We start from the raw sequence: 60,948 nt of genomic DNA, 5'->3' as shown, positions 1-60,948 counted from the left end.
AAGAGGATCCCAGGTACAAGATGCTGACAATCTAAACAAAACAAGACAGCTGGATTATTTATAGTATAACAATGGATATGTGTGCCTGGGGAGGTGGCGTTGTGAGTACCTGCTTTCATATAAGAATGAAGTTGGGATTAATGAGTAATGTATAACTGTCCCCCCCCCCCTCCCTCCTAATCTGTCACTCCTGCCAATCCCTGGTCAGACCTGTTTTATATCACATGCAAATTGGCAAATGATTACGATCCTATTTTCTTTTGCTACAACCAACATTGGTAAAAGGAAGTGACACTGGGAAAAACCCTGATTGGCTGATTAACCGTCAGTGCTGTGTATCTGGCTCAAATATTTAACAATTATACCCATGCCTGTTGTGTAGCCACTCTGTGTGTGTGCTGCTATTTTATCAGTGGTGTTTACCTTCCACCTGTGACAGTTATACACCAGTATACAGTAACCAGCGGCCGTGTTATCTGCCTGTATGATACAATTCTATCCACCTGTTATCAGGTAAGTGCTTCTCTGTGTGTGTTTATTCCCACAAAATGTATATGATAAGAACAGAAGTGACACATAAGTGATGTATTTGAAACAACGTGGTATGAAGCGGTATATAGTATTTGGGACGTCATTTCATAAATCATAAATAGCCGCATGCATAATTGAAAATGAGAAACCTATTTTGGTGATGGAGACTTTTTACAAGTCATTCTAATTGTATATGTGATATATTGTATATTATTTATTTATTTATAAAAATGTTTTACCAGGAAGTAATACATTGAGAGTTACGTCTCGTTTTCACGTATGTCCTGGGCACAGAGATAAGACAAATAATACATGGTTACAAATACAGTTACATAATGAGCAGCGTATACATTATATACAAGACATTGCATGCACAGTTAAAGATAATACGTTATTGGCTTATGTAACAGTTACAGACCAGATTAAACTGTGAGGCAGCTTTAGTTTTGAAAGAACTTAGCCTGGTGGCGGCTGTGAGAGTCTCCGGTAGGTTGTTCCAGTTTTGGGGTGCACGGTAAGAGAAGGAGGAGCGGCCGGATACTTTGTTGAGCCTTGGGACCATGAACAGTCTTTTGGAGTCTGATCTCAGATGATAAGTGCTGCATGTGGTAGGGGTGAGGAGCTTGTTCAGGTAGATAGGTAGCTTGCCCAGAAAGTATTTGAAGGCAAGACAGGAAAGGTGAACTTTGCGCCTAGACTCAAGTGACGACCAATCTAGTTCTTTGAGCATTTCGCAGTGATATGTGTTGTACTTGCATTGGAGAACAAAACGGCATATACCTTCTTCTTTTTTTTATTAAGGTGTCATGTAATCTGTCTGATTATTCTTATTAGAATGATTATTATTTGGCTGTCAGAGTGTTTCACCATTATTTTGTGTTTAATAAAAAGATATTCTAGAACAGCTGCTTCTGGTACCTGTGAGATTCGTTACAAAGTTGTTTCAAACATCTTCGTGAGATATGAAACACCACAAATGTGGTAAGACCTTTGAAATGCAGTAGTCCCCTTGTATCTGGTACAGTATAGTCACTTCAGACTGCTGCTGGTAAGGTATATCGGGGGCTGCTGGTAAGGTATATCGGGGGCTGCTGGTAAGGTATATCGGGGGCTGCTGGTAAGGTATATCGGGGGCTGCTGGTAAGGTATATCGGGGGCTGCTGGTAAGGTATATCGGGGGCTGCTGGTAAGGTATATCGGGGGCTGCTGGTTAGGTATATCGGGGGCTGCTGGTAAGGTATATCCGGGCTGCTGGTAAGGTATATCGGGGGCTGCTGGTAAGGTATATCGGGGGCTGCTGGTAAGGTATATCCGGGCTGCTGGTAAGGTATATCGGGGGCTGCTGGTAAGGTATATCGGGGGGCTGCTGGTAAGGTATATCGGGGGCTGCTGGTAAGGTATATCGGGGGCTGCTGGTAAGGTATATAGGGGGCTGCTGGTAAGGTATATCGGGGGCTGCTGGTAAGGTATATAGGGGGCTGCTGGTAAGGTATATCGGGGGCTGCTGGTAAGGTATATCGGGGGCTGCTGGTAAGGTATATAGGGGGCTGCTGGTAAGGTATATCGGGGGCTGCTGGTAAGGTATATCGGGGGCTGCTGGTAAGGTATATCCGGGCTGCAGGTAAGGTATATCCGGGGCTGCTGGTTAGGTATATCGGGGGCTGCTGGTAAGGTATATCGGGGCTGCTGGTAAGGTATATCGGGGGCTGCTGATAAGGTATATCCGGGCTGCTGGTACGGTATATCGGGGCTGCTGGTAAGGTATATCGGGGGCTGCTGATAAGGTATATCCGGGCTGCTGGTAAGGTATATCGGGGGCTGCTGGTAAGGTATATCGGGGGCTGCTGGTAAGGTATATCCGGGCTGCTGTTAAGGTATATCGGGGGCTGCTGGTAAGGTATATCCGGGCTGCTGGTAAGGTATATCGGGGCTGCTGGTAAGGTATATCGGGGGCTGCTGGTAAGGTATATCGGGGCTGCTGGTAAGGTATATCGGGGGCTGCTGGTAAGGTATATCCGGGCTGCTGGTAAGGTATATCGGGGGCTGCTGGTAAGGTATATCGGGGGCTGCTGGTAAGGTATATCCGGGCTGCTGGTAAGGTATATCGGGGGCTGCTGGTAAGGTATATCGGGGGCTGCAATATTGTGACAGTGTCCGATTTTATCAAGTCTCCTCTCAATACAAAATGACCTCCGGTGAGAGACACTGAGTTGGACTGGACCGTCTGTAACTGAGTATGTTCAGAAATAGGCGATACTCACAGTGAAGGAGACGTTACCGTCAGGCCATGTTTTACACAAATGGCGACTCATTTGACCTTTTCCCCACATTTTCTCTACTTTTCTTGTCTGTTTTTTAGCGGATAAATGTAAAACATTATGGACGGATGTCGAGCGCGTGTGTGCGCCTCTTTTGCTGCATTTTAGAAATGTGGTATGTCTCATCGCGCACTGGTTACGTCCGCGGGTCACCGTGCACTTAGAATAAAAGTATTGATCGTGTGCTTAAACTTGGGGGGGGGGGGGGGGCTAAGGAGTGGGAGGGGGGGGGGCTAAGGAGTGGGAGGGGGGGGGGCTAAGGAGTGGGAGGGGGGGGGGTTAAAGAAACAAAACGGCAGAGATTCTGATTACAAAGAAGTTGTTTTCTCTTTCTAAAGTAAATGTGAACATGTGGGTCTGGACCCAAGTTATGGCGCCGGCGCAGGCTCGCGGAGACCACGGAAACGGATGTGAAACTGATGGAGTTAACCCTGTCAGTGCTGTGAGGTTACTAAGCAGGTCATTGTGAGATGGATGGGGGGGGACTCCTTCCTCTCTGTTTTGGGACAGGTCCTGACACATTCGCACTCCAGTTCTTGTTCTGTAGCATCGCATTGTGTTTCCCAATGTGGGGGGCAGGGGGGGGCGGGGTGACTAAATGGTTAGAAATCAGATACCGTCGCTACCCCATGTGCCACACGTGTTATAATACGGCTGATAGGATGCCTCCTTTACCTGCTAAACTGGAGTCAGGGAATGGGAGCTTTGCCTTTGGAAGCCGTGCGTGTGCGTGTGCGTGTGCGTGTGCGTGTGCGTGTCCTTGTGAGACATTACATGAGAAATATACACTGCAAATATATTAACTGTGTAACAGGGAAGCAGGTAGCTCCGGTTTTAGTAGAGAAGGAGAAAAACTGGAAGAGCACTACTGTAGGTATCAAAAAAGTAGAAAGGAGGGTGCGTATCCCATAAAAAGATTATTTATTGGTCATGGAAAAACAGGGCAATGGAGAGCCCTACCAACGCTGCACGCGTCACAGAGCGCTTTCTCAAGGTATCAGCTCAGGTTTTAGGGCTAGTCATGCAGCCTTAATATGTGCAGAGGAGAGAGGGGGATATGAGAGACACTGTCACATATATAAAGGGTTAATATGTGCAGAGGAGAGAGGGGGATATGATAGAAACAGTCACATATATAAAGGGTTAATATGTGCAGCTTAGAGGGGAAAAGGGAGAGGGGGATATGATAGAAACAGTCACATATATAAAGGGTTAATATGTGCAGCTTAGAGGGGAGAAGGGAGAGGGGGATATGAGAGACACTGTCACATATATAAAGGGTTACTATGTGCAGCTTAGAGGGGAGAAAGGAGAGGGGGATATGAGAGACACTGTCACATATATAAAGGGTTAATATGTGCAGCTTAGAGGGGAGAAGGGAGAGGGGGATATGAGACACTGTCACATATATAAAGGGTTAATATGTGCAGCTTAGAGGGGAGGGAGAGGGGGATATGAGAGACACTGTCACATACATAAGGGGTTAACATGTGCAGCTTAGAGGAGAGAAGGGGGAATAGACATAAAGATGCCCTAAATATGAAAGAAAACCCAAGGATCATGTAGGATGTGAGGTTTTACAGCGGGTAGGAGAATGGGCAGACACGGGGTTCCGCGTGGTTCTGATCTGCTGTCCTATAATCCTATATAGTACATGGGATCCTCGTGCTGCAGTTATTTTAGATGCATATGTTGTGTTCCTGTGGTCCCAGTATGAGGAGGGAAGCAGAGCGGTGTGAGGGGCTTTCAGCCCTTTAAATAAGCTGCAAACATTGAACTCTGTTTAATGTAATAACAGTGCAGACCGCTTAAACAACATTAAAAAATATATTTATTTATAAACTGTTTTACCAGCAAGTAATACATTGAGCGTCATCTCTCGTTTCCACGTATGTCCTGGGCACAGAGTTATAATGACAAATACATGGTTACAAATACATAGTTACATTAAGTGAAAAGGGTTATACAGTACATTATATGCAAGACATTGCATGCACAGTTACAGATAATATATAGTATAGGCGTATGTAACAGTTACAGACCAGATTAAAATGTGAGGCAGATTTACTTTTGAAAGAACTTAGACTGGTGGCGTCTGTGAGAGTCTCCGACAGACTGTTCCAATTGTGAGGTGCCCGGTAAGAGAAGGAGGAGCGGCCGGATACTTTGCTAAGCTCAGATGATAAGTGCTGCGTGTGGTAGGGGTGAGGAGCTTGTTCAGATAGGCGGGTAGCTTGCCCAGAAAGTAATTGAAGGCAAGACGGGAAAGATGTGCTCTACAAGAGTTTCATTCAATACAAGGGGAAAAAAAGTGAAATTAAACAAGCACAGAAGCACAACACTGAGTTAGGTAAACATGGATTTCAGGCAAAAGGTGACACGGTGTGCTCGTTTGCATGTCATTTCCCAGAATCCCTTGCTGCAGTGGAAGTGCTGTATGCTGGGTGACAATGGGGAAAGACAGGGTTGCAGACCTGTCTAAGACATGCAAATGAACATACAGTAATATTTACAGTTGCTTTATGCTTTACTGTGGAGGGTTTTTGTCACTTTTTTTACCCACCATAACCTTAATAATTGTGGTATATATATATTATTAAAGACATATGCCCAAGTGCAACCTATGCTAAATGTAGACGACAGATACTTTATCCTATATCCGTACTTGCAGTGTATTGATCCAGAGGAAGCAAACAAACCCCAGTGACACATCATCTAATGATATCTCATAAGGGGAAATTAAATCCCTTCCTTTTGTAACCTATGTGGGTTTCTCCTTCATGAGCACTAATACGTACAACAAGTAGCTACTCCCTAACTTCTGGTTGCAAACTTGAAATGTTTTGGCCAAAGGATTTAACAAAATGACCCATATTTATGAGAACGAAGTAGAAAAAACAGGTAGTACTGCACTGAGTAATTTGTTGTGTCTGTAGCTTTGGGGCTATTGTTGTATACATTAGATCAGCGGTGCGCAATCTGTGGGGTGCGACCCCCAGGGGGGGCGCGAGACTGCCGACGGGGGGCGCGGGGTTTACAGAGGCCCCGCGCGCTTCCCGAAGGCACTTAAATTAAGTGCCGGGGGAGCTGCAGGGCCTCTGTAAACCATACTTACCCGTGGCTCCGGCGGCTTCCTCCCGGCGTCGCCATGGCAATGCGGCGTCAAAATGACGCTGCGAGGTCATGTGACGTCACGTTGCTATGGCAACGTGACGTCATTACGCCGGTGCGAGGGTAAGTTGGGGTTGGGGGGGGCGCGGGAGTGAGGGGACAGCCGGCAAGGGGGCGCAGGGAAAAAAGTTTGCGCCCCCCTGCATTAGATCATTGTCCCAATAGCACTCCAAGGACTCGATGTCAAACGACGCCGCGGGTCTTGTGCCTTCACATGACCCCGCGGCGTCATTTGATGCCTCGTTGCCATGGCGACGCTTTGCCGAAGACCCGGCAGAGAGCACGTAGGGGAGTTAGAGGCCTCACGCCTCCCCCAACATTTAATTTAAATGCAGTGGGGAAGAGTGCGGGGCCTCTATAATCGCCGTGCGCCCCCCCTAGAAATTCTCGCACGCCCCCCGTTTGCGCACCGCTGGGTTAGAGTAAGGGTTCTGGGAGTTAGTTCTGTGCTGCCCTCCATGCTATGAGCCCACAGCAGTAAGTCTCTCCTGGGCAGGAGTGGGCTGAGGCCCTGCCCTGTTAGGATGCGGCCAGGGGGGCGCTGAGCGTGCAGGCGCTCATGCGCGGTGGTGGCGCATGCTCATGCGCCCGCTCAGCGCCACCCTGGACAAGGCCTAAGGGGGTAAGGTATGCTGAGGAGGGGTGCTCAGGGCCTCAGGCCCGGGGTACTGCCTTCATTGAATGGAACCTGTAATGCTGTATTGAACCCAATAAACCCCAGTTATACCCTCTCTGGTGTGATGTCTGGAGTGTGAACACTAAGGCCTCGACCATGTTACTTGCTTGCTGGCGGAAGCGCACTAACGCGCGCTCCCGCTCAGCACTGAGCCCATACAGTCGTAATTAGAGCGGCTTTAGTAGGGGCTCACCTACGCTTCCGCAAGCGCGCGGAAGCGTAGGTCTTAGGGAAATTTAAAATTCCCCCGCTTGCCGGCGCGACAGGCCGGTCACGTGAGCGGTTCGCCCAATGAGGGCGAACCAGCTCCGTGACGTCACTGGCCCGCCCCCGGCCAGTGACGCGCCCGCCCCCGGCCCGCCCCCTGACGGCCCCCTGACGGCCCCCTGACAGAGTGTGCGGTAAGCAACCGCAAGGCCAGGGAAAGCACCCGCTTTCCCTGCACCTCAGTGCGCCTCAGCACGTCAGCAGGGAGCCTGGCCGAGGCCTAAGAGTTGCCTATGAGGTTCATCCTGGGCTGGAGGCGCTGCGCTGACCGAAGAACCATCCCTGAGAGCCTGTCCTGATGCCTCCCTACACCACCGCGGAGATCTCAGGAACCGTCTTTTCAAACATTAGTGTGAGAAAATCAGAAACCCCGTTTTACACAAGGTCCTTTTACCTTAAAAACACAAGTGAAATTGTACAGTAGGTTGGTGATAAAAAAAAGGTAGTGGTATACAGTGTCACTGTACTCAGTGACTTATGCCACCGCACTGATATATGAAATGGTGCATATTAAAGGTATACACCGCTTTGCAGATTACAGGTATACATTACTTTGCACATTATAGGTATACAGGCATACCCCGGTTTAAGGACACACACTTTAAGTACACTCGCGAGTAAGGATATATCGCCCAATAGGCAAACGGCAGCTCACGCATGCGCCTGTCAGCACGTCCTGAACAGCAATACCGGCTCCCTACCTGTACCGAAGCTGTGCGCAAGCGGGGAGACTATAGAGCCTGTTATAAATGCGTTATTTACATCAGTTATGCACGTATATGACGATTGCAGTACAGTACATGCATCGATAAGTGGGGAAAGGTAGTGCTTCACTTTAAGTACATTTTCGCTTTACATACATGCTCTGGACCCATTGCGTACGTTAATGCGGGGTATGCCTGTATACTGCTTTGCATATTACAGATATACACCGATTTACATATTACAGGTATACATTGCTTTGTATATTACAGGTATACATTGATTTGCATATTACAGGTATATATTGTTGTGCATATTACAGGTATACACTGCTTTGCATATTATAGCATATTATATTATTTTATAATTATAGGTATGCACTGATTTTCATATTACATGAATAAACTGATTTGCATATTTCATATACACTGCTTTGCTTATTACAGGTATATATTACTTTGCAAATTACAAGTATATATTGTTGTGCATATTACAGGTATATACCAATTTACATATTACAGGTATACACTGATTTACATATTACAGGTATACACTGCTTTGTATATTACAGGTATACATTGATTTGCATATTACAGGTATATATTGTTGTGCATATTACATGTATACGCTGCTTTGCATATTACACATATATATTGCTGAGGTTCTGTGAGGAGGTGCTGAGGCTCTGTGAGCAGGCACTGAGGTTCTGTGAGGAGGCGCTGGGGTTCTGTGAGTAGGTGCTGAGGTTCTGTGAGGTGGCGCTGAGGTTCTGTGAGGTGACGCTAAGGTTTTCTGAGTAGGAGGTTCTGTGAGGAGGTGCTGGGGTTTTATGAGGGGGGTGATGGGGTTCTGTGAGGAGCTGCTGGGGTTCTGTGATGGGGTGCTGATGTTCTGTGAAAAGACGCTGAGGTTCTGTGAAGAGGTGCTGAGGTTCTTGAAAAGGTGCTGAGGTTCTTGAGAAGGCGTTGAGGTTCTTGAGAAGGTGCTGAGATTCTGTGAGGAGGCACTGAGGTTCTCTGAGGAGGTTCTGTGAGGAGGTGCTGAGGCTCTGTGAGGAGGCGAGGAGGTTCTGTGAGAAAGCGCTGAGATTCAGTGAGGAGGTGGAGGGATTCTGTGATGGGATGTTGAGGTTCTGGGAAGAGGCACTGAGGTTCTGTGAGGAGGTGCTGAGGTTCTTGAGAAGGTGCTGACATTCTGTGAGGAGTCACGCCGCTGAGGTTCTGAGAGGAGGTGTTGAGATTCTGTGAGGAGGCACTGAGGTTCTCTGAGGAGGTGCTGAGGTTCTGTGAGGAGATGCTGGGGTTCTATGATGAGGCGCTGAGGCTCTGTGAGGAGGAGGTTCTGTGAGGAGGCGGTTCTGTGAGGAGGCATTCTGTGAGGTGACTGAGGTTCTGTGAGGAAGGACTGAGGTTCTGTGAGGAAGGACTGAGGTACTGTGAGGAAGGACTGAGGTTCTGTGAAGAGATGCTGAGGTTCTGTGAGGAGGTGCTGAGATGCTGTGAGGAGGCACTGAGGTTCTGTGAGGAGGTTCTTTGAGGAGATGCTGGGGTTCTATGAGGAGGCGCTAGGGTTCTATGAGGAGGTGCTGAGGCTCTGTGAGGAGGCAGTTCAGTGAGGTGGTACTGAGGTTCTGTGAGGAAGGACTGCGGTTCTGTGAGGAGATGCTGAGGTTCTGTTTGGAGGTGCTGAGGTTCTGTGAGGAGGCGATGAGGTTCTGTGAGGAGATGCTGAGGTTTGGTAAGGAGGTGCTGAGGTTCTGTGAAGAGGCGATGAGGTTCTATGAGGAGATGCTGAGGTTCTGTGAGGAGGTGCTGAGGTTCTGTGAGGAGGTGCTGAGGTTCTGTGAGGAGGCGATGAGGTTCTGTGAGGAGACGCTGAGGTTCGGTGAGGAGGTGCTGAGATTCTGTGAGCAGGCACGCCACTGAGTATCCGTGAGGAGGTGTTGAGATTTTGTGAGGAGGCACTGAGGTTCTGTGAGGAGGTTCTTTGAGGATATGCTGGGGTTCTACGAGGAGGCGCTGGGGTTCTGTGAGGAGGCGCTGAGGCTCTGTGAGGAGGCAGTTCTGTGAGGTGGTACTGAGATACTGTGAGGAAGGACTGAGGTTCTGCGAGATGGTGCTGAGGTTCTGTGAGGAGGCGCTGGGGTTCTGTGAGAAGGCGATGAGGCTCTGTGAGGAGGCAGTTCTGTGAGGTGGTACTGAGGTACTGTGAGGAAGGACTGAGGTTCTGCGATGAGGTGCTGAGGTTCTGTGAGAAGGTTCTGATTCTGTGAGCAGGTGCGCCACTGAGGTCCTGTTAGGAGGTGCTGAAGTTCTGTGATAAGGTGCTGAGGTTTTGTGAGGAGGCACTGAGGTTAGGAGGTGCTGAGGTTCTGTGAGGAGGCGCTGAGGTTGAGAGGTGCTGACGTTCTAAGGTTAGGAGGTGCTGAGGTTCTGTGTGGAGGTGCTGAGGTTCTGTGATGAGGTGCTGAGGTTCAGTGCGGAGGTGCTGAGGTTCTGTGATGAGATGCTGAAAGGTTAGAAGGTTCTGTGAGGAGGTGCTGAGGTTCTGTGATGAGGCGCTGAGGTTCTGTGATGAGGCGCTGAGCTTGGAAGTGCTGAGGTTCAGTGCGTAGGTGCTGAGGTTCTGTGCTGAGGTGCTGAGGTTCTGTGATGAGGCGCTGAGGTTCTGTGATGAGGCTCTGAGGAGGACATGCTCAGCTGCAGGAAGCACTGAGCTCTCCTCAGAATGCAACAAAGTATCAGTGCTGCTTCTCATTGTAGGCAAAGGACTGGAGTATTCTCAAAGAATTCACTTTCCACCACAGCTGCACACGACGTTCCTTTTCACGATTTAATTTTATTAAACTTATTCAAAATGAAAACATCGAGGCTCTTTTATTTGATAAAGGAAACAATTCTGGGCCTTAGAATGGTCATCTTTAACAGAATACCAAAAGCAATGGACATCGGGCAGGTTTAATGGGACCAAGAGATCTCAAATTCCAAACGGCACCTTTAAGCACGGTCATCTCAGCTGCATGGGCTACTGATCCATCTGGATCCAAAAGGAAGAACCAGAGAGAACTAAAAATTCCCTTCTGCGTAAAAAACGCAGTGAATCGGGCGCATATCCACTAAGCAGCGATGAGCTGTAAGCCACAGGTTATTTGTACCCTTATTGTCTCGCTGGTCTTTCATAAGCCACATTTATAGTAACATTTCACTTTCAGTTTTACTTTTCTTTGTTCTTTCGTTATTCTTGTGCTAAACCCACGCGACAGAAGATTCTTTCAGTTTAAAGCGGGATAGTGTACGCGCTCTTTGTGTGTTTAACCGCACAGATAACGTTACCGCGTGTATATTCCCGGGCACACTGTATCTGGGAGACGCATTCAGTGCAGGGGGACTTTCTCCACTAGGAATACTTGAGGTATTGTATACAGTAGGACCCTTGTATTACACCAATAAATAACTTGCAGGGAACAAGCTTGTGAAGCTCAGAGTTTTGTCCTCTCAGGTATGACTGTGGCCTGAGAATACGGACATTTTCTTAGTGGTCACAGTGGCTTAAAACACGAATTGGTGCGGTGTCTAACTGCAAACAAAATGTTCATTTATTTAACACTAGCTGATATACCCGGCGTTGCCCGGGCGTGGAAGGGCAGGGGGGGGGGAGGGGCATGGAAGGGCGGGGGGGGGGGCCAAGGGGCGTAGAAGGGTGGGGAGGGCAAAGGGCAGGGGGGCAAAGGGCAGGGAGGGGTGGGGGGGGCAAAGGGCAGGGAGGGGCGGGGGGGCAGGGAGGGGTGGGGGGGGAGGGAGGGGCGGGGGGGTTTCAGAGAGGGGCGGGTTGGGCAGGGAGGTGCAGGGAGGGGAGGGAGGGGCGGGGCAAAGGGCAGGAAGGGGCAGGGAGGGGAGGGAGGGGCGGGGCAAAGGGCAGGGAGGGCCAAAGGGCAGGGAGGGGCGGGGGGGGCCAAAGGGCAGGGAGGGGCGGGGGGGGGCCAAAGGGCGGGGGGGGGGCAAAGGGCAGGGAGGGGCGGGGGGGGCCAAAGGGCAGGGAGGGTTGGGGGGGCCAAAGGGCAGGGAGGGGCTGGGGGGCCAAAGGGCAGGGAGGGGCTGGGGGGCCAAAGGGCAGGGAGGGGCGGGGGGGCCAAAGGGCAGGGAGGGGGAGGGTGGGGGGGGGGCAAAGGGCAGGGAGGGGCAGGGGGGGGGCAAAGGGCAGGGAGGGGCAGGGGGGTCAAAGGGCAGGGAGGGGCGGGGGGGCCAAAGGGCAGGGAGGGGCGGGGGGGCCAAAGGGCAGGGAGGGGTGGGGGGGGCCAAAGGGCAGGGAGGGGCGGGGGGGCCAAAGGGCAGGGAGGGGCAGGGGGGCCAAAGGGCAGGGAGGGGGAGGGCGGGGGGGCCAAAGGGCAGGGAGGGGGAGGGCGGGGGGGCCAAAGGGCAGGGAGGGGGAGGGCAGGGGGCAAAGGGCAGAGGGAGGGCAGGGGGCAAAGGGCAGGGGGAGGGAGGGCAGGGGGCAAAGGGCAGGGGGAGGGAGGGAAGGGGGCAAAGGGCAGGGGGAGGGAGGGCAGGGGGCAAAGGGCAGGGGGAGGGAGAGCAGGGGGCAAAGGGCAGGGGGAGGGAGGGCAGGGGGCAAAGGGCAGGGGAGGGAGGGCAGGGGGCAAAGAGCAAGGGGGCAGGGGGCAAAGGGGGCAGGGGGTAAAGGGCTGGGGGGGCAGGGGGAGGAGGGGCAGGTGGAGGGTGGCAGGGGACAAAGGGCAGGGGGCAAAGGGCAGGAGGGCAGGGGGCAAAGGGCAGGGGGAGGGAGGGCAGGGGGCAAAGGGCAGGGGGCAAAGGGCAGGGGGAGGGAGGGCAGGGGGCAAAGGGCAGGGAGGGCAGGGGGCAAGGGGCAGGTGGGCCGGGAGGGTAGGGGTGGGCAGGGAGGGTAGGGGGGGCAGGGAGGGTGGGGGGGGGGGGCAAAGGGCAGGGGGAGGGAGGGTAGGGGGGGCAGGGAGGGTAGGGGGGGCAAAGGGCAGGGTGAGTCAGGGACGCGGTAATTCCCCTGCGTTTACTCACCTTGCACACGGCCGCGTTCCTCTTCCTCCGGGTATCGGCCGCCCTCCTCCTCCACCTCGGGCTCCTCAGCGGAGAGGCTGAGACGCTCCGGTGAGGAGGTGCTGTGCGGGGAGAGGCGGAGACAGCCGGAGGAGCGGCCTCTGGGACGGGGAGCGGCCTGTGTGAGGGTGGGGGGGGATAAGCGGAGCGGGGGGTAAACGGGGGGGATGAGCGGGGGGGAGAGCGGGGGGAAGGGGGGGAGAGTGGGGGGGAGGGGGGGTGAGCGGGCGGGGGGAAGGGGGGGAGAGCGGGGGGGGGGGGGGGTGAGCGGGTGGGGGGTGAGGGAGAGCGCCGGGTGAGGGAGTGGCCTATGGGTGGTGAGAGCCGTGGGGAGCGCAAGCTTTCAACGCTTTGGCCAAAGGGTTAAACTAAATGACCCTATTTCAATAGAATATATAAGTATTTTACTGTGTATTTCTGTCATGTTGGATGTAGCATTGGGCTTCCCTGTCGTACGTCTTATCTGCCAAGGTCACAGTTCTGGCTGTTTCCAGATGAAAATCCCCTTAGACTTCTATATTGATGTATGTCTGAAAACCGTCCAATTGGGCTCTTTGGGTGATATAGATTACACCCGTAGTGCAGGGGACTTCAGGAAGTCTCTGTATCTCCCACAAACACAGCAGTGATTATACTGAGGTACAGCGAGATGTCAGAGCCATCACAAATGTGTCATAATTTCTTCACCACAACGTTGGAAATGACTTTGTGCCCTTGTGTGCGAGCCAGCACCCATCCCACGGATAACACAGCTACACAGAGCGATTCCCACCACAAAGGGACCTTTCTCCCCACACCCCCAGTTATCCTTCCTGCACCAGGCTCTGAAACGTTTTCTTTTACGAACCTCGTTTCTTCTCGGTTTTTAACCTTGAACTGGTTTTTAGTGGAGGCCGTGTACATTGTATGATACACACGGGGGTCTGTGCCTCAAGGGCAAAGTGAATATACTCTGGGGCAACACAACCTGCATATAATGTATCAAAGAAAAAAATCCTATTCATTGCAATAGGACCTTTTGTCTTAACACCCATGTTGCAGGCATTTTGCCCCAGAATTGTTCTGGTCTTGCCTTGATACCAATGCCCTACGGTTGCTTTTGAATTTAGGTTCCAATGTAGAAGCCATGTACCATGCATGAGAAGCAAACTCTGCACTTCACCCTGGTGTATTGGCCGCCTGGACGCTGGGGGGGGTGAATTTGTGTCTCAGTTGTTGGATCCCATATTACTGGAGTTCCCTCGCTCTGTGGTGCTGGATGACCACAACACGTGGGTTGATGACCCAGACAAATGGTATATGTGCTGCTGTCTTGCGCTCTGGGGGAATGCTGACACACAGTCTTATCGGTGTGTGCTAGTGCCGTGTTGAGGAAAGGTATGAATGTGGTGCCTCTTCGCAAAGGGAGGGGGACCCAGAGGCATGGAATAGATATCTTCTTACCTCTGTCCTGGTCACCCCGATCCCGTAAATGCTGTTCCATGTGGGTAATGATGATGCGCAGCAGCGGTTGCGGTCCCGTCTTAGCAGCTGTGTGCAGGCAGCGCCTTCAGCAATGAGACCTCCCACACCCTTCCTAGTAGCGTTTGTCCTCGATCACAATGGATGAAGCGAAGAGAGAAAATTTAGGCAACCGGAGCAACAGCGAGAAAACGGCAATGATTGATGGTCAAAACCCACGGTCAAGGAAAAGGGGCTTTATTGAAAAACACAAGTGAGACGAGCAGTCCCCATGTTCTCCCTCCTACGTGTTTCACGCCGCTGGGGTGCTTCGTCTCCGAAGAACATGGGGACTGCTCGTCTGACTTGTGTTTTTCAATAAAGCCCTTTTTCCCTGACCGTGGGTTTTGACCATCAATCACTGCCGTTTCCTTGCTGTTGCTCCGGGTGCCTCTTCTCTGATGATCCAGACAATGTTGAGGCTAGGGATCTTTTGGATACCATGGGATCCATGGGATATAGTCCATTTGTGCATGGCGCGTCACATGAGCACGGTCATACTCTCGACTTGATCTTCAGTTGGGGAGGTGACGTTTTCCTCCCCCTTATGGACAGATAAAAGGGTGATCCGAGCTCAGACTGGAGGTGACCCGCCTCCCCTTAAACAGAGTGGTGGGCCCGTGGCAGCTTGGGTATGGCATAGGGGGCTGTTGAGCCCATTAGGTTTAGGGCTGCCCTGGGGGCCCATTTGTCCTAATTTTCTCTGGACGACAACATCTCTGTCGGCATCGAGAAGTACAACTTGGCCCTCCATGCAGCCACGGACCAAGTAGCCCCTTTTCGGAGAATGCCTGCCCGGATACTTGCTATGATCTCAGGTCCTCCGTGCCAAGGGTACTGCAACCTACACTGGGTGGGTGGCCTTCTCCCGTGCAGCTTCAGAGGTCTGGAACTCGCTAGCACCAGAGCTCAGGTGTACATCTACCTTATCACTGTTTCGGGCTCGGTGTAAGACTTAGGCTAAGGCCCCGGTATCTCCGCTGCAACGCACGCCCGCGAGATTGGCGGCGCGTGCAGCCGATTACCTGGTCTGCCGGGAGCTGCAGGAAGAGAGACCGGGGGTGGGGGGGGCGTGGCGGGGGAGTGACGGGGGCGCGGCCATGACGTCACCCGGCAGGTTCGCCCTCATTGGCTGAACCACCGGGGGGCGTGCCGTATCGCTCGACGCGAGTCCTGCTCTCGCTGAGCAGCTCGCGCCTCAGCGCTGCGGCCCCCCCTCGCAGCGAGCCCAGCGCCATTGAGGGGAGGGCTCTCGTGCGTTCAGCGTCCGCCACAGCGGACACTGTAGTAGGCAGCGGGGTCAAGCCCTTACCTCTTCCTTCTGGCTTTTCCTGTCTAACAAAGTTAATTGTGTATCACTTTAGTTTGTTCTTAAACTGACTGTAAAGTATTGCGGTGCCCCCTTAAGGGGAGGTGTGTTTTTACGTAAAAAATAAATGATTACGATGATGAAGCGTTTCCATCCAAAACCAAAACTGAAACGGTTGATAAAAGTGCTCTGTGGGTGTGTTCCCTGTATTTATATACACTGTGAGAATGAACTCCAAGCTTATGGACTGGTCCGCACCTGTATCTAGACCTGTCTGGCAGAGAGCCTCATGCTTCCCAAAACAATATGTGTAATATCGAAAAGCTGTTCTACCAAATCTCTACATGTAACATAAATCAAACTCGTTTCTGCTACACAGCAAATATACCTCTGAGAAACTGTCAGGGGTGAGTCTGGGCCCATATATCATGTGCTGGAGTAACTGTCAGAACTGCAACCCGGATCTGTTCAAGTCAGATGCCCCTGGAAACATAGTGACTTCTTACTTGGTGTGTATGAGCAGGCAGGGATGTGGATGCGGATAGAGTGTAGCACAGTGTGAGCAGCAGAGTATAGCTTACATCGGATCTCACTCCATACATCACACAGGGGAGTAGATAAGTCACACAGGTGATATCAGGACACAGGTAGCAGTGAGAGTACGGATCTCTGCCTGGGAGAATTCTGCCGTTCTGTATCTGCACTTACATAACAATTTCATTCCCTAAATGTCCACTTCAGTGGCTGGCTCCTTTATCAGTATTAATGTAAGTGCAGCAAATGTAGCTGCTCAGCGCGGTAATTGTACCCACGTTGTTAACCCTTTCAGTGCTAGTGTCCAGCACTGGTCTTTAACTACCTATATTAGAATCCTTCATCATTTTATATCAGGTGAGCGCACATCACCGGGTTCTCTGGTTCACGTCACCTTGGAGTTAAAACCACAATCTTCATTGCACGTCCCCCTAGCGCGCCCCTGATGTTACTATCACCAATTTGGGTACAGCGGGTGGGGCTCTGTTTTCCCTGTGTTGTGTGTATACAGACTCTGCACTGTTTCTGGACTAGTTTTTTATTATTATTATTATTATAGTTTATTTATAAAGCACCACCATATGCCGCTGCGTGGTACAATGGGGGTACAGGGTTATGTATTTTACGTGACAAACATTCGCAGACAGATACAGAGAGCTAATGAGGGCCTGATCCTGAGAGCTTACACTCTATAGAGGGAATGAATGTGGAAACAAGAAGGCACAGTGGCTGCTCACTGCAGGATGGAGTGTATCTGAGCTGTGTGTAAATAACCACTCCTGAAGCCGGTGACAGAGTTGTTGTCAATTTCTGCTTTGAAGAATTATTGTAGTGGCTATGACTGAAGACTTGGGTGGAGGTGGGGAGTGGGGGGGGGGGGGGGATTCTGCATACACTTAAAAGGGATCGCCGGGGTAATTTTCCTCTGAAAATCCCCAAAAGACTTAAATCGGCGGATCCACAGTATAAGGGTTCAGCCCTTAGAGCATAATCTGAAAACGTGAGTTATTTAAATGTAGGAATTGATGGCGACTATAGCAGGATTGAGCAATGCGGTCTAATCTGGCTAAACACATTACCACTAATGAGGAAGGAACACCTGGACAGGGGGGTATACACAGGGCCGGCAGGGTCCCCTGTCACACGAGTGTCACTTGTAGGGAGATGCTTAGGGTCTCGTCATCCACTGCGGCTTGTACATCTGTGGGGGGAATTCTTCACTTTAAGGCTCATTCCCACAGGTGGCACGTTGCATTTCTTCGGGGTCCCTGAATAGAGAAGTGTTTGTCAATTAAGTGTTTTCTTTCCCCCTATGCCCCCCTGTCCTTATCTCAGAGAGCCAATAAAGATAAGGGGAGGGGGGGGGCCTCTGGCTGTACAAGCGCTCGCTGATCACACAGTGACATCACACAGTGACATCACACACAAGGGAGCAGCCAGAGGAAAGCAAACCCCTCCCTAGTCTCACTTTAACAAATAAATTAAATACTTATAGGTGCCAGATTTGGGTACCCGGAGGAAACCCCTTAAACATGTCACAGGGATTAGTTCGCTTTGCGCCTAAGAGGTATTGCCCCTTTAACCCTTTGAGTGCCGGAGGGTGCCACGGCCCATTTGGTAAAGCACATTCACGTGGCCGTGGCGGCCCGTAACCTAGACACGGAAGGATCCTCCTCCACCTCCCCCCCCTCAGATCGCGTCCCGCATTGATCTAAGCAGGAAACAAGCGCTCCTCGGACATGACGTCCTGGGGAACCCAAGGGGTTCATGGTCGCGTCTGTGTGTGTTTGTGTGTACTTATTCCTGTATTGTGTTATGATACAATGTATTAGGCCGCGTCCATGGATAGCGCTTGCGGGCGGAGGCGCGCTTCCGCTCGGCACTGAGCCCCTACAGCCGCAATGAGAGCGGCTTTAGTAGGGGCTCGCCTACGCTTCCGGAAGCGCAGGTCTTAGGGAAATTTTTAGTTTTCCCGCTTGCCGGCGCGCAGGGCCGGTCACGTGAGCTCCGTGATGTCACTGGCCCGCCCGCCGACACGCCCCCGACACGCCTTATGATTGTCTCCGGTACACAGATAAAGGTCGTGCAATGAAATAGTAAGGGACTTACATCCCTCCTTCCGGCCTGGACCCCCTAATGAATCACTAGCCCCTCTGATTAGGGGGTGCTATATTTACGCTGGTTCTTGGGTGGGCACTGTCCTGGACCTGTGTTCCCCCTTTCCTTCGCTCTCCTTCGTTTATATGAGGAGCAGATAAATCGCCATTTACAAGTTGACATCCGTCAACCGTCCTTGAAGGGGTTAATAAGAATACTGCCGTGCGGGGAAATAGCGGTGACCGGGGATGGCTCGGCAGATGCCACTCTTTGCATGGCGTGTTTATTTTTCAGCAAATCAAAGCTTACGTGTGATGTTATCGGAGCAGATCAACAGGTGCAGGGAGCAGAGCTGGCTGCCAACTCACACTGTGCAGCTTAATAATACCCTGCCAGAGCATTCACCTGATAACAGCCGCCCCTGCCATTAACCGGATTAACCACTGGCTTTATGGCGGGTCTCACCTTAACAACCACCTCACCAACACACACACACCGCCTCACCCCCAACACACACACCCCCACCTCACCCCCAACACACACACCCCCAACTCACCCCCAACACACACACCCCCAACTCACCCCCAACACACACACACCCCCGCCTCACCCCCAACACACACACACACCCACCTCACCCCCAACACACACACACCCCCACCTCACCCCCAACACACACACACCCCCACCTCACCCCCAACGCACCCCCCCCACCTCACCCCCAATACACACACCCCCCCGCCTCACCCCCAACACACACACCCCCACCTCACCCCAACGCACACACCCCCACCTCACCCCCAACACACACACCCCCACCTCACCCCCAACACAAACACACCCCCAACTCACCCAAAACACACACACCTCACCCCCAACACACCTCACCCGCAACACACACAAACCCCCACCTCACCCCCAACACACACACACCCCCACCTCACCCCCAACATACACCCCCCCCACCTCACCCCCCAACACACACACACACCCACCTCACCCCCAACACACCCCCCCACCTCACTCCCAACACACACACATCCCCACCTCACCCCCAACACACACCCCACCTCACCCCCAACACACACACCCCCAACTCACCCCCAACACACACACCCCCCCACCTCACCCCCAACACACACACCTCACCTCACCCCCAACACACACCCCCACCTCACCCCCAACACACACACACCCCCACCTCACCCCAACACACACACCCCCACCTCACCCCCAACACACACACCTCGCCTCACCCCCAACACACACCCCCACCTCACCCCCAACACACACACACCCCCACCTCACCCCAACACACACACCCCGCCTCACCCCGAACTCACAAACACCCCCACCTCACCCCCAACACACACCCCCACCTCACCCCCAACACACACACACACCCACCTCACCCCCAACACACACACACCCCCACCTTACCCCCCAACACACACACACACCCACCTCACCGCCAACACACACCCCCACCTCACCCCAACACACACACACCCCCACCTCACCCCCAACACACACCCCGCCTCACCCCCAACACACACACCCATAACTCACCCCCAACACACACACACCCCCACCTCACCCCCAACACACACCCCCACCTCACCCCCAACACACACACACCCCCACCTCACCCCAACACACACACCCGCCTCACCCCCAACACACACACACACCCCACCTCACCCCCAACACACACACCCCCCACCTCACCCCCAACACACACCCCGCCTCACCCCCAACACACACACCCCCACCTCACCCCCAACACACACACCCCCACCTCACTCCCAACACAAACCCCCACCTCACCCCCAACACACACACACCCCAACCTCACCCCCCAACACACACACACACACACCCACCTCACCCCCAACACACACACCCCACCTCACCCCCAACACACACAACCCCACCTCACCCCCAACACACACACACCCCCACCTCACCCCCCAACACACACACACCCCCACCTCACCCCCAACTCACACACCCCCACCTCACCCCCAACACACACACCCCCACTTCACCCCCCAACACACACCCCGCCTCACCCCCAACACACACACCCCCACCTCACCCCCAACACACACACACCCCCAACTCACCCCCAACACACACACACCCCCAACTCACCCCCAACACACACACCCCCAACTCACCCCCAACACACACACACCCCCGCCTCACCCCCAACACACACACACACACACCCACCTCACCCCCAACACACACACACCCCGACCTCACCCCCAACGCACACACCCCCACCTCACCCCCAATACACACACACCCCCGCCTCACCCCCAACACACACACCACCACCTCACCCCAACGCACACACCCCCACCTCACCCCCAACACACACACACCCCCACCTCACCCCCAACACAAACACACCCCCAACTCACCCAAAACACACACACCTCACCCCCAACACACCTCACCCGCAACACACACAAACCCCCACCTCACCCCCAACACACACACCCCCCCACCTCACCCCCAACATACAACCCCCCCCACCTCACCCCCCAACACACACACACACACCCACCTCACCCCCAACACACACCCCCACCTCACCCCCAACACACACACATCCCCACCTCACCCCCAACACACACCCCACCTCACCCCCAACACACACACCCCCAACTCACCCCCAACACACACACACCCCCACCTCACCCCCAACACACACACACACACCCACCTCACCCCCAACACACACACCTCACCTCACCCCCAACACACACCCCCACCTCACCCCCAACACACACACACCCCCACCTCACCCCAACACACACACCCCCACCTCACCCCCAACACACACACCTCGCCTCACCCCCAACACACCCCCCCACCTCACCCCCAACACACACACACCCCCACCTCACCCCAACACACACACCCCGCCTCACCCCAACTCACAAACACCCCCACCTCACCCCCAACACATACCCCCACCTCACCCCCAACACACACACACCCACCTCACCCCCAACACACACACACCCCCACCTTACCCCCCAACACACACACCCACCTCACCCCCAACACACCCCCCCACCTCACCCCCAACACACACCCCCACCTCACCCCCAACACACACCCCGCCTCACCCCCAACACACACACCCATAACTCACCCCCAACACACACACACCCCCACCTCACCACCAACACACACCCCCACCTCACCCCCAACACACACACACCCCCACCTCACCCCAACACACACACCCCGCCTCACCCCCAACACACACACACACCCCACCTCACCCCCAACACACACCCCCCCCACCTCACCCCCAACACACACCCCGCCTCACCCCCAACACACACACCCCCACCTCACCCCCAACACACACACCCCCACCTCACTCCCAACACAAACCCCCACCTCACCCCCAACACACACACACCCCAACCTCACCCCCCAACACACACGCACACACCCCCACCTCACCCCCAACACACACACCCCACCTCACCCCCAACACACACACCCCCACCCCCACCTCACCCCCAACACACACACACCCCCACCTCACCCCCCAACACACACACCCCCCCACCTCACCCCCAACACACACACCCCCACCTCACCCCCCAACACACACCCTGCCTCACCCCCAACACACACACACCCCCACCTCACCCCCAACACACACACCCCCCCACCTCACCCCCCATTACACACACCCCCACCTCACCCCCAGCTCACACACCCCCACCTCACCCTCAACACACACACACCACCACCTCACCCCAACACACACACCCCGCCTCCCCCCCAACACCCCCACACCCCCACCTCACCTGCAACACACACACCCCCCAACCTCAACCCCAACTCACACCCCCCCACCTCACCCCCAACACACACACACACCACCACCTCACCCCAACACACACACCCTGCCTCACCCCCAACACACACCCCCACCTCACCCTGAACACACCCCTCACCTCACCCCCAACACACCTCACCCCCAACACCCCCCAACACACACACCCCGCCTCACCCCCAACACACACCCCCCCACCTCACCCCAACACACACACCCCCACTTCACCCCCAACACACACCCCACCTCACCCCCAACACACACACACACCCACCTCACCCCCAACACACACACCCCCCACCTCACCCCCAACACACACCCCGCCTCACCCCCAACACACACCCCCACCTCACCCCGAACACACACCCCCACCTCACCCTGAACACACCCCTCACCTCATCCCCAACACACCTCACCCGCCTCACCCCCAACACACACACACACACACACCCACCTCACCCCAACACACACACCCCCACCTCACCCCCAACACACACCTCCACCTCACACCAACACCCCCCCCAAACACACACACCCCCCACCTCACCCACCTCACCCCCAACACACCCCCACCCCAACACACACACCCCCCCACCTCACCCCCCACCCTCAACACCCCCCCAACACACACACCCCGCCTCACCCCTAACACCACCCCAACACACACACCCTGCCTCACCCCCAAAACCCCCTCCCCACCTCACCCCGAACACCCCCCCACCTCACAAACAACACCCCCCCCACATCACCCCCAACACTCCCCCCACCTCACCCTGAACACTCACACCCACCTCCCCCCCAACACACACACCCACCTCACCCCCAACACACACCCACCTCACCTCCAACACACACCCACCTCACCCCCAACACACACACCCACCTCACCCCCAACACACACACCCCTACCTCACCCCCAACACACACCTCACCCCAACACACACCCACCTCACCCCACCTCACCTCGAACACCCCCCGCCCCTCACCCCCAACACCTCACCCCGAACACCCCCCCCTTCACCCCGAATACCCCTCCACCTCACCCCGAACACCCACCACCACACACTGGGCATTGTCTTGAGGAGGCAGATATCAGAGGCACAGTTTATTGCTTCCCCGGAGCTGGCCTGTATATTGCATGGAGCTGGCCTGTGTATTACACAGTTTATTGCTTCCCCGGAGCTGGCCTGTGTATTACACGGAGCTGGCCTGTGTATTACATGGATGCCAAGAGATGTTTTATCAGCTAATAAACCTGACGCAGGCGGGCGGCTCCTTGATTTCACAGACAAGGGGCGTATTATAATTCTCTCCTTTCTTCCTGTCTCTTCTTATATCTCTCTCCCGCTGCGGTATAAAACATTCCGTGCTGGGCACGCCTTCTCTGCAGCGCGCTGAGAAGCAAAATACTGCCGGCTCGTCCAGCACTGCAGGGGTTAAAAGGGGCCATGTCATTGAAAAGGGGCAATTTGCCGGGGCGCCGTTCAGCCACTGAGGGGCAGTTGGACATGGCAGTTTAGCCATCAAGGTCAAGGTTAGGTTTTTTAGGGTAAGGGGTTAAGGTAAGTATTAGGGGTTGGGGTTAGGGTAAAGGGTTAAGGTAAGGATTAGGGGTTGGGGTTTTTAGGGTAAGGGGTTAAGGTAAGGATTAGGGTTTGGGGTTTTTAGGGTAAGGGGTTAAGGTAAGGATTAGGGGTTGGGGTTTTTAGGGTAAGGGGTTAAGGTAAGGATTAGCGGTTGGGGTTTTTAGGGTAAAGGGTTAAAGTAAGGATTAGGGGCTGGGGTTTTTAGGGTAAGGGGTTAAGGTAAGGATTAGGGGTTGGGGTTTTTAGGGTAAGGGGTTAAGGTAAGGATTAGGGGTTGGGGTTTTTAGGGTAAGGGGTTAAGGTAAGGATTAGGGGTTGGGGTTTTTAGGGTAAGGGGTTAAAGTAAGGATTAGGGGTTGGGGTTTTTAGGGTAAGGGGTTAAGGTAAGGATTAGGGGTTGGGGTTTTTAGGGTAAGGGGTTAAGGTAAGGATTAGGGGTTGGGGTTTTTAGGGTAAGGGGTTAAAGTAAGGATTAGGGGTTGGGGTTTTTAGGGTAAGGGGTTAAGGTAAGGATTAGGGGTTGGGGTTTTTAGGGTAAGGGGTTAAGGTAATGATTAGGGGCTGGGGTTTTTAGGGTAAGGGGTTAAAGTAAGGATTAGGGGTTGGGGTTTTTAGGGTAAGGGGTTAAGGTAAGGATTAGGGGTTGGGGTTAGGGTAAGGGGATAAGTTAAGGATTAGGGGCTGGGGTTTTTAGGGTAAGGGGTTAAGGTAATGATTAGGGGTTGGGGTTAGGGTAAGGGGATAAGTTAAGGATTAGGGGCTGAGGTTTTTAGGGTTACCTGTAGCAGCGGCGAACGGTCCCAAGGCTGAAACAGCCACGGTCATTCCTTTCCGGGGCCCGAAATGAACCCAAGGAGATAAATCTGTGTAATTGAAACGTTTTTATCCAACAATGGAATATCTAGAAGTATTTTTAAAGGAAAGTTAATGTGCAAACACGATGAGCGGAGACTCAGGAGGTTTCGCTGCGCCCGTTCATCAGATGTCACTGTGTGTGCAGCGAAAGTTTGCACAAGCAAAGCCCCCTCCTTATCTGTGTTGGCTTCCAACAGGACAGGGTGAAGAAACCAGCTGATCGACAAGCACCCTTCCCCATGAATAAGCATTGAATTCCTCTGAATTTCCGAAGAAACAAAACAAGCCAAATATTTATTTAAGCTGATTACATCTGTATGAGAATTACATTGCAAAGTTATTGCACCATTAACTCCTCAGCTGCTGCCCAGACCCGCGTAGCAATGCTCTTCGACGTGCCCTGCGACGTGCCCTGCGACGTGCCCTGCGACGTGCCCTGCGACGTGCCCTGCGACGTGCTCTGCGACGTGCCCTGCGACGTGCTCTGCGACGTGCCCTGCGATGTGCTCTGCGACGTGCCCTGCGACGTGCTCTGCGACGTGCCCTGCGACGTGCCCTGCGACGTGCTCTGCGACGTGCCCTGCGACGTGCTCTGCGACGTGCCCTGCGACGTGCCCTGCGACGTGCCCTGCGACGTGCTCTGCGACGTGCCCTGCGACGTGCCCTGCGACGTGCTCTGCGACGTGCCCTGCGACGTGCTCTGCGACGTGCCCTGCGACGTGCCCTGCGACGTGCTCTGCGACGTGCTCTGCGGGTCCCTCTGACTGTGGAGGCATTTAGTGCAGAGGCAGAAATATCTCCCTTACAAGCCCGGTACTGGCAGCCCGGCTCCCACCCCGTCTCACGGTCAAACTCTAAACTCAGGGCGGGCGATACACTGGGGGGTTATTCACTTAACTGTGATAGTGCTCATCGGGGAACTATTATATGGAAACTCCCACTGAAGTCCGTGGGAGTCTCGATATGGTAATGCCCCAGCCAGCACCATCCCGGTTTAAAGAAATAACCCTAATTAGATGCTGCGCGCCAAAGTCTTACAGTTCTACTTTGTGAATAGGCTTTGGTTTATTAACATAGAAATATCTCCTGAACATTGCACAATATTGAGACCTTTCATGTACAGCCACCAACATCTGGCACAGCTGCCATCACCTGGCACAACCTCCAGCATCTGGCACAGCCACCAACACCTGGCATAGCCACCAACATCTGGCACAGCCGCCAATACCTGACACAGCCTCTAAAACCTGGCACAGCCGTCAACATCTGGCACAGCCGCTAACACCTTGCACAGCATCCAGTACCTGGCACAACCTCCAATACCTGGCACAACCGCCAACACCTGGCACAGCTTCCCACATCTGGCACAGCCTTCAATACCTGACAGAGCCTCTAATACCTGGCACAGCCGTCAACATCTGGCACAGCCGCTAACACCTTGCACAGCATCCAGTACCTGGCACAACCTCCAATACCTGGCACAACCGCCAACATCTGGCACAGCCGCCAACATCTGGCACAGCCACCAATACCTCACACAGCCTCCAACACATGGCACAGTCTCCAACATCTGGCACAGCCTCCAACACCTGGCTCTGCCATGTCATCTGGCACAGCCTCCAACACCCGGCACAGCTGCCAACACCTGGCACAGCCAAGAACACCTGGCACAGCTGTCAACACCTAGCACAGTCTCCAACATCTGGCACAGCTGCAACACCTGCATAGCCTCCTACACCTGGCACAGCCTCCAATATCTGGCATAGCCTCCAACACCTGGCACAACCGCCAACATCTGGCACAGCCGCCAACATCTGGCACAGCCGTCAACATCTGGCACAGCTGCAACACCTGCATAGCCTCCTACACCTGGCACAGCCTCCAACATCTGGCATAGCCTCCAACACCTGGCACAACCGCCAACATCTGGCACAGCCACTAAAACCTGGCACAGCCGTCAACATCTGGCACAGCTTCCAACATCTGGCACAGCTTATATCTGGCCCAACCTCCAAAACCTGGCACAGCTCCCATCTGGCCCAACCTCCAACATCTGGCACAATCTCCAACACCTGGCGCAGCCGCCAATGCCAGGCACAGTCGCCGACACCTGGCGCAGCCGCCAACACCTGGCTCATACAAATGGGTATACTTTATTTGTTACAGTGTGTCAATGTGGGATACCGGAGTTTCCAGGCGAGTGATGCCACCGAAGGAGGCCCAAAACAACGTGCAATTTACTGTGTGCATATTATCCATGAACCCTTGTGTTTCTGGATGTTTGTGTATACACTCATATACACACAATAGAAGGGGTAGTAAATCCCCCCAACCAGCAAGCAGATACGTTGTCAGTCTCCCAGCTGCTTTAATTAGCTGAAGCTTCAGCAGCGGCTGACAGCTGTAATAGATACAGGACATAAAAAACAGGAACAGTATCCTGCTAAACAGGTGCCGTTGGATAGTATGGATTCATGTACAGCAGAGATTCATTAGGTGGTTATTGTTATATGTCTTTAATTGTTGGAGTATTAACTCCGTGACGTCTCATCTCGTATTAATATATAAACAACATTCTGTGCGCAAACAGGTTGCATGTGGAAAATGTATTTTAGTATACAAGGCTGTCCTTCTGGCAGTGAAGGGGTCAATTTAACCCTGGCATTGCCTTCTTTCAGAGCAGGGCTCTTTAACTGATGACCCCTGGACTTTGCTCCGGCTAATTTCATACTGGTCGCCAGCGCTGCCACCTTCTACTGAAGGCCAACCCGGAGATTTAAAAAAAAAATGTAGCGCTTACCTTCAGCGGCGTCTCCCGGCGTCTTCTGGACATCTTCCCCAGCAGTTCCCACAATACGACTGCACGACGTCAAATGTCGCAAATGACGCCGCGTTGCAATGACAACGGGGCGCTACAAGACGTCACGACATGTCAAGTTGCCATGACAACGGGACGCCTTACAGCGCCATGTGATGTCATGTTGTCTTCGCAACACGGCGTTGCATGATGTCACGTAGCGTATTGTTGTCATGGCAACGGGCATCACGTGATGCTATTACGTCACGAAGCGTTGCCATTGGCATGACAACGCCATTTGATGCCGAGCAGCCATATTGGCAGTAGTTGCAGGGGGAGATGCCGGGAGGATGCCGAGAGACACCGCCGCCACCCGGAGGTTTACTAAGTAAACCCGTTGCTCGGAGATACGTGGCCAAACCCCGTATTCGGGTGAAACCCAGAGTGGTGCAGCCCTGCTGGTCCCTTAGGCAGCTACGTGCAGTTTTTCATACTTAAACTTACTTGTTAGTAAAAATAAAAATGTGTACAGTAGGGCCCCGCTCATTCGGCGGGTTCCGTTCCATTGCGCCGCCGCAAAGCGAAAATTGCCTGCAAAGCGTAACCGGCGATTTTCAGCATCTCCAACCCTTCTACGCATGCGCAGGCTTACAGTCCCTCTTTGGCACATGTGTGAACTCAGCCGCTCCCCCGTTCTGCGCATGTGCGAACTCGGCCGCCCCACTTCTGAGCATGCACAAACATGGCGGCCCCCTTCTCGGTACCGCCATATTGACGGATGGCCGAGAAACGAAACGCAGAGTAGCGGGGCCCTACTATAGAGATATATGGTACAGATGTTATAAATGCTGGATGCAAAATGTTAAAATAGAATAGTTTGCAAAGTCTTTTAACTGAATCTAAAATAACATTACAATTAACTTGTGGTCCTTCTACTCCCCTGTGCCTAAATGCCTTGTGACCTGACCCTTCCGAGCCCACGTGTAAATAGGGAAAGAAACACAGTACTGTATGTCCCAGCTGTACATCACATTAGGATTAGTGACACATGCGCGGGTGGTAATGAAGGATCAGTGATGATATTCAGAGGTTCTGGGTGGAATAATTGCTGCAAATGATTGTAAAACGCGAGGGTTATTAAAGCGGCCAGACCAGGCCATGCTGAAGGCCAGTGAGGGGGAAGTATTATCCTTGCGCATTACTGACACAGTATGGGGTTTATATATTTCGGGGAACACTGCCAGCAAAGGACTCGCCCGGTGTATCTGTTCTCTGCTGGTAACATTAGACACAGGCGTATTATTAAGCATGCAAATACTCTGGGGACGCGGTTATTATTTAGATCGAGTTCTGCTTTTTGCAGAGGGGAAGAGGAGGAAGAACCCAGGAGCGACGATGGAATAACGTCATCGCTAAAACACTGGTTAACCCCTTCACTGCCGGGGGGGCAGTAACACATTGCTGCTTCCCCTCTATAATAAGGAATTAGCAGGAGGGGAATTCTTGGATTTTGTTCAGTGGTATTCGTGGTCAGATGTCTCAGTTTATTGGGGGTTATTCATTAAAGTGGGACATATCTCTCCCCCACCCCCGATCGGAACCTGCGCCGTTTATTGAATGACCCCCAGTGTGTATATTTGCATTTCTTCTGCGTGAGATCAGACGACTGATCGCTGTGATATGAATGAGGCCCGTGAGATAACATTGACTGTGCGTGGAATATGGATTTGCCAACGAAAATGGTATGAACGGCTGCTTCGGACTGTATAGAATAAGTCAATCAATTCTGGGTTAATGATTTTTAGGGAGAATTAAAAACGAAAAAGATTCATGCTGGATAATTTTGAAACTAGTTTTTATTTCCTGCTTTTTTCACAATGTTTTTGCATGGGGCAAATTAAAACAATAGGAGACCTGCTGCTAATTCTGTGCTGGGAAAATCTTCCTATAAAACATTATATTCTGTTCCATTCCACTCAGATGGGCCCCTGAGCCCTGACCACAGGCACTGCCCACTAGCCCTGACCTAAAGCACTGACCACAAGCACTGACCACTAGCTCACACCTGTCAAGGCCCAAAATGAATGGGATTTGGGAGTTATGTAGCAAAATATTACATTTTATTGGAATAAATCTAAATGAACACCATGTCCATTCAATAAAGTGAATGAGATTCACTTGTGAGTGTAAGAACCTTCCAATGAGTGAGACTCTCCTGTTGAGTGAGAGATCTTCTAATGAATGAGACTCACCCTGCATGAATGTGACAGCTGCCAATGAATGAGACACACTAAACATGAGTGTGAGACAGCATCCAAAGAATGAGACTCACCCTCACGTGAGTGTGCGAGCTTCCAATGAATGAGACTCACCCCACATGAGTGTGAGAAAGCATCCAATGAGTGAGACTCACCCCATGAGTGAGAGAGCTTTCAATGAGTTAGACTCCCCACACGAGAGTGAGATCATTGAATGAATGAGATTCCCACCACAAGAGTACGAGAGAGCATTAAATGAATGAGACGCATCCCACACGAGTATGAGAGAGCTTCCAATAAGTGTGAAGACCAGCTCCAGTTGATTACTTGCACAATTCTTTTTATTCTGGGCCCAGGCTCGTATGTAGCATGTGAGTAAGTCCATGCAGCTTAACTCGTACCCTTTTTAAAGCACACAAAGGGCCTCATGCAGTAAGCCCCGATACAAAATTTTCGGCACGAATTGCGAAAATGTATTTTTTGGGCGATTTGCCCTCGCAGTATTCAGTAAGGGCCGAATCCTTCCGATCCCTGCTGAAGCACTGCGAAAGCAAAGCTGCCGATGAGCTGTGGCGATACAGCCTGGCTCCCGATAAGGCTCCCGATAAGCCTTTGGTGCCGATAGATGTTTGCAGCTGAGAGAAACAAGCCGCTCTCTCAGCGCAAACTTCGGCACCAAAAAAAGTATTTAAAAACAACTTTTATTTATACTCTACATGTGCAGGGGGTCTTCGGAGCTGAACCGCGTTGGTTTGAGGTCCGGGGACCCCCTGCCCCCCGAGATACAGGCCCCTTTATGAGGTGCCGGTATCCCTCGGCGTTTAAAGGTCCCGATCACGTGACCGCGGCCTGTAAACAAACCAGAGGGATACCGGCACCCCATAAAGGGGCCTGTATCTCGGGGGGCAGGGGGTCCCCGGACCTCAAACCAACGCTGTTCTGCTCCGGAGACCCTCTGCACATGTATAGTATAAATAAAACACACACACATCAATAAAGACTCGTTCCTTACCTTGGCGGCTATGTGCAACGGTAATGAAGCAGCATGAATGTCTTTTTAATTATACTGTACAGTGAGCAGGGGGTCCCCTGAGCTGAACCGCATTGCTTTGTGGACCAGGGACCCCCTGCTTCCCGAGTTACAGGCCCCGGTATGTGTCATCGGGTGGCAGTGTCGCCGCCATGTTTATAGCGTCCCCGCAATAAACATGGCGTCCACACTGTAACCGATGGCCCAAACCGGGGCCTGTAACTCGGGAGGCAGGGGGTCTCTGAGCCACAAATAAATGCGCTTCAGCTCAGGGGGCCTCCTGCTTCCGCACAATATTATTAAAATACATTAATGCTGCTTCATTACCATAGCGGATAGCCGCTAAGGCAATGAAGGGGTTAACGCATAGTAGCATGTTTATTGGGGACAAATGCCCCCAATAAACATAGCAGCAATACACAACATACAGTATAGTAATGGGCAGAATGACTATTATCCACAAATGGATAATAGTGCAGTTGTCCATTTACAATACTTACACAACAATAAAGACTTTAAATACATATAGCACTCACCCATGTCCCACTGCCACGATGAAGGCCATCCTCATCTTCATCCTGCCCATGCCCCATCCGCTTCTGCAAAACAAACACAAGAATTACAACATCCAAATTAATGTCCCCTAACCCCTTAATCACCATAGCGGTTATTAACCGCTACAGTTATTAAGGGGTTAAGCCACCATCACCCACATACCCTCCCCCACAAAGCCCCCCAACCACCCTCACCCAATACCCACAGGGGAGTCCTACCAAATACCCTTGGGCCTAATACCCCCTCCCCCAGCACATACAGTACAATAATGTGCCAAATAACTATTATCCACATAGGGATAATACATTATTTGGCCATTATTAAACACATTCAATAACGTTAAAATGTAAAGAAACTTGTACTAACCTCATCAATAAGAAGTCTCCGTCGCCAGCATCATCCTTGGGGTCCGTTGCCAACATTAGAAATAGCCACAACATTTCAATATCATTAACATAACACTGAACCCCTTAATCACCTTATCGGGTACTAACCTGAAAGGTAATTAAGGGGTGAAGCCATCCTGCAATGCCTACAACAGTTATGCATAACATCTTCAGTGAAATAAAAACCAATTGCCTAACCAAATTCCATTTAATCATTCAATCTGTAGGCTCACATGCCTCATAAAACATTGCATTTACAGTGTATACATGTAGCATAACATGTAAACTGCATGTACACGCTGCAAATCAATGTTAACAATACAATAATGCCACTCAAATCGCCATACATCACAAGAAGTATATTATTTAATACAATAAACTCACCATCAATGAATTACCACACATCAATTACATCCCTAAACAATTAAAATACCATCCATACCAATTACACAATGAACTAAAGCTATCCTAACAGAGAACCACTTCAAAACATAGAAAAAAGTACACCAACAAATACAATATACTAAAGCAAGGCTTTCCATATCCTATTGTACGGCCTGGAAGCCCAAAACTTACATCTGTCTAAAAATAAAATACATTTAGCACACATCAATGCATAGCCACAATGATTAACAATACAGAATTAGAAGCTTTAACAACACTATCATTTCTTACCCTGTATATATATCTGTACACATACATACAGACATACATACAGTGGGAAGAAATGATATGCATTATAAAAAATGAAAACATGAAAAAGCAACACAAAAAACAGTTACATTAAGTACATTTCTTTATTTAACTTACCATTACTTGCCCCCACCGACTCCCGTTGATCAGCTTACTCACGAACCAATCCACGACACCATCCACGACACCATCCAGGAACAAATCCACGACACCATCCAGGAACAAATCCACGACACCATCCAGGAACCAATCCAAGAACAAGTGCAGGAACCAATCCAGGAAGCAAGCCACGAAGAAATCCAAGAAACAATCCACGACACGATCCAGGAACAGGAACCCATAAAAGAAAAGAAAAAAACAAATTAAACATTAAAATAATAAAACATGACAATCAAGGGTTGTACTAGTTTTATTCTTAGTGAATCTGTATTACAATACCTTGTTCCGGGGTCTTCTTGACATCCGGTGCCACGCCCTGGTCTTCAATCTTCAGGAGGAGGTCCGTCCTCCTCGGCATCTGCCTTCAAAATGAGACCGGCCATGTGTCATTTCATGACGTTTTCTTAAAGGCAATAGCAGCAAAGCCATTCTGATTGGCTGTGCTGGCATTGCCTTTAAGTGACGTCATCAATTTTTTTACATCGGCCAAAACACATGGTTTTCACGGCCCAATCAGGGCCGTGGGAACCATATGACGACAAATGTGACGTCATAGGCCTATAAAAGCCTATGTCGTCTCATTTTGAAGGCAGATGCCGAGGAGGACGGACCTCCTCCTGAAGATTGAAGACCAGGGCGTGGCACCGGATGTCAAGAAGACCCCGGAACAAGGTATTGTAATACAGATTCACTAAGAATAAAACTAGTACAACCCTTGATTGTCATGTTTTATTATTTTAATGTTTAATTTGTTTTTTTCTTTTCTTTTATGGGTTCCTGTTCCTGGATCGTGTCGTGGATTGTTTCTTGGATTTCTTCGTGGCTTGCTTCCTGGATTGGTTCCTGCACTTGTTCTTGGATTGGTTCCTGGATGGTGTCGTGGATTTGTTCCTGGATGGTGTCGTGGATTTGTTCCTGGATGGTGTCGTGGATGGTGTCGTGGATTGGTTCGTGAGTAAGCTGATCAACGGGAGTCGGTGGGGGCAAGTAATGGTAAGTTAAATAAAGAAATGTACTTAATGTAACTGTTTTTTGTGTTGCTTTTTCATGTTTTCATTTTTTATAATGCATATCATTTCTTCCCACTGTATGTATGTCTGTATGTATGTGTACAGATATATATACAGGGTAAGAAATGATAGTGTTGTTAAAGCTTCTAATTCTGTATTGTTAATCATTGTGGCTATGCATTGATGTGTGCTAAATGTATTTTATTTTTAGACAGATGTAAGTTTTGGGCTTCCAGGCCGTACAATAGGATATGGAAAGCCTTGCTTTAGTATATTGTATTTGTTGGTGTACTTTTTTCTATGTTTTGAAGTGGTTCTCTGTTAGGATAGCTTTAGTTCATTGTGTAATTGGTATGGATGGTATTTTAATTGTTTAGGGATGTAATTGATGTGTGGTAATTCATTGATGGTGAGTTTATTGTATTAAATAATATACTTCTTGTGATGTATGGCGATTTGAGTGGCATTATTGTATTGTTAACATTGATTTGCAGCGTGTACATGCAGTTTACATGTTATGCTACATGTATACACTGTAAATGCAATGTTTTATGAGGCATGTGAGCCTACAGATTGAATGATTAAATGGAATTTGGTTAGGCAATTGGTTTTTATTTCACTGAAGATGTTATGCATAACTGTTGTAGGCATTGCAGGATGGCTTCACCCCTTAATTACCTTTCAGGTTAGTACCCGATAAGGTGATTAAGGGGTTCAGTGTTATGTTAATGATATTGAAATGTTGTGGCTATTTCTAATGTTGGCAACGGACCCCAAGGATGATGCTGGCGACGGAGACTTCTTATTGATGAGGTTAGTACAAGTTTCTTTACATTTTAACGTTATTGAATGTGTTTAATAATGGCCAAATAATGTATTATCCCTATGTGGATAATAGTTATTTGGCACATTATTGTACTGTATGTGCTGGGGGAGGGGGTATTAGGCCCAAGGGTATTTGGTAGGACTCCCCTGTGGGTATTGGGTGAGGGTGGTTGGGGGGCTTTGTGGGGGAGGGTATGTGGGTGATGGTGGCTTAACCCCTTAATAACTGTAGCGGTTAATAACCGCTATGGTGATTAAGGGGTTAGGGGACATTAATTTGGATGTTGTAATTCTTGTGTTTGTTTTGCAGAAGCGGATGGGGCATGGGCAGGATGAAGATGAGGATGGCCTTCATCGTGGCAGTGGGACATGGGTGAGTGCTATATGTATTTAAAGTCTTTATTGTTGTGTATGTATTGTAAATGGACAACTGCACTATTATCCTTTTGTGGATAATAGTCATTGTACCAATTACTATACAGTATGTTAGGGGGGTATAGGTGTTGTTGGGTATATATATATATATATATATATATATATATATATATATATATATATATAATATAATTATTTATTTATGTAGTTATTGTGGGGCTGGGGTGTGTATTTTTTTAATATTGTGGCTAGTGGGGGTGGGTGAAAGGGGTATTAGCCCCAACGGTGGTAGTTTAGGGCTTGCGGGTGGGTAGCGGGAGGCCTTAACCCCTTCAGGACCGTAGCGGTATTAACTGCTACGGTCGTGAAGGGGTTAAGTGCCCTCGCAACCCCCCCGCAAGTCCTACACTCACACCCAGGGCCAAATACCCCCCTCACCCATCCCCGCTACCCACAATAACGCTGGCACGGTGGGTTAACCCCTTCATTGCCTTAGCGGTTAGCCGCTAAGGTAATGAAGTGGCTTTTAAATGCCTTTTTCCTGCCTCGGATGCATGCCGGGGTCTCCGGTGCGGGTATCAGCTCCGGAGACCCCCGGCATCAATCACAGGCAGGAAAAAGGGCTGATTTTTCCTAAGTGTCGCCCTTGCCGATGCTTCTCCTTCAGCAAGTTGCCAACTTTAGTTGGCGGGCTGGATTGGCCATAAAATCTCCAATCTGGCCTGCCGATCAGCACCAAAAAGCTGATCGGGGCTTACTGAATTCAGGCGGGAAAAAAAAGTCCCGATAAGTGGCTTATCGGCAGCCGGGTGGCGAAAAATTTTTTTTCGCAAGAAAAGTTGCCGATAATTCCCACTTATCGGGGCTTACTGAATCAGGAGGGCAAAAAACGGCTATAAAATGCCGAAAAAGCCTTATCGGGGCTTACTGCATGAGGCCCAAAGTCCTTCTGTTTTCTTCAACTTTATTGGGGGAGTTAACAGAAATAAAAGTACTTGCACAAGGATATAATTGGCAGACTTCTCTTGTCAGGAGAACGACCTAATGATGGGAAGGTGTCCTGCTGTGTGAGAGTGGAAGGTAAAAAAGCATCGCCTTTGCAGAGGGAGTAATGGAGGTAGAGTACTCACATGGGCTGCTTGTTGGGAAAGAAAGCACACTTTCCTGTGAGACAGGAACAGGCTCAGGACCAATCTAATAAACAGAAAGGGGCAGGGGAACAGGGCTAAACCAACCTCATGGCTACGAGGATTGGGAGGTTGCCCGAGCAACCAACTAGTGGCTGTGTAAAAAGGGAATTATTGTTGCAATAATTATTGTTGCAATAATGTTGCAGTTTACACAACCTCAAAGGCTGCTAGGACAGGGGAATCACATCCAGCTTACCTGGGGAGAACAGGTATCCTGAGAGCTGCAAAGGAACACAGAAAATGTACAATCCTGTTCCAGGACATTTTGTATTCTGACATCCAGCATGTGTGACAGACATGGTAACCCTTCTACCCTTTGTTCTGACGCTCGGATTTCCCAATCTCCGTTCCCTTGTGTGACTTTTCTTCTTTTCTTCCTGCAGATCATGATTTTACAGGGAAGCAGCACCATGAATAATAACCCCAGCACCAACCCACTCACCCACCAACATACCTGGGCCAGCCCTTACACTGCATATGATGGTGAGAACTGGGTGGGTCAGCAATTCAGCGCCAGCGCAGGGGGGCCCGCTATGACTTTATAGAAAATGGAATGTATTTTATTTTGTCTCCTCTTTTAGAGCATAAATATAGTTTTAAGACATTTGAACTACTGCATACTAAGAATGAAATGACGCATTCTATAGACAAGATGGCGGCACAGACAAACCGTGCGTCCAGTAGCCAAGGAGCTAAAGACCATCACAGCAGATGACTTATGGTTTAGAGCCTTATTCTATAAACAGCGGCCTGAAGGGACCCCGCGGCTGTTTTCGGGGGTAGATTTTAAAGTGGATTTTTAGCCAAAAACAGCCCAAACTGCTGCTTTGCTGTATATAATTTATAGTATATAGACCAAGTTCCCTTTAGCTCGGTAAAATAAAACTTCACAGCATTAATGTTCTGCATTTTTCGGATGTTGCTATGAACCAGTCATTGGGGTTTTTAACTAGTAATAAAGTGTTATCCCGTACTCACAGTAATTCAGTCACAGTGAATACTTGGAGAGGCGGGGAGTGGGGGGTGGGGGTGGTATTGGGACACAGCGACCATCAGGGGGTCACGATTTTGAACACAGAGATCATCAGGGGATCACGGTTTGGGACACAATGACTGTCGGGGGGTCGGGGTTTGGGACACAATGACCATAGGGGGGTCAGAGTTTGAGACACAGTGACCGTTAGGGGTCACGGTTTGGGACACAGTGACCGTCAGGGGGTCACGGTTTGGGACACAGTGACCGTCAGGGGGTCACGGTTTGAGACACAGTGACCGTCAGGGGGTCACGGTTTGGGACACAGTGACCATCAGGGGGTCACGGTTTGGGACGCAGTGACCGTCAGGGGGTCAGGGTTTGGAACACAGTGACCGTCAGGGGGTTCACGGTTTGTGACACAGTGACCGTCAGGGGGTCACGGTTTGTGACACAGTGACCGTCAGGGGGTCACAGTTTGGGACACAGTGACCGCTGGGGTTGATGAGCATCAGGAATATCATTGAGGCTGAATTATTGTGAGTACGGGAGGTCATGTTTACCTTTAAACACTTTATTACTACAGTTAAAAACCCCAATGACCGGTTCATAGCAACACATCCGAAAAATGCAGAACGTCTCCGAGTACCTCAACATACTGCCAGGAGCGTGGCTTTTAATGGATTGGCCTCTTTAATATTAGAGCAGGTAATCATTTCCAAACACAAAAACCAGTCCATACTTGATTTATTTGGGCACATAACAGAGATAAGTGTTGTATGAATTTATGCGAGAGAGAGAGATTTATATGACATTGTATTTGATAAATACAATACATATGCTACAGTTGAATATTAGATCATTTAGATGATGCATAGAAGCCATAATTATTGCTCCTTAAAACAGTTTATGGCTTATCCAAGTGCACAGGTGGGAAAGGCCTATCTAACATGGGCCAGTGTATATTAGATCATTTAGATCTGGTGCATTTTAGATATATAGAGTACACTAGATACATAGTGCATATTTCATAGACAGAATGTGATATATATATATATATATATAAACAGTGTTCGACAAACCTATACATTTGCTCGCCCCGGGCGAGTGGATTTAACATCGTGGCGAGCTCCTATTGGCCCAAGCAGCACACGTGTGGTACTAGGTGGCGAGTAGATTTTTTTGTTCGGCGAGTAGATTTTTTGGTGATTTGTCGACCACTGTATATAAATATAAAAAATGGAGATAGCCGTGTCGTGTTAGTCCAGTATAACAGAATAAAGTCCAGAAGGTTTTAGACCACTTGCTTTGGAAAATCTGTGGCTATCTCGCAGTAACTCCTGAGATGGCCCACAGAAGGCTGTAAGGGCCCATCGGCTTAACACAGCAGGGGTCCCTGCGTTTGAATGGGACTCACACCCCGGTAGGATTCACACAGTGTGAGTCCCATTCAAATGCACGTACCCCCGCTGGGTTAATCCCATGGGCCATTAGTCTGGCGGCAGAAATCTCGCAGCGTGGGATGGGTTTTGTTGCAGAATTCTCATAGCAAGTGGTCTAAAACCAGCAGCTGTATGTGTGTGTGTGTGTGTATACACACACACACACACACACACACACACACACACACACACACACACACACACACACACACACACACACACACACACACACACACACACACACACACACACACACACACACACACACACACACACACACACACACTAATATATATATATACACTAATATAATGCATTTTGCCTGTATGTTGTGCTTGGTGGCTGCAGGTTTCTTCAGTGGTCAGTGGCACGAGGTTCACCCTCAGTACTGGACCAAGTTTCAGGTCTGGGAGTGGCTGCAGCAGCTCGTGGACACCAGCCAGCTGGACGCAAGCTGTATCCCCTTCCAGGAGTTTGACATCACGGGGGAGCGCCTGTGCAGTATGACCCTGCAGGACTTCACGCAGGCAACCGGCTCAGCCGGGCACATCCTCTACAACAATGTGCAGAACCTCAAGTGGCACGGTGGGTAACCCTTCCATGCCTCTAGCTGGCAAGCAAAGCATTGTATCGCACCTTACCATGCACCTCAGCAGAGAAGGGGTTAACCCAGCATTTCACAGTCAAGAAAAAATTAGGGTCTTATTGTATATATTCCCAAATCCGAACATCCCGCGTCACACTAATATATATATATATATATATATATATATATATATATATATATATATATATATATATAAATATAACGACTCACTTAGCTTTATATTGCTGCAGGTGTTTTTAAAGCTTGAGATTGTGCTGTGTACGTGAAGAAAAGCTCAGTGGTCAGTGAGGATAGGAGGAATTATCAGTATTTTGGGGATCAGTTTAATTTTAAAATCCTCGCGGTGCAAGTGGTAAAGTCCCCCAAAAACCCACGTACCCCCCATTTCCTTAGTTACAAGGATTCTGCTGTAGCCCTTGGCACCCACACTGCTTTCTGTACATCTTCCTACCTTAATACTCGGTAATTATTAATACTCCTATATCCACATGAGAAACCCCGCTGCGCCAAGCAGCGCCGTATTCCGAGTCCTCTTCTACTTACATGTAGGGATGAAATTCCCATTCCTAGTTCATGCCACCCATGCACAGTGCGGACCTCTCTCCTGGAAGTCCATCTGCTTTGTATTCTTCACTGACATTGCTTCATGGTTATCCTGAAATACCAACATGCTGAGGACTTCCGGATAACATCACGGTAACAGAAGCACCGCAGAGCATCTACATAACTACTTCACTATTCTCAATCTCTCTCTCTCTCAGGTCAATGTGGAAACCAGGTGCTTCAGTCTTTGAATGTCATCATCAAAACTGAGCAAACAGGTAAGCCGGAGCTATGAAGTGTAAGCCCTGTGGGTCACTGATTCCCTTCTCGACAAGGACTGTTAATTATTATTTTACAAGAAAATACTTCAATGCTTTCCTGGTCCTGTGGGGGTTACTCCCGGAGCTCACATACATCTTATTATTCCACGCAGAGCCCTCCTCGATCACCCCTTGGAAAGATGATGGATTTGGATATGACAATAGCTATGATGGTGGGTGACACATGGAGCTGTAATGATATTGAGATACTTCCTCCACCTTGGGGGGGCCTAACACAAGGACCTGACTGAAGTTCATTCTCTGTTCCAGAAATGTACGAGAGCAAAGCGTTCAGTCGAAATCAGCTGTCCATGGCTTCCGCTAATCACCACCATGTGGGTAAGTATCCACTGTTAGACGTGCGCTAAAGTAGTGATTTTAAAGCTGCAGAAGAAGCAATAACCAACGTGTACTGTTTTAATAAATCACTGCAGTACTATGACAAAATACTTGAGCATTAAAAAAAAAAAAAAAACTACTCTGAATGACATTTTTAATGTATTATAATGTAACAAGCATTTTTTGTTCCAATAACACACATTTACAAAGTCACATCCCCTTCCTCTTCCAAAACAAGCTCTGCCACACCCATTTTTGAGCCCTGCCCTCTCTCTAGCAGTGCACCAATTGTATCTAGTGACTGCCTGGTCACATGATCTTCCGCACAGAACTTTGCATCTTTGGTCATCTTGTGCTGCACTGACAGCCATTTAGTGAACCCCCCGAGCTGAATCTCCGCCGTTCGATAACAGGAGAACGGATCAATCGGCAACTTACAGTAACTAATTACTTATCATTGTGTGGATGCACATATTAAAGGGTGGGGGGGGGACCAGAATTTTGGACTGCTGCTTTAATGTGCGCAAATACAAGAGAGTAGGATCTTCCTGAAGGCCCTAATATACTGGGATACTGTCTCCATGGGACGATGTCAGCTCTCTGGCATTGTATGTTTGTTATCTTGTGCCAACAACGTACACGGCTCTGTACATAGACACTATACGTGGAAGATTCATACAGGGGTGACCAAAGTGCACAATAAAAGTCAGCATGGGAAGCCCTGGTCAAAAGAGCTAACAATCTAACCAGGATTTTGAGGGGGGCCTACGAAAGGAAAATTATTCCCTACATCGTTATAAAAACATTTATTTGAGAAGAAGAAACAACGATGTGTGAAAGGCAGTGAGGCTGTGAGCACTGAAACGGTTAAACACTGAGGGCTGCATCAATCCTGAAATGACCCTTTGTTTGCTCACTATAAGTTTCCACACTCCCTTCCCCGGTCTCTGTTACACCATTTCTGGCACAGACACGTCTATAGGACAACAATACTTTTTTGTCTTTTAGCCTATGCAGAGTCTGACGTGAAGAAAACACCGGACCATCCGCAGAAACCCAGCAACAAGAAGCACAGTAAGCGATTGTTATTATGCCAGAAAGTGCAAATACTGCAGCTCTTATCAGTGTGTGTAATGGGAGAAATGAAGTGAACTTTAGAAATACTTCAGCGCCAGAAACATCCCCTCCCTGTCAGTGTGAGAATCCTGAAACCTCCCCTCTTCTGTCTGTATCCTCAGAGTATCGCAATCCTGAAACATCCCCTCTCCTGTCCGTATCCTCAGAGTATCGCAATCCTGAAACATTCCCTCTTCTGTCCATATCCTCAGAGTATCGCAATCCTGAAACATCCCCTCTCCTGTCCGTATCCTCAGAGTATCGCAATCCTGAAACATTCCCTCTTCTGTCCGTATCCTCAGAGTATCGCAATCCTGAAACATTCCCTCTTCTGTCCATATCCTCAGAGTATCGCAATCCTGAAACATCCCCTCTCCTGTCCGTATCCTCAGAGTATCGCAATCCTGAAACATCCCCTCTCCTGTCCGTATCCTCAGAGTATCGGAATCCTGAAACATCCCCTCTTCTGTCTGTATCCTCAGAGTATCGCAATCCTGAAACATTCCCTCTTCTGTCCGTATCCTCAGAGTATCAGAATCCTGAAACATTCCCTCTTCTGTCTGTATCCTCAGAGTATCGGAATCCTGAAACATTCCCTCTCCTGTCCGTATCCTCAGAGTATCGCAATCCTGAAACATCCCCTCTCCTGTCCGTATCCTCAGAGTATCGCAATCCTGAAACATCCCCTCTCCTGTCCGTATCCTCAGAGTATCGCAATCCTGAAACATCCCCTCTCCTGTCCGTATCCTCAGAGTATCGCAATCCTGAAACATTCCCTCTCCTGTCCGTATCCTCAGAGTATCGCAATCCTGAAACATCCCCTCTCCTGTCCGTATCCTCAGAGTATCGCAATCCTGAAACATTCCCTCTTCTGTCCGTATCCTCAGAGTAACGGAATCCTGAAACATTCCCTCTTCTGTCCGTATCCTCAGAGTATCGCAATCCTGAAACATTCCCTCTTCTGTCCATATCCTCAGAGTATCGCAATCCTGACACATCCCCTCTCCTGTCCGTATCCTCAGAGTATCGCAATCCTGAAACATCCCCTCTCCTGTCCGTATCCTCAGAGTATCGGAATCCTGAAACATCCCCTCTTCTGTCTGTATCCTCAGAGTATCGCAATCCTGAAACATTCCCTCTTCTGTCCGTATCCTCAGAGTATCGCAATCCTGAAACATTCCCTCTTCTGTCCGTATCCTCAGAGTATCGCAATCCTGAAACATCCCCTCTCCTGTCCGTATCCTCAGAGTATCGCAATCCTGAAACATCCCCTCTTCTGTCCGTATCCTCAGAGTATCGCAATCCTGAAACATTCCCTCTCCTGTCCGTATCCTCAGAGTATCAGAATCCTGAAACATTCCCTCTTCTGTCCGTATCCTCAGAGTATCGCAATCCTGAAACATCCCCTCTCCTGTCCGTATCCTCAGAGTATCGCAATCCTGAAACATTCCCTCTCCTGTCCGTATCCTCAGAGTATCGCAATCCTGAAACATCCCCTCTCCTGTCCGTATCCTCAGAGTATCGCAATCCTGAAACATCCCCTCTCCTGTCCGTATCCTCAGAGTATCGCAATCCTGAAACATCCCCTCTCCTGTCCGTATCCTCAGAGTATCACAATCCTGAAACATCCCCTCTCCTGTCCGTATCCTCAGAGTATCAGAATCCTGAAACATCCCCTCTCCTGTCCGTATCCTCAGAGTATCGCAATCCTGAAACATCCCCTCTCCTGTCCGTATCCTCAGAGTATCGCAATCCTGAAACATCCCCTCTCCTGTCCGTATCCTCAGAGTATCGCAATCCTGAAACATCCCCTCTCCTGTCCGTATCCTCAGAGTATCGCAATCCTGAAACATCCCCTCTCCTGTCCGTATCCTCAGAGTATCGCAATCCTGAAACATCCCCTCTTCTGTCCATATCCTCAGAGTATCGCAATCCTGAAACATTCCCTCTTCTGTCCGTATCCTCAGAGTATCGCAATCCTGAAACATTCCCTCTTCTGTCCGTATCCTCAGAGTATCGCAATCCTGAAACATTCCCTCTTCTGTCCGTATCCTCAGAGTATCGCAATCCTGAAACATCCCCTCTCCTGTCCGTATCCTCAGAGTCCCTCAGAGGCCCTCATCTTATATTTAAAGTCATATTGATCTACGGGAAACAAACTAAAAACTCTAGTGAAACATTTGCCAATTATGGGGGTAATTCTATATACATTGAAGTATATGTGGATTTTTGGCCAAAAACGTCCCAATCAGCTCCGTGGTGTATATACTGTAGAATAAGGGTCAATGTCTCATAAGGTAAAACAACATTCCTTCCTTCCCCCATTAATGGCCATCAGATTACTCCCTACATCAATGCTCTTCCCATGTGTACTTGTTTGGTGTATCCTTGTATACCTTTCCTTTCTACACAGATGTCCAACCTTTTTCTAAAGATATCTATTGTATCTGCCATCACCGTCTCCATGGCTAATGAATGCCACATTATCACTGCCCTCACAGTATAAAGAACCCTTTCCTTAGCTGCTGGATAGGAAGCAAAGAATGATTCACTGTTAGTCCTCATTTGCATGTCATTACCCAGAATCCCTGGTTGCAGTGGAGACAGTGTATGCTCGTGACATGTGGGGAAAGGCAGGCTTGGGGACATGTTTGTGACATGTGAATGTATTCTCACGTGTTTCTTTTTAACCGTAGCTGCTGGTGACATTTGTATTAAATATGTAAAAATGCTGCAGGGTGCAGAGTGTTTTTAACGATGTCTCCCAAGTGCAAAACCAATGCAAAAACAAACAAAAAAGAACTAGATTTATCAGTGGGGGAAAAAAACATTGGGGTTTATTTCATCGATAGCTGTGGTGTTTGTTTAGCCACTGTGACGCCTTGATGAATGACCCCCTTCATAACATACTAATTTACCGGCTTTGTCCAAAAAAATAAGTACAGGAAGTGGCATAAATGCTAATGTGATCTAATTTTAGTCATTTCTTTAGTTGTGTCTATACAGTGTGTATGCAAATATATGTTGTGTATCTATACAGTGTATATGCAAATATATGTTGTGTATCTATACAGTGTATATGCAAATATATGTTATGTGCCTATACAGTGTATATGCAAATATATGTTGTGTATCTATACAGTGTATATGCAAATATATGTTATGTGCCTATACAGTGTATATGCAAATATATGTTGTGTATCTATACAGTGTATATGCAAATATATGTTGTGTATCTATACAGTGTATATGCAAATATATGTTGTGTATCTATACAGTGTATATGCAAATATATGTTGTGTATCTATACAGTGTATATGCAAATATATGTTGTGTATCTATACAGTGTATATGCAAATATATGTTGTGTATCTATACAGTGTATATGCAAATATATGTTGTGTATCTATACAGTGTATATGCAAATATATGTTATGTGCCTATACAGTGTATATGCAAATATATGTTATGTGCCTATACAGTGTATATGCAAATATATGTTATGTGCCTATACAGTGTATATGCAAATATATAACCCTTTCCTTGCCAGAGGGATCAGGCCTGCATTGCTTTGCATATTACCACGTAGGGTTGCCAGGTGTCCAGTATTGAACCGGACTGCCCTGTATTTGGACACTCTGTCCAGTAAAGAATTAAAGGTAATACTGGACATGTATGTGTCCGGAATTACCTCTCTGGAGAGAGTGACCTGACCGGCTTGGGGGGTCCACGGGATTTCCCCAAGCAGGGAGAGCGCAGGGCAGCTGCTAGAGGGCTGGACAGCTTCCTCCCTCCTGATTGGCTGCTGCTGGGTAATGCAGCCAATCAGGAGGAGGTGTCAGGAGCCTGGGGGCAGAGCCAAGGATAGGAGGAAACAGCTGGAGCAGTGAGAGGTAACAGCGGTGTGTGTCTCGAGCGCGTCACACCTTTCACCATTGAGAAGCTACCTGGCAACCCTAATTACAAATATACCATGCTGCTCTGGTGGGAAAGAAATCAATCGATGTAATGCCCATTAAAGTCCATCATGGTATTAAGACCCTCGATGTCTACCCCTAAAGATCCTCGGGGGACGCACCTTTGGGAGTTTATCCGGGACATCCTGCTGACCCCGGAGAAAAACCCAGGCCTGATAAAGTGGGAAGACCGTTCCGAGGGGGTCTTCAGGTTCCTGAAATCAGAGGCAGTGGCACAGCTGTGGGGCAAGAAGAAAAACAACAGCAGCATGACATACGAGAAGCTGAGCCGGGCCATGAGGTAACGACCGTGACTTGCGGGTCACATGTGTGTCACATGCAGCATCACTTATTCTGGAGGCCAGGGTCATGTGTAAGATGATTAGCCCAGATAGTTTCAACTCGGTCCTCTTTTCAAAGCACAACAAGTTCTGTATCTTTTCTTTACTTTATTTGGGGAAAGCAGCATAAAAGACAGGCACTTGTGAAGAGATGTTGGTGTTTAGATAATGTCTCTCTGTGGGTGCTTTGTAGTTAAGGACAGGTGAAAAGGGTAATCCTGCCACTAGAGCAGTTACAGCAGGTACTCACTCAGCCAGTGGGGATGGTGGAAAAGGAAGTCCCAATGTATGCTGGGTAGCAAGATAGCCTGGGGACAGACCATCTGTGGGCAGAGCAGAGAGGGAGAAAGCAGACTAGCCCATTTGGGAGAAAGGCTGGGGTTGCTATAGCAACTCACTGAAATGTCTAAGGGAGCCACAACATGTAGCAATAATGTTGCATTTCTGATACAGCAAGCTGCTGGGACAGGGGAAATAACACTGTGTCTATCACACGGGCACTGTGTGTGTGCACAGAGCAAAACACATGCAGCTGGAACTGAGAAACTGACTGGTAGAACTGCAAGGAAGGGGGGGGGGGGGGTGAAACAGAAATGTAGTTCTTGTTCCATGACATCACTAGCTGCACTCAGTCTGCAGGTTACAGCCAAGACAATGATCTTCCCATTGTCCTGTCACTTCTAGCACTCTGATTTGTATAAGACAAGGTCAGTTACAATAAAAGCACAGGCTGTGTATTAGCCACCAAGAAGAAGTCTACAGAGATCCATAATGTGAGCAGAAGGGGGGAGGGAGGCGGAGGGGAGAGGGTGGAGGGAGGCGAGGCAAGGGGAGATGGGGGAGAAGACAGGGGGACAGAGGGAGGCGGGGCGGGAACTTGTAGGTGTCTAGTAAATTATTGGAACAATTCCAAAAGTGCAGGGAAACGGCTTCAGGCGAGGAGAAACCTGCGTGTGCAGCCAACACAACACAGACAAACTGTTTCCTCAAAGTGCAAGTCTCCTCTAGGACAGAGGTACACAGGGCAGGTCTCCTCTAGGACAGAGATACAAAGTGCAGGTCTCCTCTGGGACAGAGATACACAGGGCAGGTCTCTAGGACAGAGATACAAAGTGCAGGTCTCCTCTAGGACAGAGATACAAAGTGCAGGTCTCCTCTGGGACAGAGATACACAGGGCAGGTCTCTAGGACAGAGATACAAAGTGCAGGTCTCCTCTAGGACAGAGATACACAGGGCAGGTCTCCTCTAGGACAGGGATACACAGGGCAGGTCTCCTCTGGGACAGAGATACACAGTGCAGGTCTCCTCTGGGACAGAGGTACACAGGCAGGTCTCCTCTAGGACAGAGATACAAAGTGCAGTTCTCCTCTGGGACAGAGATACACAGGGCAGGTCTCTAGGACAGAGATACAAAGTGCAGGTCTCCTCTGGGACAGAGATACAAAGTGCAGGTCTCCTCTAGGACAGAGGTACACAGGCAGGTCTCCTCTAGGACAGAGATACAAAGTGCAGTTCTCCTCTGGGACAGAGATACACAGGGCAGGTCTCTAGGACAGAGATACAAAGTGCAGGTCTCCTCTAGGACAGAGATACACAGGGCAGGTCTCCTCTAGTACAGAGATACAAAGTGCAGTTCTCCTCTGGGACAGAGATACACAGGGCAGGTCTCTAGGACAGAGATACAAAGTGCAGGTCTCCTCTAGGACAGAGATACACAGGGCAGGTCTCCTCTAGGACAGGGATACACAGTGCAGGTCTCCTCTGGGACAGAGATACACGGTGCAGGTCTCCTCTGGGACAGAGATACACGGTGCAGGTCTCCTCTGGGACAGAGATACACAGTGCAGGTCTCCTCTATGACAGAGATACACAGTGCAGGTCTCCTCTGGGACAGAGATACAAAGTGCAGGTCTCCTCTAGGACAGCGATACAAAGTGCAGGTCTCCTCTAGGACAGAGATACACCGTGCAGGTAACCTCTAGGACAGAGATACACAGGGCAGGTCTCCTCTAGGACAGGGATACACAGGGCAGGTCTCCTCTAGGACAGAGATACACAGTGCAGGTCTCCTCTAGGACAGAGATACAAAGTGCAGGTCTCCTCTGGGACAGAGATACACAGGGCAGGTCTCTAGGACAGAGATACAAAGTGCAGGTCTCCTCTAGGACAGAGATACACAGGGCAGGTCTCCTCTAGGACAGGGATACACAGGGCAGGTCTCCTCTAGTACAGAGATACAAAGTGCAGGTCTCCTCTGGGACAGAGATACAAAGTGCAGGTCTCCTCTAGGACAGAGATACAAAGTGCAGGTCTCCTCTGGGACAGAGATACACAGGGCAGGTCTCTAGGACAGAGATACAAAGTGCAGGTCTCCTCTAGGACAGTGATACACAGGGCAGGTCTCCTCTAGGACAGGGATACACAGGGCAGGTCTCCTCTAGTACAGAGATACAAAGTGCAGGTCTCCTCTGGGACAGAGATACACAGTGCAGGTCTCCTCTAGGACAGAGATACAAAGTGCAGTTCTCCTCTAGGACAGAGATACACAGTGCAGGTCTCCTCTAGGACAGAGGTACACAGGGCAGGTCTCCTCTAGGACAGAGATACACTGTGCAGGTCTCCTCTGGGACAGAGATACACCGTGCAGGTAACCTCTAGGACAGAGATACAAAGTGCAGGTCTCCTCTAGGACAGAGATACACCGTGCAGGTAACCTCTAGGACAGAGATACAAAGTGCAGGTCTCCTCTAGGACAGAGATACACAGTGCAGGTCTCCTCTAGGACAGGGATACACAGGGCAGGTCTCCTCTAGGACAGAGGTACACAGGGCAGGTCTCCTCTAGGACAGAGATACAAAGTGCAGGTCTCCCCTGGGACAGAGATACACAGGGCAGGTCTCTAGGACAGAGATACAAAGTGCAGGTCTCCTCTAGGACAGAGATACACAGGGCAGGTCTCCTCTAGGACAGAGATACAAAGTGCAGGTCTCCTCTGGGACAGAGATACACAGGGCAGGTCTCTAGGACAGAGATACACAGTGCAGGTCTCCTCTGGGACCGAGATACACAGGGCAGGTCTCCTCTAGGACAGGGATACAAAGTGCAGGTCTCCTCTGGGACAGAGATACAAAGTTCAGGTCTCCTCTAGGACAGAGATACAAAGTGCCGGTCTCCTCTAGGACAGAGATACAAAGTGCAGGTCTCCTCTAGGACAGAGATACACAGGGCAGGTCTCCTCTAGGACAGGGATACACAGGGCAGGTCTCCTCTAGGACAGAGGTACACAGGGCAGGTCTCCTCTAGGACAGAGATACAAAGTGCAGGTCTCCTCTAGGACAGAGATACAAAGTGCAGGTCTCCTCTAGGACAGAGATACACAGTGCAGGTCTCCTCTAGGACAGAGATACACAGATCAGGTCTCCTCTAGGACAGAGATACACAGTGCAGGTCTCCTCTAGGACAGAGATACACAGTGCAGGTCTCCTCTAGGACAGAGATACACAGAGCAGGTCTCCTCTAGGACAGAGATACACAGTGCAGGTCTCCTCTAGGACAGAGATACACAGAGCAGGTCTCCTCTATGACAGAGATACACAGTGCAGGTCTCCTCTAGGACAGAGATACAAAGTGCAGGTCTCCTCTAGGACAGAGATACACAGTGCAGGTCTCCTCTAGGACAGAGATACACAGTGCAGGTCTCCTCTAGGACAGAGATACACAGAGCAGGTCTCCTCTAGGACAGAGATACAAAGTGCAGTTCTCCTCTGGGACAGAGATACACAGGGCAGGTCTCTAGGACAGAGATACAAAGTGCAGGTCTCCTCTAGGACAGAGATACACAGGGCAGGTCTCCTCTAGTACAGAGATACAAAGTGCAGTTCTCCTCTGGGACAGAGATACACAGGGCAGGTCTCTAGGACAGAGATACAAAGTGCAGGTCTCCTCTAGGACAGAGATACACAGGGCAGGTCTCCTCTAGGACAGGGATACACAGTGCAGGTCTCCTCTGGGACAGAGATACACGGTGCAGGTCTCCTCTGGGACAGAGATACACGGTGCAGGTCTCCTCTGGGACAGAGATACACAGTGCAGGTCTCCTCTATGACAGAGATACACAGTGCAGGTCTCCTCTGGGACAGAGATACAAAGTGCAGGTCTCCTCTAGGACAGCGATACAAAGTGCAGGTCTCCTCTAGGACAGAGATACACCGTGCAGGTAACCTCTAGGACAGAGATACACAGGGCAGGTCTCCTCTAGGACAGGGATACACAGGGCAGGTCTCCTCTAGGACAGAGATACACAGTGCAGGTCTCCTCTAGGACAGAGATACAAAGTGCAGGTCTCCTCTGGGACAGAGATACACAGGGCAGGTCTCTAGGACAGAGATACAAAGTGCAGGTCTCCTCTAGGACAGAGATACACAGGGCAGGTCTCCTCTAGGACAGGGATACACAGGGCAGGTCTCCTCTAGTACAGAGATACAAAGTGCAGGTCTCCTCTGGGACAGAGATACAAAGTGCAGGTCTCCTCTAGGACAGAGATACAAAGTGCAGGTCTCCTCTGGGACAGAGATACACAGGGCAGGTCTCTAGGACAGAGATACAAAGTGCAGGTCTCCTCTAGGACAGAGATACACAGGGCAGGTCTCCTCTAGGACAGGGATACACAGGGCAGGTCTCCTCTAGTACAGAGATACAAAGTGCAGGTCTCCTCTGGGACAGAGATACACAGTGCAGGTCTCCTCTAGGACAGAGATACAAAGTGCAGTTCTCCTCTAGGACAGAGATACACAGTGCAGGTCTCCTCTAGGACAGAGGTACACAGGGCAGGTCTCCTCTAGGACAGAGATACACTGTGCAGGTCTCCTCTGGGACAGAGATACACCGTGCAGGTAACCTCTAGGACAGAGATACAAAGTGCAGGTCTCCTCTAGGACAGAGATACACCGTGCAGGTAACCTCTAGGACAGAGATACAAAGTGCAGGTCTCCTCTAGGACAGAGATACACAGTGCAGGTCTCCTCTAGGACAGGGATACACAGGGCAGGTCTCCTCTAGGACAGAGGTACACAGGGCAGGTCTCCTCTAGGACAGAGATACAAAGTGCAGGTCTCCCCTGGGACAGAGATACACAGGGCAGGTCTCTAGGACAGAGATACAAAGTGCAGGTCTCCTCTAGGACAGAGATACACAGGGCAGGTCTCCTCTAGGACAGAGATACAAAGTGCAGGTCTCCTCTGGGACAGAGATACACAGGGCAGGTCTCTAGGACAGAGATACACAGTGCAGGTCTCCTCTGGGACCGAGATACACAGGGCAGGTCTCCTCTAGGACAGGGATACAAAGTGCAGGTCTCCTCTGGGACAGAGATACAAAGTTCAGGTCTCCTCTAGGACAGAGATACAAAGTGCCGGTCTCCTCTAGGACAGAGATACAAAGTGCAGGTCTCCTCTGGGACAGAGATACACAGGGCAGGTCTCTAGGACAGAGATACAAAGTGCAGGTCTCCTCTAGGACAGAGATACACAGGGCAGGTCTCCTCTAGGACAGGGATACACAGGGCAGGTCTCCTCTAGGACAGAGGTACACAGGGCAGGTCTCCTCTAGGACAGAGATACAAAGTGCAGGTCTCCTCTAGGACAGAGATACAAAGTGCAGGTCTCCTCTAGGACAGAGATACACAGTGCAGGTCTCCTCTAGGACAGAGATACACAGATCAGGTCTCCTCTAGGACAGAGATACACAGTGCAGGTCTCCTCTAGGACAGAGATACACAGTGCAGGTCTCCTCTAGGACAGAGATACACAGAGCAGGTCTCCTCTAGGACAGAGATACACAGTGCAGGTCTCCTCTAGGACAGAGATACACAGAGCAGGTCTCCTCTATGACAGAGATACACAGTGCAGGTCTCCTCTAGGACAGAGATACAAAGTGCAGGTCTCCTCTAGGACAGAGATACACAGTGCAGGTCTCCTCTAGGACAGAGATACACAGTGCAGGTCTCCTCTAGGACAGAGATACACAGAGCAGGTCTCCTCTTGGACAGAGATACACAGTGCAGGTCTCCTCTAGGACAGAGATACAAAGTGCAGGTCTCCTCTGGGACAGAGATACAAAGTGCAGGTCTCCTCTAGGACAGAGGTACACAGGCAGGTCTCCTCTAGGACAGAGATACAAAGTGCAGTTCTCCTCTGGGACAGAGATACACAGGGCAGGTCTCTAGGACAGAGATACAAAGTGCAGGTCTCCTCTAGGACAGAGATACACAGGGCAGGTCTCCTCTAGTACAGAGATACAAAGTGCAGTTCTCCTCTGGGACAGAGATACACAGGGCAGGTCTCTAGGACAGAGATACAAAGTGCAGGTCTCCTCTAGGACAGAGATACACAGGGCAGGTCTCCTCTAGGACAGGGATACACAGTGCAGGTCTCCTCTGGGACAGAGATACACGGTGCAGGTCTCCTCTGGGACAGAGATACACGGTGCAGGTCTCCTCTGGGACAGAGATACACAGTGCAGGTCTCCTCTATGACAGAGATACACAGTGCAGGTCTCCTCTGGGACAGAGATACAAAGTGCAGGTCTCCTCTAGGACAGCGATACAAAGTGCAGGTCTCCTCTAGGACAGAGATACACCGTGCAGGTAACCTCTAGGACAGAGATACACAGGGCAGGTCTCCTCTAGGACAGGGATACACAGGGCAGGTCTCCTCTAGGACAGAGATACACAGTGCAGGTCTCCTCTAGGACAGAGATACAAAGTGCAGGTCTCCTCTGGGACAGAGATACACAGGGCAGGTCTCTAGGACAGAGATACAAAGTGCAGGTCTCCTCTAGGACAGAGATACACAGGGCAGGTCTCCTCTAGGACAGGGATACACAGGGCAGGTCTCCTCTAGTACAGAGATACAAAGTGCAGGTCTCCTCTGGGACAGAGATACAAAGTGCAGGTCTCCTCTAGGACAGAGATACAAAGTGCAGGTCTCCTCTGGGACAGAGATACACAGGGCAGGTCTCTAGGACAGAGATACAAAGTGCAGGTCTCCTCTAGGACAGAGATACACAGGGCAGGTCTCCTCTAGGACAGGGATACACAGGGCAGGTCTCCTCTAGTACAGAGATACAAAGTGCAGGTCTCCTCTGGGACAGAGATACACAGTGCAGGTCTCCTCTAGGACAGAGATACAAAGTGCAGTTCTCCTCTAGGACAGAGATACACAGTGCAGGTCTCCTCTAGGACAGAGGTACACAGGGCAGGTCTCCTCTAGGACAGAGATACACTGTGCAGGTCTCCTCTGGGACAGAGATACACCGTGCAGGTAACCTCTAGGACAGAGATACAAAGTGCAGGTCTCCTCTAGGACAGAGATACACCGTGCAGGTAACCTCTAGGACAGAGATACAAAGTGCAGGTCTCCTCTAGGACAGAGATACACAGTGCAGGTCTCCTCTAGGACAGGGATACACAGGGCAGGTCTCCTCTAGGACAGAGGTACACAGGGCAGGTCTCCTCTAGGACAGAGATACAAAGTGCAGGTCTCCCCTGGGACAGAGATACACAGGGCAGGTCTCTAGGACAGAGATACAAAGTGCAGGTCTCCTCTAGGACAGAGATACACAGGGCAGGTCTCCTCTAGGACAGAGATACAAAGTGCAGGTCTCCTCTGGGACAGAGATACACAGGGCAGGTCTCTAGGACAGAGATACACAGTGCAGGTCTCCTCTGGGACCGAGATACACAGGGCAGGTCTCCTCTAGGACAGGGATACAAAGTGCAGGTCTCCTCTGGGACAGAGATACAAAGTTCAGGTCTCCTCTAGGACAGAGATACAAAGTGCCGGTCTCCTCTAGGACAGAGATACAAAGTGCAGGTCTCCTCTGGGACAGAGATACACAGGGCAGGTCTCTAGGACAGAGATACAAAGTGCAGGTCTCCTCTAGGACAGAGATACACAGGGCAGGTCTCCTCTAGGACAGGGATACACAGGGCAGGTCTCCTCTAGGACAGAGGTACACAGGGCAGGTCTCCTCTAGGACAGAGATACAAAGTGCAGGTCTCCTCTAGGACAGAGATACAAAGTGCAGGTCTCCTCTAGGACAGAGATACACAGTGCAGGTCTCCTCTAGGACAGAGATACACAGATCAGGTCTCCTCTAGGACAGAGATACACAGTGCAGGTCTCCTCTAGGACAGAGATACACAGTGCAGGTCTCCTCTAGGACAGAGATACACAGAGCAGGTCTCCTCTAGGACAGAGATACACAGTGCAGGTCTCCTCTAGGACAGAGATACACAGAGCAGGTCTCCTCTATGACAGAGATACACAGTGCAGGTCTCCTCTAGGACAGAGATACAAAGTGCAGGTCTCCTCTAGGACAGAGATACACAGTGCAGGTCTCCTCTAGGACAGAGATACACAGTGCAGGTCTCCTCTAGGACAGAGATACACAGAGCAGGTCTCCTCTTGGACAGAGATACACAGTGCAGGTCTCCTCTAGGACAGAGATACAAAGTGCAGGTCTCCTCTGGGACAGAGATACACAGGGCAGGTCTCTAGGACAGAGATACAAAGTGCAGGTCTCCTCTAGGACAGAGATACACAGGGCAGGTCTCCTCTAGGACAGGGATACACAGGGCAGGTCTCCTCTAGGACAGAGATACACAGTGCAGGTCTCCTCTGGGACAGAGATACAAAGTGCAGGTCTCCTCTAGGACAGAGATACAAAGTGCAGGTCTCCTCTGGGACAGAGATACACAGGGCAGGTCTCTAGGACAGAGATACAAAGTGCAGGTCTCCTCTAGGACAGAGATACACAGGGCAGGTCCCCTCTAGGACAGGGATACACAGTGCAGGTCTCCCCTCAGACAGAGATACACAGTGCAGGTCTCCTCTGGGACAGAGATACAATGCAGAGCTCTACTCACACGTTCATAATGCAATTCTTCATTTAATGTGACAGCCAAGAACAGAGGAAAGGCATAGAATTCAAAGCGGGGGTTCCTCAGAGCTGGGCCTCTCTATTTTTAGTAATCAACTGTACTTACAGTTTTAGTTTTGTCCCCTCTATGGAAATTATAATGGCTGAAAAATCTCATTAGTTCTGCGGGCCAATAGAAATCCGCCATGTCACTGGGTGGATGACGTTGCGGCTTCCTATTGGACGGCAGTTTAAATGTCTAGGAAGTAACACCGGCCGCTTAATCAGTACAGTAAGTATCTGAGAGCTAAAAATATCACGGTTTAGCTTCGGATGAGCCCGCCTGTTCGGATTATGTTACTAAAAAGAATATTGAAATTCAGGAAGGAAATTTTATCTTCTCTCTTTTGTTTTTGTTTCAAACAGTTTTTATTTGTTTTTTTTCCAGTTATAATCAGGGTTGGAGGGTGGGGGGTGGGGGGTGAGGGCTGCAGAACAAAGAAGAAGGGGTGGGTTGGGAACAAAAAAAAAACCGACATAATTAAATTGACAATACATTACAGAAATATAATAATAAAAGAAGAAATAATATTTAACAATAATAGTACTAGACAATACATGGGAGAGGAACAGGGAGGCAAGAGACATCAGTGGGAGCAGTCCTAATAATTCTTCAGATTTTAGTTAGACTTTGGTTTGTAAACCAAAAGCAATTTCTAACTGTGCATGCAATGTCTTGTATATAATGTATACCCGGTTTGCTTATGTAACTATGTATATGTAACCATGTATTATTTGTCATCTTAACTCTATGCCCAGGACATACTTGAAAACGAGCGGTAACTCTCTCAATGTATTACTTCCTGGTAACACATTTTATAAATAAATAAATACTGGTAACACATTTTATAAATAAATAAATACTGGTAACACATTTTATAAATAAATAAATACTGGTAACACATTTTATAAATAAATAAATACATTTTTAAGGGGGGAAAAAAACGGAAAAACCCAGCTGATTTGTCCATTCACAACAAATAATATATGACAACATATCAAAGTCTTCATAAAATTAAATGGTAAAAGCTCGGGAGAGGAACAATATAGCCAACAAAATTAAAACGACAATAATACAATACAAAAATAATATTATTACTAATCAAAATAATAATTAACCATATTAATAACAAAATATGTGGGGGGGGGGTGGAGGGACAGCAAGAGATAATAGTACCAATAATCGTGACAATTTTTCTATGTGAATTTGTTTGTATTTGTTAGTCCTGTCCCGCTGTAATAATTCCTGGGAAGGCTCTGATCCAGGGACTCCATATGTTTTCACATTTCTCCGTAGAATTGTTCAGAAATGCAGTGGGTTTTCCCATTCCTAGAACCTGTCTAACTTTCTCCTGAAAGATCTGATAAGATGGGACATTTATCTGCTCCCACTGAAGGGCTGTTGTACACCTTGCTGCTGTTAGAAGATGCGCAATTTATTTGTTTGTGGCATATGATACGTTTGGTATCGGTTTTCCCAAAATCATTACTACAGGGACTAGTGGCACATTAAGCTCAAGTGCTCATGTCCTGGAACAGGATTGTATATTTTCTGTGTATTTTTCTGCTCTCAGGCTGCCAGCTCTCCCCAGTGAAAGTTGCATGTTTCCCTGCTCTGAAGCAGTCAGTGCTGCTGTGTAGTTGCAACATTGTTGCGACAATGTAGCCTTTCCACAAGCCACCTGTCAGTTGGCAACCTCTCACTGCTCATAGCTTGAGTTGGTTTAGCCCTCTCCCCCTGCCTTTCTCTGTTTATTAGTATGCCCCTTTGGCTTGTTCCTGTCTGGAAAGGAACGTGCTTTCTCTTATCATCAGCAGACACAGTGAGTAGATGCATCTTCCACTGCTCCCTTAGACAGGGATTCCTTTTTACCTTCCCCTCACAAGAGACAATTCCTACCACAACAACTACATACACGTGCTTTTATATTTCTGTCAACCCCACCCAATAAAGTTAAAGAAAATAGAAGGACTCTGTGTGCTTCAGTTTATGCTACATGGACCTAATCATAGGCTACAGTGGGCTTGGTCCAGAATAGCTCTAGTGATCTCCCAGAATAGTTCAAGTGATCTCTCTCTTAATGTTCCTCCAGAAGGAATCAGCCTTTGGACATGTCCAGAAAATATGATACAATGTACTGTACCTCTACACCCACAATTTCTCCAACACGTAGCACTTGCTCCTTTGTATATACTGTACGTGCCAACCCATCTGGTGTTAAATACCACCTCATCATAATCTTATATCTGTTTTCCTTAATTATAGTACAGACAGACGAACTCGCTGCAGCTTCCCATATCTCTGACCCATCCTCCCTGGACATATAGTTTCCTATATCTTTCTCCCACAGTCATATATGAGTGTGTTTCATTCTTATCTATAGAATTCAGAAGAGCATATATTTTTGAAATTATCCCTCTCTGATGAGTTTGTGTTGTGCACATTTTTTCAAATATAGTCGGATGTGTGAAATCTTGAGGTTATCTTCTCTAATGGACAATCAAAGGTAAAACATTAGAGAAGTATCCCACACAGAGGAGATTGCGCATTTCCTGCTATAACTTTGATTGGATGAATACAGCTATATACCATGTTGGAGAGCTCAAAACCCTGTACCAGAGGATTATGTAGATATAGACAGTGGTTGACAAATCACCAAAAAATCTACTCGCCACCTAGTACCAAACGTGTGCTGCTTGGGCCAATATTTACTCGCCCGGGGGTTAAATCCACTCGCCCGGGGCGAGCAAATGTATAGGTTTGTCGAACACTGGATATAGATATATACACATATATATATTTATTTATGCCAACTGAAGCGCTACTGGGAAAGTGACCTCAAATATACAGCTGTAAATGAAGAAGCCTCGGTGCATGAATGGGGGGATACAGCTAGAATACGATCTGGTTCAGTATGGGTGATCCCATTGAAATCTATAAGGGAAACTGATATATGTTCAGGAGGGAGGTCCCAGTGTATCTGACATGTATAAGGGGGATTAAAAAGGGGGGTGATGGGAGATTCGTGGGGTGTTCTCATCACATTTCTCCCGTCATTTGTCGGCAGGTACTATTATAAACGGGAGATCCTGGAACGTGTGGACGGGAGGAGATTAGTGTACAAGTTTGGGAAGAGCGCCCGCGGGTGGAAGGAGAATGAGAGCTGAAGTACCCGCCGCGGGTGGAAGGACAATGAGAGCTGAAGTCCCCCGACAGCGGCTGGAAGTAAAACAAAGACAATTTCCTTTTTATTTATGTAAAAAAAAAACAAAAAAAAAAAACACAAAGACTTCAGAGGAAGGATACAGGACTGGGTGCTAATGAAGCTATTTCTGTTTAATTAAAGACGTCCTTTGTGGAATTGATACGTACACAGTTTTCTGGGAAACGCGGCATTATATAAGGTTGTGAAGTTCCGCTGTGTTGGGAATCGGGGATTGAGGTGATGGGATGTGGGCAGATGAAGCTGAAGCATAAAGTTGTCAAGAGATACACTGCCCCCTGCTCATATATACAGTGCGGCACTGGGGCGTCCATATAATGTATAATACATTGCAGGTCTCTCCAGCACTAGAAGTGTTAAGGCCAAGAAGAACCCCCCCCCCCCCAAAAGCCTAATCGAAGGACAGCGTTTGTAGGATTAGTCCTCTGCATGGACAATAACGTACAGTTGGCACAGCCCAAGAGCATCCTGGGATGGATATGCAAATAACTCTTAAGGGTATCTCTACATGAAGTGGATTGTAAGCATGGTGTGCTGGGAATGCCTTTCCCCTATAACAACACTCTCATTATACAGGGGGAATGTCAGAAATTCTGTTTCTAGTGTCCTAGTGTTGTTATGAAGACTCCAAATCACGCGCACTCAGTGCCGTCCCGTTATCTGTGTGAGGAGGAGGGTGAGGGGCTCTGGGGAGGGGTTCCGGGCAGTAGGAGGGTGAGGGGCTCCGGGGGAGGGGTTCTGGGCAGTAGGAGGGTGAGGGGCTCCGGGGGTGGAGGATCCGGGGAGGGGTTCCGTGCAGTAGGAGGGTGAGGGGCTCTGGGGGAGGAGGATCCGGGGAAGGATTCTGGGCAGTAGGAGGGTGAGGGGCTCCGGGGGAGGAGGATCCGGGGAGGGGTTCCGGGCATTAGGAGGGGGAGGGGCTCTAGGGGAGGCGGATCCGGGGAGGGGCTCTGGGCAGTAGGAGGGTGAGGGGCTCCAGGGGAGAAGGATCCGGGGAGGGGTTCCGGGCCGTAGGAGGGTGAGGGGCTCTGGGGGAGGAGGATCCGGGGAGGGGTTCCGGGCCATAAGAGGGTGAGGGGCTCTGGGGGAGGAGGATCCGGGGAGGGGTCCCAGGCAGTAGGAGGGTGAGGGGCTCTGGGGGAGGAGGATCCGGGGAGGGGTTCCGGGCAGTAGGAGGGTGATGGGCTCCGGGGGAGGAGGATCCGGGGAGGGGTTCCGGGCCGTAGGAGGGTGAGGGGCTCTGGGGGAGGAGGATCCGGGGAGGGGTTCCGGGCAGTAGGAGGGTGAGGGGCTCTAGGGGAGGCAGATCCGGGGAGGGGCTCTGGGCAGTAGGAGGGTGAGGGGCTCCGGGAGAGAAGGATCCGGGGACGGGTTCCGGGCAGTAGGAGGGTGAGGGTCTCCGGGGGAGGAGGTTCCAGGCAGTGGGAGGGTGAGGGGCTCCGGGGGAGGAGGATCCGGGGAGGGGTTCCAGGCCATAGGAGGGTGAGGGTCTCAGGGGGGGATGGATCCGGGGAGGGGTTCTGTGCAGTAGGAGGGTGAGGGGCTCCGCGGGAGGAGGATCCGGGGAGAGGTTCCGGGCAGTAGGAGGGTGATGGGCTCCGGGGGAGGAGGATCCGGGGAGGGGCTCCGGGCAGTAGGAGGGTGAGGGGCTCCGGGGGAGAAGGATCTGGGGAGGGGTCCGGGCAGTAGGAGGGTGAGGAGCTCCGGGGGTGGAGGATCTGGGGAGGGGTTCCGGGCAGTAGGAGGGTGGGGAGCTCCGGGGGAGGAGGATCTGGGGAGGGGTTCCGGGCAGTAGAAGGGTGAGGGGCTCCGGGGGAGGCGGATCCGGGGAGGGGTTCCGGGCAGTAGGAGGGTGAGGGGCTCCGGGGGAGAAGGATCTGGGGAGGGGTCCGGGCAGTAGGAGGGTGAGGAGCTCCGGGGGAGCAGGATCTTGGGAGGGGTTCCGGGCAGTAGGAGGGTGGGGAGCTCCGGGGGAGAAGGATCCGGGGAGGGGTTCCGGGCAGTAGGAGGGTGAGGGGCTCCGGGGGAGGAGGATCCGGGGAGGGGTTCCAGGCAGTAGGAGGGTGAGGGGCTCCGGGGGTGGAGGACCCGGGAGGGGTTCCGGGCAGTAGGAGGGTGGAGGGCTCCGAGGGAGGGGTTCCTGGCAGTAAGAGGGTGAGGGGATCCGGGGAAGGGTTCCGGGCAGTAGGAGGGTGGGGGGCTCCGGGGGTGGAGGATCCAGGGAGGGGTTCCGGGCAGTAGGAGGGTGGGGGGCTCCGGGGGTGGTGGATCCACGGCAGATTTGATGCCCGCGGTTTATACACCGCTAGAAACACCGCGGTCAGTGGGTGGGTAATGTCCCCTTTGCATTAAAAGATTGTGAAGTGCACTTTCAAAACCGTACATCTCAAATGCCCCGAGGCTGTTTTTCTGTGTGTAAACTGATACTCAGTATAGTTATATATAGCGCAGGTATTTATTTTCAGTTAGGAAGAACATGTTATTTTTCACTAATTCTCACCTACTGTACAATGCCAAATTTGGTCTCTTTAATCCCTATGTCGGGGTCTCTAAGAGACGTGTTCTCGCCTCTTCGCCCCCATGCTGAGTATTCGCATTTACTTGTACAGCTCCCACTCACATTTATATAACTCGGGGGGAGATACCTCTGGACACACCAGAGATACGTGGGAAATCAGCTAATTTGAATATGCAAAGTGCATGCAAATGACTTAAATAAACTTACTTCCCAGGTATCAATGGGTACTCTTTCTTTTTTCCGAAAGTCCAAGCACATTCCTAGTGTCAGGTAATTACCCCTCTACCTCCTGGTATTGCAAGCACTCACCTTACTACTCACGGCTGGGAACAATGGGAAAGCAGCCTTCTGCAGAATAACTTCATGGCATGTGGTGTTGTTACAGAAAACGCCTCGGTTGCATTAAGCACGTGAGCTTAATTATTTCTGCTCATACTAAGCAATATCTAAAAAAAACCTTTTCCATGGAGAACTGCTAGGAAAATGCAGAAACCCCTTTACTGCCATTGATATGCTCAGACACAAAGGATTCTGTTTTCCAGGGAGAATTACAAAAAAACATTATTCTGCTAATTATGAGTTGGTCAGTAAGATTGTGCCTGTACATTGTTTGATGTTTAGCACTGTGTATATTCATTATGCTTTTTGAAGACCAAATATGAACACATACTGTACATGTCAGGGAAGTATTTCTGTGGCAGAGTTCGTAAAGGGGTAATCGCTCGTAGGACCAAAGAGAACTAATCCCAGTGACAGGCCACCTGGGTGATTGACACCTCTTTGCCCAAATCTGACCCCTACAAGTATATTTCATTTATTTGTTAA

At 50.0% G+C, this 60,948-nt stretch overlaps 1 protein-coding gene across 2 annotated transcripts; it reads left to right on the top strand.

Moving 5' to 3' along the window:
- Window positions 1–307: 307 nt before the first annotated feature.
- Window positions 308–58,328, top strand: EHF (ETS homologous factor). 2 transcript variants are annotated; one of them, XM_075567572.1, is made up of 9 exons: window positions 308–513; window positions 36,148–36,247; window positions 38,528–38,764; window positions 39,548–39,607; window positions 39,763–39,822; window positions 39,920–39,988; window positions 40,997–41,062; window positions 45,166–45,361; window positions 57,450–58,328. In XM_075567572.1, the coding sequence occupies exons 2-9, from the start codon at window positions 36,151–36,153 to the stop codon at window positions 57,547–57,549; spliced, it is 885 nt and encodes a 294-aa protein (XP_075423687.1). In that variant the 5' UTR covers window positions 308–513; window positions 36,148–36,150; the 3' UTR covers window positions 57,550–58,328. The 2 variants fall into 2 exon arrangements, with proteins under 2 accessions (XP_075423687.1, XP_075423688.1); XM_075567573.1 differs by lacking the exon at window positions 308–513 and adding an exon at window positions 3,237–3,308.
- Window positions 58,329–60,948: the final 2,620 nt, after the last annotated feature.

This window comes from Ascaphus truei, chromosome 12 (genome assembly GCF_040206685.1).
Source record: "Ascaphus truei isolate aAscTru1 chromosome 12, aAscTru1.hap1, whole genome shotgun sequence".
Lineage (NCBI taxonomy): Eukaryota > Metazoa > Chordata > Amphibia > Anura > Ascaphidae > Ascaphus > Ascaphus truei.
Note: the sequence above shows the minus strand (reverse complement) of the source record. Positions and strands in the feature narration are given on the sequence as shown.

Coding starts and splice junctions, on each gene's coding strand:
- EHF (XM_075567572.1), top strand. CDS start 36,151: ATGATTTTACAGGGAAGCAGCACCATGAATAATAACCCCAGCACCAAC. Junction 36,248..38,527: donor CCCTTACACTGCATATGATG/GTGAGAACTGGG, acceptor TGGTGGCTGCAG/GTTTCTTCAGTGGTCAGTGG. Junction 41,063..45,165: donor ACCCAGCAACAAGAAGCACA/GTAAGCGATTGT, acceptor CTACCCCTAAAG/ATCCTCGGGGGACGCACCTT.